Below are 72,089 nucleotides of genomic sequence, written 5' to 3'. Positions count from 1 at the left end.
CTCACTTCCTGTGAGACCTCCCTGAGGAGAAGCCACATGGGCCTGGTGCAGCCCTGGGTGCTGGAGCAGCCACGTGGAGACCCCTGCCAGTATTGAGATGCTTATACGCTCACTGATTTGGCTTTCCTCTTGCCGTCGGTGTCATTGTGTGTGTTTTGTGAGATGGAGGAGGACTTTGTGGGTTGATTTTGGACACATGGCTTAATGTTGGACTTATGGACTTGGACAGCATTGGGTTGGGATGCTTTCTTAATGTACACTTACCCTTTATATAAAACTCTCTCTTATACACGAGTTTCTGGGATTTGTTTCCCTAGTTTGCCCAGACTAACACAGAGATTTTTCTTTCTAAACCCATTATTCAGTTTTGCGGTTCTGTCATATTATCTAAATATGGCAATAAAGAAAATGCAGAAAAGTTAAAATCCAGAAAAGTTACCACCATATTGTTGATTCTTTCAGCTTTTATTTCCTTCCTCAACACACGTGTCCTTCTTTACCTTTCAAAGCCTTCAGGTAGTGGCTTTACAGAATCTTCCTAGAATTTTTACTTACAATTTATGTGAGAGAGAATACAGAGTGTACTTCCTCCATGGGAGCTCAGACTGGAAGCCTCCTCTGATTTTCCAAAGCATTTATTTATTCTATAAATTGTGGTCAGTTAGAGCTGAAATAGTTTTATTAGCTGTGCCCTTCAGACATGTTATGAATAAAATAGATTTGCAGGCCATCTGGGTAACTTATTTCCATTTCTATGGGAAAATGTATTCTAAATACTAAGTAACCATGGTATGAAAATGACATTGGGAACACAACTTGCTCCAGTCATGTTTGCCAAATGATAAAGGGCCATATCGCTTAAAGCACAAAGGAGCTTGGTCACTAAAGTTTTCTTTATTTTGTGTTTTGAGGCCTATCTATTGGTTCACGTCTGCCTCCCTGCCCTTGACTCTGTGTAATGCTATTTTCTCATAGCTTTATGCCTTATGATGTGATTTATTCCTTGCATTGGCCTCTTGGATCCTGGTGCTGTGGTACCACAGTCTATATTCATACTCTTCATGCTGATAATCAAAGAAGATGTTCTTTCAGTCTTCAATTAGTTAATTCATTGATTGATATATTTTTATGCCTGTTTGGCAGCTATTTTCTTAGGAGTTGGAGAATATAAAAATTAATGCACCCAGTCCCAGACCCAGCAGTGAGGAAACGTATCCTCTTGTAAAAGGATATAAATAAATGACCATACCAACTATAAGAGATAGATTGCTATGGAGTTTGGAAGTGGGGAAACATTTTATTTGGAGGAACTCATGTAAAGGAAAGTGGAGTCCTGTAAGTCATATGTTGAGCTGTTTAAACCCAAAGTTGGTGGTTCAAACCCACCAGCTGCTTTCTCTCGGTATGATGTTGTTGGAAGCACAAGGGAACAGTTCTGCTCTGTCCTTTATGGTCACTGTGGAGTTGGAATCAACTCGATGGCAAGTGGGTATATGCAGTTCTTGGGGGCTCCAAGAGTTGGGTTCTCGACAACTAGCTTGACAGCGGAAACCCATCCAGAGACCTCAGAAGACAGATCTGGTAATCTGCATACAAAAAGGCAGAGCCAGGAAAACCATCTGGGGCAATTCTAGTCTGTCCACACAGGGTTATGGTTACCGTGAGTTGACTAGACAACAGTTAACCTCCGCAACAGCATCATACGAAGAGAAAGTCAAAGAACCAGAGGAACACCGTTGGGGACAGTAAGTCCAGTTTATTGGGGGAAGGTAGGTGGTTCCGAATGAGTCAAAGTTGCCCTCTGGTGAGGCCCAGGTGTTTAACCATGACATCATGCTTCAGGTAACCTTTTCATAGCCTCTTCTGTCTTCCTGTAGGCGTGCCCTTTCCAAGGCATGGCTGTTATGGGGATGAAGAAAGCAATCATCCTTGAAGATGTCAAAGAAATGACTAGGTTCTTCTCTGTCCAAGAGGATTCTGCCTGCCTAGTAGGTGCCACACACAAGGTGAGCTTTCTTCTTCTTACCTGGGCCAGCATGTCCTTAATCGTGCCTGTAGCCGGAATCTCCAGTGAGATGTGAGGGTAAGGGACCCGGTTGCTCAGCTCTGAAGGGATTTCCAGAAGGAGGGCTCTACCTTGCCCAAACAATTGGAAGAATGCTTGCAAATTGTCTCTCAAGAAGACAGCGCTCATTTGCATTTAAACTCCCTGGTCTATTTTTATATGAAAGCCTCATTACCTTATAGTCAGCCTGCCTGTCATGCTTTTTATTTTTTAAAGTTGGTTGAAGGAGGCTAATTGTTTCAATGCCTGTTACAACCTGTTATTTATTTGAAAGTGCATTTCCAATAATGCATTAAACAGTCGCCTAGTGACCTGAAAGAGTTAACACTCCGCCCCTTTTGCTGAACTCCTTCTACCTTAGCATCAAAGCTTAGACACTTAGGGAGTTTTATGAGTGGATACAAAAGAATCATGTCTGACCCAGGTGCATCAAGCACAGGCTTTTAAAATATGTTAAGGCAGGGCGAGTCGACTGACGCATGGCAAACCCCAGAGGGCTGGGGAAGGGCTGTCAGTTTTATCACAGTGGTTCCTGCCAGGACAGAGTGCTGTCAATCAAAGCAGAGCTGGAGAAGATGAAAAGGGCAATGGTAAGTGTAAGCCCAGCACACAGAAAGAAGCTTTAAAAAATGCAAATCGGGCGATGCCACTTCTTTGTCTAACACCACTCAGTGGTTTGAGGATGAATCTTCACTTCCTCCGTGTGACATAAAAATCAATCCTGGATGAACTGATCTCGGGCTAATGGACTGGGTCATTTCTTGTCTGCACACTCTGGCTCCAGTCACAATAAACACTCTCATGTCTCGGCATAAGCCTTGCTCCCTGTCATTTCAGGGGCCCTTTTTTACCCTTCTGTGCCTGGCCAGCTCCTCCTTGACTCTAGCCTCTCCTTTATCACCACAAGGCTGCCTCTGGAGCGGTGGTGGCGAAGGAGTGGATTACACGATGGGCCTCTAACCACAAGTCAGTGTTTCGGACCCACCAGCCAGTTTCTAGGAGAAAGTCACAGCTTTCTGCTTCTGGAAAGATTTACAATCTTGGGGACTCCAAAGGGGCAGTTCTACTCTGTCCTCTAGAGTCTTTGAATGGACTTGAGGACAGTGAGTTTGGGTTCTTGTTTGGTGGGCTGCAATCCCGAGAGCCAACACAGAGTCTTGCTCTTGTCTGTTCTTCGGTACCTTGAGCTCAATGGATGTAGGATTGGATAGACAATGCTGGGGTGTTCAAACAAAGGGAAGGGTGCAGAGATGACCGATTCTCTCTCTTTTCTTCCATCTTTCCCTGCATCTCTCACCTTCCACAACACTTGCGAATCCGTGTCCTGCCTTCTGGGTTTGGTTCTGGTTTGAAGTAATGCGTGGTGACACACAGAGCAGGCAGGGTGTCATGGTGAGGTGAGGCTTCGTGTGACTGCAATAGCAAGTCGGCAGCACGGGGGTTTCCATGTAATAACCTAGAGTTCAAATTTAAATTCTTCCATTTCACAAGTCGCATTTCAAGTGTTCAGTCGTCACAGGTGACCAGTGGCTACTGTGTTGGCTAGCTAGACCACTTCCAATACTGCAGAAAGTTCTATTAGATAGCCCTGAGAATACCCACAAGGTCAATTGATCTCTTCTTTTTCTCTACCTAACTCTTACCCTTTGATTAGGGCCTGTGTAATCCCAGTCATCATGCAGTGACCCAGATTTTCAGGTTTTCTGAAACAAATAAAACCTTTCACAGATCCTGGAATTTACCTGGTTCTTGGGTCTGATTCAGAATTGAACCTCTCACCCTTGTCTTGCTTGTTCAACTGTGTTAACACCCTTAATAATGTCCACATGTGTGAGCACATACTTATAGGGCACACTCATAAGGAGACCTAATAGTGCACTGGTTAAGAACTCTGTTGCTCACCGACAGGTCAGAGACTTCCACACACCAGCCTCTCCGAGGGAGAAAGTGGTGGCAGTAGGCTTCTGTAAGGACGCCAGCCTTGGAGACCCTGTGGGCAGGTCTACCCACCCTACAGAGTAGTGATGAGATGGAGACAATGGGTTATAACGTGCGCCAGATGACAGGATAAGTCTGGATTAACAAATGTTGGTTCAACCACCACCAACTCTGTGGGAGCCCGTGGAAGCATTTCCTTTCTTTGGGAATTTTCTCTCCGATCCACGAGGACCTGTGCGCCTACTTCATATTGTTGTAAGAATTAGTGAGAGGGAAGAAACACAAGAGAGCAGAATCACATAGCCAAGGCAAATTTCCTTTCCTGCCCCACTCTGTGAAAGGCATCCAATGATTAGCAGGCCATGAGAAGGTTTCCATTTTTTGTTTTTGTTTTGTGTATTTATTTTGAGGGTAGGAGTGAGCGTGGGGAGTGCAGGGGAGGAGAAGCAGAGCCCCTTCCCAGGACTCCTGAGAAATCTTTCCAGAACAAAGCCTGTCTATTTTATTTTTCCTGCGCAGAACTGTGAACCTGGGAGGAGGCATAGAAGCTGAAACAGCTTGGTCTCCTTGATTTCTCTTCCTGCATGTGGTATGTTTCTGCTCAGATACTCTCGCAACATCTATAGAATTTTTATCATGGACTGAAATGTCACATTATAAAGACAAAGTGCCTTCTGAAAGTTCAGAGGAAATACTCCAGTATGGCGGTCCATTATTTTGGGAGGTGAAGGTGTAAACAAGAGGTGGTTTCAGACCATCAGCAGATTGTATTTGCTGGGCTTGAATAGAGACCCTGCCAAAGATTCGTCAATTGTGTCAGCCAATCAGCAGACACTGGTGCTAAGAGTACATGGTAACAATTGATTCCATACTAACAAGAGAGCTTCGTTGATTAAGCTATGCTTTTAATTCTTATAAATATCAATGATCAAGGAGCAACTTTAGAAGAAAGATAGCTAGTACATGGACTTGAGATACTCTCATGAAGAAGTGGATTCCAGGATATTATTATTTAAAGGCAAAGTTTCACTTTGTCGGTGAATATTCCACTTGCCTGAGAGCAGAATTTATTTTCTAAGAGGCTCACCCTTTGCCGATAGTCATCACTGACAAGAAGAGTTATGTGGGTCCCCAGAAGTTACAGCTACGAGACAAATAGTGCTGGAAATAGACGTTCTTTCAAGAATGACGCACGATGCACCTTCCACCTTCTCCCCCAACCGGACTAAATGTGACTGGTTCTCACAGATAAATGAGCTGTAGTTTTCCATGATACATTTTGAATCTGAAAAACAGATGTGTTACAGCAGAGAACGATTTAGAGTCCCTGTCCCGGTTGTTTTCCCACTGTGTAGCTGTTTAATCCAGAATTCAAAACATTTAGGTCTGAGCTTCCAGCAACAGAGGCGGCGGCCTAATGACGGGGCGGAATGAATTCCTGAAGAGTGGCGTGACTTGCCAGCATCACGTGATGCTATTTTGATGGACAACACAGTGTTCTGTTATTAACTGGAAAAATGGCCCTTCCCTTTCCCCCTCTTCTTTCCTCCCTTCCCCCTGTCGTAATTTTCTTCTCCCTTCCCCCTCTCTTTATGCCATCGTCTTTCCTTCTTACCCTACTTCCCTTTTTCTTTATGGTCTCCTAATTATACCTGCCATATGGCTTCTGAGGGTCTCCATCTTACTGACCCTTGTAAAATTAATTAATGAATTAACCAACAGTCACCCATCGTCCAGCACGTGCCAAGCCCTGTTCTAGGGATAGGTAGTGTTGTCCCTGAAAAAACTATCCGAATCTCTGTCCTCATAAACTTTACATTCTTAAAATAATCTCCAGATCTGTTTGATACTCATCTGGAAGCCTTTCGGAGGGCTTGTTCTAAACTTTAAAGGGGAATTCATTTCCTCTGATTTTCTACACATCTTTAAAATCCATTTCCACGTGGCTAATGAATTCCAGACAGCCCGTTATCTAAAGCTTAGAAAACCTTGCCTTTCTAAGATCACTGTTACGGACAATGCCTTAAATCTCTCATTTTAAATAAAACACTCTCACTTTCAAACGAAAACCTCTCATTTCTCATCTAGAAATTCCCATGGCTATGCATCACTTAAAACACAATTCTTTTAAAAAAACAAAAATCTTTTTTTTTCCTTGTTCAGTTTTAACCTTGATGGATTATCCTGTTTCCCCAGTTCTGTGGAATGTTTATCAGACACATGCCACCGAGATACTGATTCATCTTATTCATTCTGGCTCTGAAATTTGCATCCCGTTTCCTCAGACAAACAATAGATGGCAACATGTTCTGCATCAAGATCACAGCCATTCTGGGTGTCTTATGCTCCGGGTGCTTTTGAGTTCCCAAGCACGGACTGTCCAATTCTCAGACCATATGTTAACAAATTAGATGACAGGAATCAAAAGAGAGTTCCATTTTCAATAAATCTAGCCTCTGTGAGGAGGAAAAGCATGGCGAGTTGGAAACAATTTGCTTTAATTGATCACCTTTGTCACACTTCTTTCTGAATTGTCTCGATCGTTCTTTGTCACCGTTCACTGAACTCTGCGTAGCAATTTAGACGATTAATAGACTTCGCTAAGAATACACAGAAACAAAACCAGAAGAGGGATCAATTGGTGGGTAGGAATGTTTTGAGTTTTCATACTTAATTTTTTCTCTCCTTAGTAAAGGGAAACAAAGTAGCCGTCACATGACCTAAACTTGATTTTGGACATTCATTTGAATGGTTTTCCCCTGAGTACAATTATCCTAAAACCTGACTCCTCACAAGATTTATATTCTTGGAAGTTACTCTTGACATCACACTCATTAGTACTAAGTCCATTCTGACTCGTAGAGACCTTATAGGACAGAGTAGAACTGTCCCTGTGGGTTTCAGAAACTGACTGTTGATGGAAGCAGAAAGCCTCACCTTTCTCTCCCATAGTGGCTGGTGGGTTTGAATGGATGCCCTCCTGGTTAGCAGCTCAAGGTGTAATATGCATTAGGGTTCCTTTATTCTTAGAGGTACTATAGGGAATTTGTGTTGGATGACCAGACTCCCTATCCCCTAAAGATCAAAGTTTCACAATGGGAAGTGTTTGGTGGTTTTTGATTCCTGGAAAATTTATGTCTGGGGCAAGAAATGTGTTTTATTCTGCATGCCCTCTTTTCTTCTTCTGCTTGTTATTCTCAAATATTTAATGAATTCTTTGTAGGCATAAAACACAGTTCAAAGTGCCATTCTTGGGAGGGAGACTCTATGGCAGTGCTTCTCAATCTTCCTAATACCGTGACCTTTTAGTACAGTTCCTCATGTGGTGGTGACTCCCCAACCATAACATTATTTTTCGTTGCTACTTCATCACTGTAATTTTGCTACTGTTATGAATTGCACGACCCCGGTGAAAGGGTCGTTTGACCCCCTAAAGGGTCACAACCCATAGGTTGAGGACTGCTGCTCTATGGAAATAAAACTATGATGGCAGTAAGCACACACCGTGGCCGTTGGGTAATTTCCCATCTATGGTAACGCTATGAGTGTCAGAGTCATACTGTAGTCCATATGGGTTTTAATGGCTAGCTTTTCAGGAGTAGCTAGCCAGGTCTTTCTTGCAAGGCAAATCAAGGCAGACTCAAGCTTCCAACCTTGCTGTTAGCAGCTGAGTGCACTAACCATTGACACAATCACTCAAGGAATTGTAACAACGAATAGATACCATCTTGTGTTAGGTGCATTATATAATTGATCTCACAGGTATATGTCACAAACACTGTCTTGCAAGTGGTAATATCAGGACTATAGCTTCCTGTTCATGCGAGATTTTGTTGTGAGCTGCCTTGAGCTTACACTGAATCATCAGGACCCAGTGTACAACTGATGAAACATATTGCCCAGTCTTGTCTTCCTCCCTCTCAGTATATTCCAGTCCATTATTGAAGCTAGTACAACAATCCAGCTTACTTGGGTCTCTTACACCCTCTACTCCCCCAAACACGAAGGAGATAGGATTAAATGAAGAGAGGAGCTATGTCAGTGGGAGTGAAGGACTTGACTGACAGGTGACAGATGGAGTCAGGTCCTTATAAAACTGGTGATGACCGCAATCCTGTAAAAGTTACAGAGAATGCTCAATTCTTGTCCATTATGATGCCCATTCGTCTTCGAAGAGTGAGGGCGGGAAGAAACGGGTATCAAGCACACATGCCACATCAGTGAAGGCAGTTGACAGAGCAGGAAGGAGTGCATGGGTGAGCAGGTGCACTGTTCTCTCGGGTGAGGATGGAAGCAGAGTTACTCCTCTTCCGCTGGGCTCCAGAGTTGGTTTCCCAGTCCTCCTCGTCTTTCCTTCCCACGTTTTCTTGTCTGAGATTCTGATCAGTAGTTTGATACTTCCATTTTTGCCTTCTGACTCTCTTCTGAGGAAAATGCTAATCATCCAGTCCAGGTGACCCTTCCCCTTTCTTATAGGGCCCTAGAGTTTTGCTGAAGAACACACCCAGTGAGACGACCTATTTATTTATCTACCAAGATGGTGGAGGAGAAGGAGAGGAAGACTTGCTAAAGGCACTGACTCATGCAATTGTGGCAGGCTGGCAAGTCACAGATCTATAGGTCAAGCAATATGCCGGGAATTCTGGCAGTCTGATGTTTCTATGCAATAGACCATGTGCTGGAGCTAGGAATCTCAATGGGATATCTTATTGTATAGCCTTAAGTCAAAATATTTCTCTTTCTGAAAAGCTTGGTGTATGATTATAATACTATTTGCTTTTAAGATCTTCAACTGATTGGATGAGGCTCAACCTGTGTCATGAGGAGAATCTTTACGTAGCTCATATAAATGCCTTTATAGGGACACGTAGACGGGTGTTTCACCAGGAAAATGGGCACCATTAGCCTAGGCAAGTTGATGCATAAAATTAACCATCAACGACATGGTCGAACAAGTTTACAAAATTCCAAAGTTCAGAAAAAGTTCCATGAATACAGAGATGATCCAAAACATTTAGAAATGGTTTAATATGTATGAGCGTAGGCAGGCCTTGGGGATGAAGAAGGGAGAGGAGGAGCTCATTAATTATTTTTGTAGTTTTGTAACAGATCTTAAAAGCTAAACTACAAAGTAATAGACACCAATTTAGACTAATTGATAAAAGAAGAAAAAATCAGTTTATCCTAATCCAATTTATGTCTAGTCAAAATTTTCCTTTTCTCTTTGTATTGATACTGATTTTAAAACAATCTTGCAAGTCCTATTGATGGCCAATGAATATATTGCCACATTAATTTTTTCATTTGAAATATAAATTTTATGGTAGAAAGTTATGCTATTAAGATGAAATGTTTTATTTAGTTGCTACCCATTGTTGATCCTATACGTTGATCTTATTTTGCAAGACATTGCAAATTGTTTTGATGAGCATTCCTGTCATTTTTCCACTGACTCGTATTTTATGTATGCTTACAATAAGTAAAGAAGGAATTACTGAGCTAAAGGCATGCACATTTTGAATTCTTTTTGTGTATATTGTCATTATGTGTTTTAGAGATATTGGGACAATTTATACTTCTGCAACTGCTAATGTCTCAAGACTCCAAGTTTGGTTTTCCATATCTAAAAAGTAATTTGTCAATTTGAAAAGAGAACTAACTATAGCATCTCATTCTTAAAGTTATATTTCTTAAAGTATTATTACCTATGAACATTTGAACTTTTACTTTATGGCTATCTACATTCATTTTCATTAATTCCCTATTTAATTCTTTTGGTACTTTGTATGGTCAGATGCTTTCTTTTCTCTTAATATCTGAGTAAATTTTTAAATATTTGGCCAAATGAATTACAGATTGAAACATTTTGTCGAATGCTTAAAAGACTCTTCACGTGGCATTTTTTGATTTGAATTTTGGGTCCCTAATAGTCAATAATTTCTTTTTAAAAATATTTTGCTTATAAAGGTTTTTGAAAACCCTAATTGGAAAACCATTTTGTTCAGTGACTTTTAAGGTTTCAATAGTTATTGATCCACTTAGAATTAGTTTTCCTGTTTTTTTTCCTGTAGCATTTGTTTACCTTCTGCTTATTCACATGACTTTAGTGAGGGCAGGAAGTGGCGTGATAGAAAACTACAGAAATAAATACTGCTCACCTAGTATTTTCTTTATGGACTCGTTCAACTATTTTCGGTGTGGTGGCATTTAGCTATGAGGGAGGCAGTTTTGTTTGAACTCTTTTTGCTGGAAATTCAAAAGAGAATGCAGGGATAGCTAACTGCTTTCCTTTGGAGGCAGTCGGCAGCTCCTGCAATAAGCAGCTGCCACCCTTGATTACTAAGAGGACCTGGGGCACTTGCAGAGGAAGGTCAAAGACCACAGGCCCCAAGTGAGGATGTCAACTCCTTGTTAAGAAAACAAAAACCTCACAAGTGGACCAATAAGGAGCTCCATGGGGAAGGGAGAAAAGAGCGAAATTGTCAAGGATTTCAGTTTACTTGGGTCCACAAGTGATACCAATGGAAAAGGCAGCCAGGAAACACAACGGTGTGTTGCATTGGACAAATCTGCCGCCGACGACTTCTTTAGCGTGTTAGAAAGCTACGGATTCACTTTGCAGACTAAATGAGCCCCACCCAAGTCATGGCATTTTCAATTGCTTCATGCGCATGCGTGGATAATGAATAAGGAACTCTGGAGAAGAATTGGAACATTTCAATTGTGGTTTTGCAGAAGAATAATGAATAGACCGGGACTGCCAGAAGAATGAAAAATATACCTTGAAAGCAGTAGATCCAGATTGTCCCTGAGAAGCGAAGATGGCGAGACTGTATGCCACACACGTTGAACCTGTCATCAGGACGGACCAGTCCCTGGGGGGTGGGGGGGTCACTTTTGGTAATGCCAAGGATAAGCAAAAGCGTGAAAGCCCTTCGATGGGCAGGCTTGACGCAGAGGCTCACACATCGCCGTGACGGTGCAGGGCAGGGCTGTGCAGTGCTTTGTCCCGTTGTCCCTGGGGTCCCGATGAGTCAAAACCAACTTGAAGACACCTGGCAATACCATGCCAACCCAATCTCTCCCTCAACATAGGAACCTAACTAAGGAGTTTGGTTATTCAGAGCCTTTGCTCTTTTCGGGGAAAAGATAGCAGCTCAGTTTCTGGAACTCTTGAGTAAAGCTTTGGTGTTAAGATCTCTGGTAAAGTGTATTCATTCACTATCTTTCCCTTGTGCCTCATGTTCAACTTTTCATTTCCTTCCACTGCCCCCATGCCTGGAGCCCTTAAACTTAGATGCTTATTTGCCCAGCTTCTTGTGCTTCATTTAAAATTCCAATTAGTGGCTAGCTGAGATTTAGTGTGAGGCCTGAATCCATTTTCTCACAATGTGGGAGGTTTCTGCAACAGAGAAACGGGGAGTAGGTGGGGAGCCTCTGTGTCGGACTCTCGACTTTCTACTCCCATTCCTCGGCTAGAGTCCTGCCTTCAACTCTCCCTGAAACTGAAGTTAGTCAGGAGATTACATTTGGCAGTGCGAAGACTTGGTCTCATCCCGGGAAAAATTGTAGGCAAAATCTCTTAAGCATCCCCTTAAGAAGTGTAAGAATCTTCGGTTGCCGATTCTTTTGCTCTGAATGCTCACGTCGACTCCTGAAATAATAATACCATTTTCTACCTTTCATTAGTTGTCACCGTCAACAGTTATTATGATTTCATGAGTGTTTATAATGTTAGACACTTACTAAGCCTGTCATATGGCATCTTGCTAAATTTGATGACTTTTAAATTACTATTTCCATTTTCTAAATGCAGAAACGGAAGCTCAAAATAATTCACGATCTGAGCGGGCTTCAAAAATTCATGGAAAACCTCATTATCTTTTAATTCAGAATTCCCAAGAACGTTTCACCCCCACTTCCCACCCCACCACATTTCTCTAAACCTCACAGCTGGTGAGTGGCAGAATCAGGACTCAATCTTTGGTCAAAAGGATTCCATAGGGTCTGGGCTGCATCTCTAATTTAGAGCACCACGTGCTAAGATAATCCTTCGCAAGGAGTGTTCCATACTGCCAGCAACACCCCACATGCTGCACAGGGTGAAAAATGCGGTTTCAGTGCAATTGTACTAGTCAGATTCTGGGTTCCCAGATGGTTCTTGGGCGGGAATCCATGTGTTCAAGAATTATTGATTGAAAAACAAGCATTTTCCAGAACCAGCCGATGTTTTACTGTTGGACCTCCAGGGTCTGTGGTAAAGCAATAGATTTCTAATGGTGATTTTCCAAGTATTTCAACTTTGGGGAAGATTTTCATATCCCTATACAGAGAAGTCTACTTACCTTGTTGCTGCTGTTAGCTGCTGTTGACTTGGTTCTCAAGACAAGCCCAGGTGCTCTGGGATTGGACCATTGTGATGGAAAACATTTTCACTGGCTTAAATTTTCCCATTAGATCCAGCCTTTATCCCTAGTCCGTCTTTGTCTGGAAGTTCTGCTAAATCTGTTTAGTGTCACAGTAAGACACAGCTCCATGGACAGCTGTGTGGCTGCTGCACTTGAGAGGAGGCTGGAAGCAAACCCAGATCTCCAGGATGGAAGACATAGATTTTGCCCCTTTACCTTCTTTAACTGATCATTCCTCCATTCAAGTAACATTTACTGAGCCCCTCCCGTGTGCTAGAAGCGATATTGAACTGGATGATGGAATTGAAATATAAGAGCCTCCCCAGCCCTATGACGAATAAAAGTCATCTATCTATGGTCTCCAGAATTCTGTGGGGAGACCATAGAAACAAGTAAGAAGTATAAAATGGTTGATGAGTATTTTTGTAGAGGGGACCATTGCATGTCATTGAAGTATGGAAGATAGACACCTAGCCTTGTCATGAGCGTGTCAGCGATGACGTCCTGGTCCAGGTAAGGTCCTAACTGAATTTTAAAGCTTGCACATAGCAATCCAGAGGGATGGAATGGAGATTTGAGAAAGGAGTCTTGAATAAAGGAAAAACAAAACCTCACAAGTGTGAAAGACTTGGACCACTGGAGACGACTCCTTATTGAAGCAGATGAATAAGACATAGGAATGAATAAGACATAGGAATTGGGAAAGGCACTGGAAGGCCCTGGTTATTCTATTATCCCAGGAATTTTCAGCAGCAAACTAATGCTAGTTTTTTTCTTGGAATGCCAGACTTCCTTATGAAGCCAGGGCATTAAGTTGGTCTGCTGTAACTTGTGGAATGAAAACGTTCTTTTCACGCTTGCCTCAATATTTACAACGACAAGGGCCAGCTAGCTCTGATTTACTGCTTTCCATACAATAGAAGGAAAATGGGGGAATGACGGTGTGAAGGTGACTGAACTTCCTAGGGATTGTCCAGGAATCATAGACTGCATTGAAGCCAGTGGTAAAGTAGGATGCTGGGTTTGCATTGCTTTCTAAAGAGTCTCTTTGTCCCATATCTCCACAGACTACTAAACTGCTTAGTAGTAAAAGCTGGCAGTGTCTGAGGCCACTCATCTATTGAAAATCTTCATTCCTTAAAGAAGAGACAATTGCTGCTTGCTACCGTTGGATGTTTTGGACATTTGGCTTTTCAATTTCACCAACTGGAATCTTCTAAACAGTCTTGGAAGTTTGCCAGGATGACTTCGGGGTTGTTAATGTTCTAAGGGTGATTTCTTCAGCCCAGCATGGTGGCATCTTCAAAGACAGCATTGGAAAACCTTCTCATGAGTGTTAGTACAAAACCCGCCTGCCACATGTGGCCTCAACCGATGAGTTAGACTCAGCTTTGGGGATTTCTGTTGGCAGATGTCTAAGCAGCATTTGGAATATTCTCTTTTTCTAGGAAAGTGACCATTTTTCAGCTGATTATGACTTCCTAGAGATGTACTTCCATCTAGCATTGACACTACAGTCTCCTTTGTCCCACCAGGTAGGTGGGAAGGGATGTATTTTACACATGTGACAAATCTCCAGTCTTAACTCCCAGCTTTCTTAGGAATCCTAGACATTAGCTACAGCAGCTGAATGCTTTTGGTCAGAGACAGGCACCGTTAATAGTTCTGAAATGATGCTGCTCTTGTACTTCAGACGCAGAGAGGGCCTGTTGTGATTTCCCGCCATGGGAAAGAGCTAGGTCTCAGGATTTGCAGCTGCCTGATACAACGGCTTGGTTTTCAGTGCAGAAGGGCTGGGCATTGACTACTTTTCAATTAGGGGTGGCCGGTGAGTTTGCCTGTGCCGAGCTGAGGATATTATCTCGGTGTTTAGCTCTGAAAGTAACTTCCTGGTTGCAGACTGTGAGTAATTCCCCTGGTTGGTAGATGTGTGATAAGGTATTTAAAAGTGCTGGGCTTTCGGAAACACCCGATGCAGTGGTGAGAAGCCATCCTTTCCTCTCTCCACACTCTAGTATTTTCACCCCACACAAACAGGCAAGGAAGTCGTTGCCTTTGGTGTTTGCCAGATAGGCTTCAGCCACCCCAGAGGATAAGGCTCTTAAAGAAACAATAAACACAACAAATAACAGAGAAATCCCCTCTTACAGTGGTTCTCAACCTTCCTAATGCCGTGACTCTTTACTATAGTTCCCCACGTCGTGGTGACCCCAACTATAAAATTATTTTCGTTGCTGCTTCATAACTATAATTTTGCTACTGTGATGAATCGCAATGTAAATAATCTGATATGCAGGATGTACTAGGCGATCTCTGTGAAAGGGTCTTTTGACCCTCAAAGGGGGTCATGACCCACAGGTGAGAACTGCTGCCCTAGTATTGAATGAATTCTTCCTAAAATTAGATTCTTAAATAACAAAACATCCCCCAACCAAGCTATCACTTTTTTCCTTTTCAAAATTAGTCTTGTTTCTCTCTTAACTCTTTTACTGAGCTATCACATACTCTTTCCATATTTCTTTAAGTGAATCTCTTGCCTCCTAAAACCAAAGTAATTCTGTATCTTTCCTTTAGTGAAAATTTAAAATTGGGCATTTTCTCTTGTAAGTAGTACAAGATAATTGGGAGCCATAGGAAAATTACAAAGTAAATCTGGAGCCAGGGTGCATTTTGTTAATTTACCCTCTGATTTTCCCCTCCCCCCAGATAATATGGCACTCTGCTTCTATGTCAATGAAAATCTCTGCTGGGAGAGGAATTTGGTGTAAATTTGTCCAAGTTGCTTGTAAAAGGAATCTGTTGTTTTCTTTTCCCAGCATTCCTTTTTCTAACACATAGCTTTTATCCCTTGGAGACTTCTATGTCCCTGGCTGGTGGGGCTGCAAATCACATGTCCTGCCTGTGGCCATGTGGTGACATGTGAGCTAGTTCAGCTCCTATTTGCACACCCTCCAGTGAATGTGCAATTCAAAGAGAACTGGCTTTGGGGGACTCATATTCATCCGGAGTTTCCCTCCTGTGGTTACAGACACAGTGGTTCTAGGAACACGTAGTTGCGGGGGGATCTTTGCTTGTATGAGATGAAAGATGTAATCAACAGAAAAAGAAGAGAGAGAGAGAGAGAGAGAGAGAGAGAGAGAGAGAGAGAGAGAGAGAGAGAGAGAGAGATATTTCTATGAAGGAACATGGTGACTTCTACTTAAAGAAGTTGATAGTGTTGCCAATAGGTGATAAAAACATGGACAGGGTCTTGAGGCCTGTCACCATGAACCTGAGATCTTATTATATTGGTAACAACTCATATTGCAACTTATAAGACTTGGACATTAAATCCATCTTTAAAAGAACTAGGTTAAAAACCAGTCCTGGAAACCCTAATTAAATGTTGATAAAACTCAAAAGAACAACTTCTCTTACAAGTTATATGAACCCTGTATCCAGGGGAAGAATTATCCTTACCCATGTAATCATGAAATAGCTACGGGAATGGAAAGATTGACATTTTCCTTTAGTCAAGACAACCCCATCACACAATTGTACTAATCTTTTGAAACATATTCATACCTGGATGTCATAAAGTTGAATAAAAATATAATATAGAATTTCAGACAGTATTACCTTTTAGAAGGCCAAATCACATTTGGGGTTGTGCAGGGTGGAAATTCCAATTGGCACCATTAAGATCTGGGTAGCTAATCAATTTTTATTTCATCCATGAATCTTTAGGTTCTTATGGGTATATACTTAATCCTTTAAGGTCAATGTCATTTATGTTGCCTACCCCAACTCCCTTGTGATCATAATTCTTCGGAACAGATTATTTTCTGTTGTTTTACTTTCCAAACAAATGGACTTTTCTCTATCCCAATTCCCTGCACAACTTTATCAGTGAAATAACACGAATGGAATCAATCAGTGACAGGAGTCCTGATTTGGTTTTGTGTAGATTTAGTAGGTAGGCGTTAGTGGGTAGACATTACAGAGAGGTAAATTTCAACTTGTTCTAATGAATGCTTCTTAGCAGTGCGTATTAATAGTGACCAATGCAATCCCTGGCAGGATTCACATAGTGTCTGTGCTTCTTAAATGGGATTGCTGCCAAGGATTTAGTAGAAGAAATTTATGCATTGATACAAAATTAGGACAAGATGACATATTTTAGCAATTTTAACTCCAAGAGACTATATAAATACACTATTAAAAGTATTAAATACTATTAACACTTTTACATTTTACTATTAGTAGTAATACTTACCATTTGATGACAATCTATTTTGTACTATATACAATTCGAGAACATTTACATAGATGTCTAAATGAAGCTTTATATTAGCCTTCTGAGGTAGATTCCCTACACTTATGGATTCTAGACCTAATTGTTCTTTAAAATCATTTCCCCCAATGAGGGTAGTTTCTAGCCATCTGCCAGATCATAAACTCACTCGTGAGGAAGAAGGCGATGTTATACAAGGAGGAGGAAGTCAGTGTTATTATAAGGAAACTCCAAAATGCTCATAGAAAATTTTATTATTATTTAATTCCATTTTTCCCCCATGAACATTTTGAAGCCTCCTTGTAGGTTTTGTATCATTCTTTAAAACCCCCCCAAACAGAAACTCACTGTCATCGAGCTGATTCTGACTTACATCAAACAGAAAGGGCAGGGCAGAATTACTGCTATGGGTTTTCCACACTGTAATTCTTTACCGGAGCAGTAGAAAGCTCTGCTTCTCTTGAGCATAGCTGGTAGTTCTGAACTTTGGACTTTGAACGTGGTGCTGAACACATAAAGATGGACCAGATCCAACTCTAGCAAATGTGTTTTCTCCAACCTGGTAGAAGAGTTGGTCTGCCCAGTCCTATTGTAAGTCATGCTTTTTTTCAGAAGAGTCCTGAAACCTTGTCCCTTGAGTGAAATGCCCCACATATGCCTACAATGGAATGATTGCAATTGGGATCTTGTTAAAACTGTGTTGTTATTAAAGGGGAGAGAAAGTGGAAGTTGAGAAGAAATCCTGCTCAATCTTTAATTATACCCTGTCTCTCACCAGGGCACTCTGAACGACCTTATTTGCTTCAACAGTGCTCAGTTCAGTCGGGGGTGGGGGTTGGGGTGGAGGCAGGTAACTGCCAGTAATACAACAACATTTTCCTTTGCAATGGTTTTAACTCACTTTTCAGTTACACGTGCTATTTTTCTGACCAACATCTCTCTGCTAATGTCGGTGGAATAATTATAGTGTTGAGGTGTTTCGGTCCCAAATGTGATAATAAGCAGTGGTTTGACATGCAGAAACTAATATTTGCTGCATAAATGCCATGCATAATCACTGTTTTGGTAACTCGCAGCAAGGAGAGAAGAGTAACATGAAGGGATGCTAAATGTCCCATGGTCTACTCAAGGGGAATTGTGTGACTGCTACTCTCACCACCGTTACGGGCAGTTGTTTGGCCAGAGCCCTCTACAGATTCACGTCTTTTTATTCATGCAGTTTGCAAGCAGTCATTAGTGTATTTGTGATTTTCTGTGTTTTAATATAATTACAACGTGGGGAATCTGAAATCAATATTTTTTTATGAGATTTCAACTTTTGAGGAACTTGAGATTTTGGCAATTGGACGATGAAAGTGATGTGGAAGCATAGGTATTTATTTGTTCCAACTGGAGAAATCATCTTTGTTGAATAAGTTGAAGACTAAGAGTTCCTTATTCTGGGAGATGTAAATAAACAAAATTGGGGACCCTAAAGAATAGGCTAGTGGAATATTGGAACTACAGGCAGGATGGCTGATTTGGATTCATGGATTAAATATGCAGGTTCTCATCTGCACGCTGAAGGGTGAAAAATGGTATGTAATCTTCTTACCTCATACCTAGGATGGAAAGCCAGTGTTAAAAGGTGCCTTAGAAGTCAGCTTGCTTTATCTCATCTTATACTCAGATATTAGATAATTGAGAAGTCTATGATTGGTCTGTAGGTGTTGAATGGAAGTCCTTTGACTTTCAGTTTTCCTTTTTTGGCTTTGTCCTGCACCACCACTGTAGTCTCTTCAAATCTTTAGTACCCTCCAGTGTTATCTAGAAAAATCTTAAGGCCATGGAAATGCTTGCCATAATCAGAAATCCCCAGGCTGGCTATTTTCCTAGGTTTCCATCATTTTAATATCTGTGTAACCTTGGGTAATTTATTTAACATCTCTATATCTTAATGTTTTCATCTGTAAGATGGGCTAATATTAGTGTCTTCTTCCATAAAGTGCTATAAGCATCACATTAGTTAATGTGTAAATGTTTTAAATATTATTATTATTCCAAGCTTTTTCTCTTTTATTGATTAATATTGGGATTCAAGGAACTATACTTAGCTTCTTTTTGATATCATTATTTTGAAATCTTTAATATTTTTACCTGAAACATCAGTTGGGAAGTTTAAATTAAAGGTCCAGATTAAAATCAAAACAAAAATAAAAGAAACCGCTCATCTAATGATTTCATTTACATATGTTTTACCTTTGAATTACTTGAAGGGAAGTCCAAGGGACATTAAAGATTACAAATTTGAGTTCCATAATCACAAAAATTTCTCTGTTCAGAATTGTGTCCTTAATGTACAGTAGTTAAAAAGTTTCCACCATATTTTCCAAATGTTCACAGTATTGTATATGTATATTTATGTGTTTATATGTACATCCATATATATGAAAGACTTACTTTATTTGCGATTTTTAAAGCTATTGTTAAAGACAGCAAATCATAGATTTTTAGATTTTCATGGCATGGTTAGCTTAGAATAGAAGTGGTATTCAAACCTTGCTGATTTAGTGTGTATATGCTTTAATTTTAATTACATATTTGACGTCCTGATTGCACTCTAGGGATTTATTTGCTTATGAAGAGTCAAACTATGAATTACAAGATTGCAGATTAATTTCCACTTCACCAAACTCATTTTACCATTCACGCCAAAGGTATGATTTGTAAAATTTTGCTATTTCTAAAAATAAAAACAAAACCCAATTTTGATAATGTTGCAAAAATATACTTAAATACAGATGAGAAAGATATGCTTGTGTTTTCTTTTTGGAATTATTATTAAATAAAGTGTGGAATATTTAGTTTAAAAGAGTCCCTAGCTTCCCCCCCTCTAATCACAAAACAATAGCAATGGGACCAAAGGGTCCCTTTAGATCTGTTAGTCACTTCACTTGTTTGTTAGAGAAAAAAAGGTTTACTCTATTTATGAACTATAACAACCAACAGGAAATTCAAAATAGACAAATGACACACGAAGAAGAGACAAATATTCTGTGCACGTAGCTTTAAAATCCTGATCGAGTCAAAGGAGAGACTACACATCCTTTAGCTTAAACATAAATTCCCAAAGAGCAATATTCCAACATATCAATTTGTCACAATAGATTTACCCATTTGGAAATAATCCACCGGTTCTGACCAGGAAGGCAGATCTTAATTTCTTCATCTAACCACTGAAATGAAATGCAAAATTTCAAGCAAATGTCTTAGTTCAGTAGACGTTCTTATACTGTACCAGAGCAGTCACCAATCGTCAGTTCATAGGCAATAAAACTCCTTGTAAATGTCATCTCCTCACACAGTAGCAGGGTCTTAAATGGAGAAGGGCTCTGTTCATTTTCTGTTTATACCACAGGAAGAGATGATCAAATTGGCTAATGAAAACAGCTTATTTTCTCAGAAACCAGGTACAAAACCCAACATCATGAGTAAAAAGTGATAAAAGGAAAGCATCTGTCTGGGTTTCTCCTTCCCCCTTCCTTTTTACAGGGATATGGTAAAAGTACAAGGAAAATGCTCACCACGCTGAAGTTAGGGAATCTGGTCCCTTCACTTGCAATAGGGCTCAGCTTAAGGTACAGAAAGGAACAAAAAATTCTTTTTGGCTGTAGCTTTAGTAAACAATGAATGATGAAAAATATTGCAGAAATGTCCTCAAGAGGTCTGACAACTCAGAATATCACATTGATATTGTCTACATTCCTCCACAAAACTAGGCAAGTGGCTGACTGAGCCCTACGTCGGCTGAATGGGAGAAGGAAGCACAGAAACAAGAATATGAAAACAACCAACCAACACAAAACAGGGCTTTCTTCTGAATAATAAAGACAACATGTTTGCATATACCACAGCTTTTGCGTTATTGCTCTACGTATAAGAACATATTAAGGAACTCATGACAGACTGCACATTACAAACTTAAGGTTCTTTGGTGAAGAATGAAATAAAACAGTATTTGAGCTTTAAATAAAAATGAATTCGTCCATTTTTGCCTTTATCTATTGATCCGTTGGATTCGCTCACAGAGCAGGGAGAGATACTGTGTCAGTTTCACCATGGCAACGATCGCCACTCCCCCTGCCATCATACAGGTGGGCCAGAAGAGCGAATGGAACAGCACGTTGGAACTGTAGAGTTTGGTTAGGATGACGCTCTTCTGGGTTCCTTCTGGGTCCGAATAGCAGGAGAATTGTTGGTATTTCCTGAAGTTTTCCATGACAACATTCACTAGCGACATGGATTCTTCAAAGTTTTTTCCACACTTAGGTATATAGGAGCACTGTGGAGAATGAAATAAACCGTCACCAGGAGATAAATACTCTGTGTGTGTGTGTGTGTGTGTGTGTGTGTATCTAGAGGCCTCAGAGGTTGACTTTATAATTTGTGAAATAATCATGAAAGTTAATTTATTTACTTTACATCTGCTGTCCCCAGAAACCCAGAAGAATCATACATTGATTAAACAGTTTAGGCATTTGACCAAGATGTTTTGGGTAGCTGATCCATATATTATTTAATTTAATTATTAATCAAAATCATACAACAAATTTCCATAGATGTGGTAGGTTTTAACTTTGTGGTAGGTAGATGTGGTAGGTTTTAACTTTGTTTCTCATTGAACATACTTTTCCATGGAAATAGAGTGTTAGTCAAGGATTCCGACTTATGTCTATTTACCTCTATCATACAATGTTAGGTACATACAATATCAAAAGCTGTCTTATAGCCTTGCTCAATACCCACCCCCATGACGTGATCACTATAGCCAAGTGTAGTGAAGAAGGCAGATGATGCCCTGTGGGTCTTAAAGGCTTGTCTTCAAACAAACAGGTATCTAAATGAGATGTTGGCTAAGTCCACACAAGGAGGAAGTAGACCAGCCTGTGTGTTCCAAGACTTGTAAATAATAAAATCCAAGCACAGAGGAAGGAATGGTATCAGAGATTAAATTGTGAGCACCTGATTGCAGAAGGCTGTGGAGGACAATGAAAGCCTCAGACTCACATGCAGGGTCCCCATGCAATTTAAACCTCGGGTGAATCCACTGTAGCTCTGGGCCAAAGATGGGAAAGTACACAGCAGGCTAGATATTGCAATTGTGGTTAGGTCACAATGTTATACCTGGTTATTGATCTTCCTCTTGACCCAGTTTTTAAAAAATAATTTTATTTGGGGCTCATACAACTCTTATCATAATCCATACATCCATCCATTGTGTCAAGCACATTTGTGCACTTGTTGCCATCATAATTCTCAAAACATTTGCTTTCTACTTGAGCCCTTAGTATCAGCTCTTCATTTCCCCCCGTTCCTCTCCACTCCCTCCTCTCTCATGAACCCTTGATAATTTATAAATTATTATTTTGTCATGTCTTTAAAAAATTTTAAATCATTTTATTAGGGGCTCATACAACTCTTATCACAATCCATACATACATAAATTGTATAAAACACATTTGTACATTCATTGCTCTCATCATTCTCAAAACATTTGCTCTCCACCCATTCCCCTGGCATCAGCTCCTCATTTCCCCCCTCCCTCCCCACTTACCCTTGCCTCATAAACCCTTGATAATTTACAAATTATTATTTTGTCATATCTTGCACTTTCCAACGTTTCCCTTTACCCACTTTTCTGTTGTCCACCCCCCATGAAGGAGGATACAGATGTAGAATCTTGTAATTCCCCTTTCTACTCCACCTTCCCTTCACCCTCCCAATATTGCTACTCTCACCACTGGTCTTGAAGGGTTAATCTGTCCTGGATTCTCTGTGTTTCCAGTTCCTATCTGTTCCAGTGTACATCCTCTGGTCTAACTAGATTTGTAAGGTAGAATTGGGAATATTATAGTGTGTTGGGGGGGCATTTAAAAACCACAGGAAAGTTGTATGTTTCATTGTTGCTACACTGCACCCTGACCGGCTCATCTCCTCCCCTTGACCCTTCTGGAAGGGGATTTGATCCATTTTAAAATATTTTCTGCTTTGTTTTCTGTTGAGATTTTTCTTTGTGTCATTGTTGTTGGTTTGTTTGTATTCTATCTTGACTTTGTGTGACTGTCTGTTTATGAAACCCAAATTGGCTTAACCTATAGAGACAACAACCAGATTGATGGATTCAACAGGACATGACACAGGAGGCTGCCAGGAAATGGGGAGCTATGTGGACAAGGAAAAAGAAATGTCCTGGAATTGATTACAGTGGTGGTTGCATAGCTCTTCTGGCTACGACTGAACTATTGAAATGTATGATGTGTTAATTGTATGTTGGTGAAATTGTTAAAAATAAACAAACTAAAATTAGGCAGGAAAACTAACATTCTTCTCAGGGGAAAAATAGTTTACTGTTATCTTTTTGGTATGACTTAATACTAGAAAGCTACATCCCCTTGATCAGCTTGCTACTGCAGTCAAGAAAACAGCAAGCTATCCATAGCTGTTGAGTTGCTACAAAAATATCTTGAAAATTGTTGACTTAATAGTTAAAGAGCTACGCTGGTGACTGATGCCCACTTAACCTGTCATAATAACTCTTACTATACCCAAACCACCAAAAGCCAAGAACAAAATATAACAGAACTAGTTTGCTCCTGATAACAGGTTATTCTCCATCCATCACGCACCTGAGAACTTCCGGTGTCTTTCTCTTTGATGTTTTACACTTCCTCCAGCTCCTCTCTCTCTGCAGCTTGGATCTTTTGGTACCACATTTCACCTTCCTTCCCCTCCCTGCCCTCTAGTCTGCTTTACATTTTCCTCTCTGCTTCCTGTGCCTTATCTTCCTTTCTTCTTTTCTCTGACTACAGACGGGGTTAGAGAACTTCTTTGTCATTTTCATTATAGGATATATTTTGGAGCACACCTTTTCCTAACTTAAAAAGCACTTTTTGAAGTGACTAAATCTCTAGGACATACATTCCTTGTTCTGTACATGGGCAAGGGCCCCATGAATACAATAGAGAATCTAATATTTAGAAACTCTATGGATAAGTGACTTAAGTTGAATTTGAAGAAGATGTGTGGGCTGCTTGGTTACCTTTCCTCTGTCTCCATGAGTAAGTGACTTTCAAGGTAAAACTAAGATTCTCTTCCAACTATCATGTATACTACCAAATAATTTGATTTACCTGAATTAAACTGGTTTCTAACAGTATCACTGTTCATACAGTGTTTTTTGAGAATTAATAAATGAACAATACCTTCGCTTCAGAACACTATTTTTCCCCTGTTGGAATATATTCATGTTAAACTGTGTGTTTTTAAAACCCACATTTAAAAAACTCTGCTCTTTGCAAAAGAAAAATGTGATTATAAATATTCGCATCTATGCCTTTTCCATATGCCTAGGATCGTGTTCAACACAACAGCTCACTGAAGAGAGAGGTGGGATATGGGTGATGATGAGAGGTCTGTTGATCAGAGCTTTTGGGTAACTTTCTAGACTCCCCAAATACTTTATACCTGCAGATTTTCCAGGAAGAAAAGACTTTAAACATGGATTGATTTTTGTCAAGAGAATATGTATGGATTACTCTTTGCTCTGACTTTTTTTATTGTGCTATAATCATTGGATGATGTGATCATGAACATCAGAGAGTTCTGAGTTGGCTAAGAATGGTGGATGCCTTGTGGGACTTGACCAAGGTCAGTGTAGCTGAAAGACTAACCAAAATCTGAATGAAGGCTGAACATGATAGTGGTGCAAGAGGAATGTAAAAGGAAATAGAGGAAATAGCTAGGAGGCAAAGGGCATTTATGAAGGTCTAAATACAGGTATGTATATATGTAAACATATTTATATATAATGATAAGGAAATAGATCTATTTACATATATTTATATATTATGTATTAAGGCAGGAGATGGACATTGGGCCTGTACTCGAGTACTCCCTTAATATAAGAACACTTTGTTCTAATAACTTGGAATTCTGTGATGGCTCACCTTATCTGACAGGATTGCTGAAGACAAAATGGGTGCATAAGTAAATGTGGTGAAGAAAGTTGATGGTGCCTGGTTATCAAGAGATATAGCATATGAGGTCTTAAAGGCTTGAAGATAAACAAGGATCCATCTAGCTAAGAAGCAACCAAGTCCATATGGAAGAAGCACACCAGTCTATGTGATCATGAGGTGTTGATGGGATCATGTATCAGGCATCTAAGACCCAGAACAAAAAATCATATCAATGTGAATGAGGACGAGCATGGAGTGGAGACCCAAAGTCCATCTGTAGACAATTGGATGTCCTTTACAGAAGGGTCACAAGGAAGAGATGAGCCAGTAAGGGAGAATACAGCACCAACAAAACATATAACTTTCTTCTAGTTCTTTAATGATTCTCCCCCCCCCCCTTATCATGACCCCCAATTCTACCTTACAAATTCGGCTAGATCAGAGTATGTACACTGGGATAGATAAGAGCTGGAAACACAGGGAATCCAGTACAGATAAAACCCTCAGGACCAATAATGAGAGTAGCGATACCAGGAGGGGGAGGGGAAGGTGAGGGGAGAAATGGGGAACCATTACATTGATTGACATATAATCCCCTCCAAGAGGGATGGACAACAGAAATGTGGGTGAAGGGAGACAGCGGTCAGTATAAGACATTTTTAAAAATTACAAATTATCAAGGGTTTATGAGGGAAGTAGGGTGGGGGAGGGGAAAAGAGCTGATACCAAGGGCTCAAGTAGAAAGAAAGTGTTTAGAAAATGATGATGGCAAAGTATGTACAAAATGTGCTTGATAAAACTGGTATATGGATTCTGTTAAGAGCTGTAAGAGTCCCCAAAAATTATTATTTAAAAAATGGAGGATGAGCATACTGGCATTTCTGTATCATAAACTGCTCCTAGTGAGGTTCTGGTGACAAAGTGTGGTTGGCACTTTGTAATCAAATCAGCGGAGAATAACTCTCAGCTGAGCAGAGTTAGTACTAGCTCAGGATGAAGGTTCTGAAACATGTTCAGGACCGGATATTTCCACTGCATTAAACTCACTGAGGAAATGGACCTACGACTACCATGAGGCAAAATTTCTCCCCATTTTATTTTTCTGGTCAAAAGTGTTTATGGCAGTATGGGGCTGCTTTTAGTTTTGTGAGTTTCTTCAGATCCAAACAGGCTTCAGAGCATGCCTTTAGAATGAAAAAAATATGTAAACTATTATGAAAATTAGATGAGGCATATGCAGTTGAATTCAAACAGAGTCCATTTAAGTTACAAATACATTATCTCCTTATATTTTTGGTACAGGATAGTAGTTTCAGTGGCTAATAGTACTGAGTTATTGAAGTAGTTTCAATAAAAATGCTATTGCCTTGAAAAATCGAGTCTTATGCTTTTGTGAATTCATTTGTCATTCTTCTTTTCTTAAAGACAATTTTGTCAGATGACACTAATTCTTTTAGTAGCCCGAATTCCTTCAAAAAAAAAAAAGGAGATGTAAGTTTTCTTGGAAACTGTGTCGCAAGGAACTGGGAACTACTTATTCAAGTTTCCATCAATCAGGAGCGTGCGCGCGCACGCCACCTGTGTGTGTGTATGTGTGTGTGTGTGTGTAGACTGGCGAGAAGAACCACTTGCCGTGGACCTGCAGGGCTGGTTGTACATGTGAGTGCACCGGCAATTGAGAGTTAGAACAACACTGCCCTTGTGTTTTACCTCATCCTGGCTTGGCCACATTTCAGTGCATACACAGGATAGCTCCCATGTGACTGTTACTGGCCTCTGAAAATGCTATCATAAGAGATTCCTTGCTTTAATATTATTACTACTTGATCGTTCTTTTCTGATAAAGAAAGCTTGAGGTGGTGTAACTAGCTCCTGGCTTGTGTTCAAGGAACTTAGGTGCCTGTGTTACTGTAGGTAGTTTTCTTTCTCATATAGGGTCACTGTGAGTCAGAATTGACTTGGTGGCAGTAAGCATATGATGGACTTAATAGAACCTTTTTGGTAGGGTTTATGTGAGGACTAAATGATGAATGTGTTAAAAGCTTTAATAAACTTACAGTAGCATGCTTTCCTAGTGGAATGTTACACGTATGTTTGTCCACGTGATATCCTGTAATCCTTAAGCAAGTGCCACCATGAAAACCGTAGGTAAATGCAAATTATTAGGGAAAAACAGATATTCATATGAACACTCTTGTTTAATGAATTTTTTCTTGTGTTCTCTGTATTTTCATCCTAGGGGCTGTGGCACTATGCTGAGTTCTACATTAGAATTCTAGCACTCTACTCTCATGGCTTCGGTTATAGCCATGGGTATGTTCCTACGATTGGAAATATTTGATTATCTTCTGATTTTATTGTGTGCCTGGAAAATACTTTTATATTATTGGTTTATAATACATAGAATGCAATTCAACACTTGGAAAATTTACTAAGTGACTGGTACTTAGTTGCCAAATTATAATCCATAGTGAAAGGACAAAAATCCCTGCACTTTTAGAGTGTTATTTTTCTTGTGGGAAATATAAGGTAGGAAGGACTCAACTTTTTGAGTCTGCATTACATATAAAGGTATATCATGATTTTATATATACAAAACACTTAAGTACATATAGAAATATGTTAATTGGCTATTTTAGCGTTATAAATCATTCTTTAGGCATTAGTATTTTAGCATATACTTACTTACCAAACATCTGAGACCCTCATTGGGTATAAGAATAACACTCACACCTCTTTCAAGCCTGAACTTTGTTAATAAGCTTTAATACTTCTCCAAATTGTTCTTGTGGCTCCAAAGCTGCTCTTTAGTATCACAAAGGGTCTCTCATGGTCCTTACAGGGGTGACTTTTGGGGGAGAGGCATCAGGGTCTTGGAGAGTTCATGGTCCTGTCTTCCCTTGTTCATCCTTTTCGTTGCCTGAGCAACAAAGACTGAACAGTTGAATCATTTCTCCAATTCTTCGGAAAGTGATAGAAATTTTATTTCCTTAGCCTTACTTCTAGGATTTTACATTGATAACGTTCTTTTTAAAAAAATTATTACTAAGGAAGATGTTTTTAGGAAATACCTGCTGGGATTTGGTTAGATATAACTAGGCCTGTGTGAAGCAAAACTATAAAGTAAGATGTGAGGGGGAAAGGGGAGTGAGGATATTTGGCTAAATGACCTCACTGGGCAAAAGCTATATCTTATGGTAGGAAGGGAACTGTCAAATTTGCAGGATCACCTAAAAATTGGTTTTCTCTTATTAGTTCTTTTATTAAAAGGTGCTTTATTTCAAACAGGATTTAGAAATAGTAATGAAATCCAATCAATATTTATTGAGTGTCTTAATCATGCAAGGAGTGTGCTAAGTATAGGTGCCGGAAACACAACGGTTATAGGAAAGCTGAAGTAGAGAGGATAACAGAGGAAGGAAACAAAGGTGGGGTGATGAAACGGGACCAAGAATGAGGCCAACCAGCCTTTTAGGAAAGGCTATGCCGTTCTCTGAAAATTGTTCTAAGAACACTTTCACAGTCCTGGGAACCTTCTTTCCAATGTTGATGAGGTAAAATACAAATTGCTTAAGTGAAGCATGGTTCCAAAGTTATACATGACTTTTTCCTAGAGTCCTTGATTAATGATCACCCAAACATTTATTAATCAGGTTCCAGGCTTTGGGTTCAGTGCTAGAGAATGGGACATGAATGCTTATGTTCAAAAAATGTTGAGCTTGTCAGCAGGTAGCTTGGAAATCTCTTATGCTCACAGATTTATTTTCAACCTAATTTTTTTTAACCATTAAAAGATATTGAGGTACTGAGACAGCAAATTAGGAGTTCATAAGGCCCTTGGATAGCTCATCAGTTTGCATCGGACCACTAGCCTAAAGACGGATAGGACAAAATTACCCCATGGTGTCGTGGAAACTGTTAAAAAGTGAAATGGACCACATAAAGATGGATATGCTTGTGTAATATTCATTGCTGTCAGTTAATTCTGACTCTTAACGGCCCTCTAGGACAGAGTAGAATGGCCCTTGTGGGTTTCTGAGACTGCAAATGTTTACAGGAGGAGAAAGCCTGGTCTTTCTCTTGTTGGCTGGTGGTATTGAACTGCTGACCTTGTGACTAACAGTCCAATGTGTAACCACTATACTGCCAAGGCACCCAGTCTAGGCTTTAGTGAGTGGAAATAGACAGGTATTGTCCATTTTGAATAATAAAATCATATGAGTTACTGTGCTGGGACTGAAACAAATAAGAGAAATGGCATTGCATTTCATCATCCAAAAGGACCTCTCAAGATCTATCTTGATGTACAATGCTGTCAGTGATAGGATTATATTTATCGCCATTCCAGGGCAGCCATCCAATCAATACCACTGTGCTTCAAGTGTATGCACCAACCACAAAAGTTAAAACACAAGACAAAACAAACCAAACCTCCCTGTCAACAAGTTGCTGCTGACTCAGCAACCCTACAGGACAGGGGTATAACTGGCCCAGTGAGTTTCTGAGACTGTACCTCTTTATGGAAGTAGAAAACCCTACTTTCTCCTGAGGTCTGGCTGATCATTGCCAACTGCTCAGCCTAACTACTTTCAGATCAGAGCCCAGCGTAGCTACCATGACACCAACGTTCCCTCCACAAGAGCTGCAATGTAAAGATGGAAGACGTCTAACGTCTTCAGTCTGAAATGGCTCAAACATGCAAATAAGGTGTATTGATAATTATTGGCGATTGAATGGAAATGTTAGAAACCAAGAGAAAGAAACAGTAGTTGGAAAACATTAGCCCAAAACAAGGCTCCAGGAAGTGATGGCCTACAATTGAAATGTTTCAACAGGCTGATAAAGTACTGGAAGCACTCACTCCTCTATTCTGGGAAACTTAGAAGGCAGCTACTTGGGAAACTGACCGGAAGAGATCCATACTTGAACCCCATTCCCCAAAAAGGTAATCAATCCAACAGAAGTCTCAAAATATAGAACAATATCACTGGTGCCACAGGAAAGTAAAGACTTTGCTGAAGATCAGCCAAAAATGGTTGCAGCAGTCCACTGACAAGGAAGGAGCTGCCAGAGGTTCAGGCTGGATTCAGAAGAGGACGTGGAATAAGAGATATCATTGCCGACGTCAGCTGGATCTTGGCTCAAAGCAGAGAATACCATAAAGAGGTTTATTTCTGTCTCATTTGACTCCACAGAAACTGTAGACTATGTGACTCATAACAATCTGTGGATAGGTTTGAGAGGAATGCAAATTCCAGAAGATTTCATTGTGCTCATGTGAACCTTTATATGGATCAATCAAGAGGCAGTTGGGCAAACAGAACAGGGAAGACTGCATGGTTTTAAATCAGGAAATGTGGGTGACAGGGTTGTATCCTCTCACTATACTTATCCCATCTGTATGTGGAAAAAATAATCAGAGAAGCTGGCTTATATGAAGAAGGATGTGGCACCGGGATTGGAGGAAATCTTATTAGCAACCTATGATATGTGGGTGATATAACCTTGAGCGATGCACGTGAGGAGGGCCTGAATCACGAGCTGATGAAGATCAAGGATTGCAGATTTCAGTATGGATTACAACTCAGTGTAAAGAAAACCCCAGTCCTCTCAACTAGACCAAGAGTTAACATGCCGATCAATGGAGAAAGAGTTGAAATTGTCAAGGCTTCTGCCTTGCTTGGATCGACCATCAGTGTTCATGAAGCGGATGTCAAGAGGTAAAGGAAGCATGGTACTGGGTAACTCTGCTGAAATCAGGCCTCTTTAACGTGTTGCAAAGCAAGGCTATCACTTTATGGACTATTATATTCCTGACCTAAGTCATGCCATTGTCTTTCTTTCTTTTTAAATCGTTTTATTCGGGGCTCATACAACTCTTATCACAACCCATAGTCATGGTATTTTCAATCGCCTCATATGCATGCGAAACTGGAACACCGAATAAGGAAGACTAAAGAAGAATCAATGCATTTGAATGAATGATGCCACCAAAAATATAAAAAATAACATCGGCTGCCAAGAGAGCCAACAAATCTGACTTGGAAGAAATACAGGTAGAACGCTCCTTAGAAATCTTACGCACTTTAGACCTGTAACTGGTGAGATTTGTCCTTGCAAAAGGACTTCACGCATGGTAGAGTGGCAGCGAAAAAATGGGAGGCCATTAACTGGATGGAGTGACACAGTGACAATGACAATGGACTCAAACATAACATCCAAGTGAAGACGCCAAAGGAACAAGCGAGGTACAGCCTGAGTGCTCCTTAGAGGCCAGGTTGGGGAGGCTTTATCTCATGTACTTTGGACACGTTACCAGGAGAGACCAGTTCCTGGAGAAGGATATCATACTTGATAAAGGAGAGGGATAGTGGAGAAGGGAAAGATGGGTGGACATAGTCACTGCAACGATGGGTTCAAGCCTCCGAGCAATGGTGAGGATGGCACGGGACCGAATGGTATTTCTTTTTGCTTTGCACAGCGTTGCTATGAGTTGGAACTGCCTCAACGACCCTAGATGACAATGACAACAATTATGGGGATGTCAATTTCCTTTAAAAACCCTTTTAAAATAATTTTCCTGGAGGTTCTTTACAGCTCTTATCACAATCCTTACATCCATCCATTGTGTCAAGCATTTTTGTACATATGTTTCCATCATCATTTAAAAAATTTTCCTCTCTATTTGAGCCCTTGGTATCAGCTCCTTTTCTCCCCTCCCTTCATGAACCCTAGATAATTTATCAATATTTTCCCATAAGACTTCCTTCTCCTTAACCCACTTTTCTGTTGTCCATCCCCCTGGGAGAAGGTTTAAACTCTTTTCTATAGCATACTTTCACCTGATTATTATGCACTCTGTGTAAAATGATGCATTATATGGGACCCTGACTTTGCTTAAACATAATAAACAATACTATTCCCTGCTCTTAAGCCTTTTATTTGATCTTCAGTCCCTTGAAATATGATGAAATGATGTGGATTCTCACTTGTTCACTAAATATGCTATCAGGTGATACGTGTTTCAGAGAATTTTGATTTTTCAGAACTCTTTTATATGTTCTTTGCTGAAAATGCGTTAATGTCTTCTCCCTTAAAAGACACCATGATGAGGTAAAGAGACTCTGATTTTAATTTTAACCTAATTAGTGAAAATGAGACTTTGGGAAAGCAATTTGACTTTCTGAGTTCAACTTCATTATTGTAAAATGGGGATAATATTGGTTATACTATGTGGGTTGCTGTTGTAATGGAATTGGTTAGTTCAAGTAAAATATTTAGTAACGTGTTATATATTGAATTATATTCTCTCAAAATATTTTTAAAACTTCTGTTCCCTGTACTTGTGGGTGTTTGAAAATAGAAGTTTTCTTTTGTTATATGAATGAGCACATATACGTATAGGGCAATCCTTAAACCTTATCACTTCTGAGTTATAAAAAGGCAGAATAGACACAGGAAACACAGCATGGAAAACAAGCACCAAGGAACACCTAGGAATTCAGGGGTCTGGCAAAGATGGGCCTCTCCCTGGAGCCACATGATGATGTTACATTTATAGCTTCTTAAACTTCAAGGAAATGAGTTTCTGTTCTTCACAGCTGCCCACCTGTGGTACTTTTTGTTTGGGCCACATTAGGTAGCTAAAACATGTTACATGGCACATTGTAAGTACTTAATAAATTCTGGCTATTCACATTTTAAGGGTAGGGTTTAAATCAGAATGAAATAAGATGCTTTTCACTAATGTACTAGCATATTTTTGACATATAACACACAGTAGACCCCAATTGATGTTCACTCATTCAGTTACTGCCATTGAATTGACCCTCAACTTCACTTGATTTACAGCTATGTAGAGGAACTCAATGCTTATACACTTTGCTTAAAATTCTGGGCTCTCATAACATACAAGATCTCACGAAGCAAAACCTATAGCAGTGGTTTGGCCATTGTCTACAAAATTTTTCGCTGTAACAAATGGGGCTTGGAGGTCTGTAACAGCTTCTACTGGGTAGAGGCCAGGGATGCAGCTGATTATCGTGTAATGCACACAGCTGCATTTGCCTCCACCAGCAAAGAATTATTTCACTCAAAATGCCAACAGTGTCATGGTTGAAAAAGAAGGGTCAAAATAGCACGATTCCCTGGATTTAGGGAACGTAGAGGTCCAGGAGTGGGCGACAAGATGAGCAATGATGTTAAGAGTTTGAAGTTCTAAATAATCAGTGGAACTAATTTTCCGCAAAAAATAAAATACCTGTCTTTTTTTTTTTTTGATTGCCAAGAAGTGGATAGAGTTTCTTGTTTTGAACCACAGTGCATTTTACACACACTCTCAAATCAGACCGGCATGTTTTGAGACTCCCTGGTGAGCAAGCGCTGCTTTAAATTCCAGCAGGAGGACCATGGATGAGGCATCACAAGCAACCAGCACAGTGAGTTATTCTTAGTCACTGTCTATGATTCCAGTGACAGCCTGGTGGCCAAGGAGGCAGGGGCCCTGGCACCTACTCGAAACTCTCAGAGACCATTAATCAGTCAATTGCTCCCGGAGAACATGCCAGCTTATCAGCTCATGCAGCTGAACTTGTAATGTTGGCTGCAAGCTAGGCACTGGGCTCAGGAAAACACACAATGAGAGAACATGACAATTTAAAATAAATATCCCTTTGATGTTTGCCTGGCTAGTGTTGACTATTAAAAGGAATTTCAATGTGTGGGTCATAATAAATAATGAACAACACTGCAAATAATGAGCATTCCGGAACGCTTAATTATGCTCACAAGCGACCTATACATACACCAGGAGCAGTCTTTTGAAAAGAACAAGAGACACTCAGCGGTGTAACATCAGGAAAGGTGTGTGGTAGGGTTGAGTCCTTCCACCACACTTACTCAACTAAATGCTGAAAAATGTCACATTAGTATCCAAGGAAGACTCATTAACAGCCTGTGATATACAGATGGTACACTTTTGCTTATTGAAACTGAAGAAGACTTGGACCAATTACTGATGAAGATCAAAGATGACAACCTGCAGTATGTACTACGGCTCAACATAGCGAAAACCAAAATCCCCACCATTGGACCTATCAGCAAACCATAAGTAATGGAGAAAGTATTGAAGTTGTCTAGGATTTGATTTTAATTCGACTTAGGTCCACAAGCAAACCAATGAATTGGGCAAAAAGGCTACAAAAGATCTCTTTAACGTGTTAAAAAGTAAAGATGTCATTTTGAGGACTAAGGTGCACCTGACTCATGCCACCATTCGTCCGCCAGTTTGCTGTTCTGTGGTGGCTTGCTGTGTGTGAGACTGATGCTGGAAGCTGTGTCACGGGTATTTCAAATGCCAGGGTCACCCAAAGGGAACAGGTTTCAGTGGAGCTTCCAGACTAGGAACCATGAAGAAGGACCCCGCTCCTACTTTTGAGGAAGAAGCCGCTGTAAACCTTCTGGGCAACCTTCTGTTGTACATAGGATCACTGTGGGTCGGAGCTGACTCCATCGCACCTAACGGCAAGAAGCCATGATGCGTTTTGTAACCTCATGCATGCTACCGTTGAACAATAAATAAGGGAGACGAAAAGAATAGATCCCTTTGGATTAGGGTATTACATAGATTTCAGACTGCCAGAAGGGACACATCTGTCTTGGACAATGTATAGCCAGACTCCTTTTAAAATAGCCAGACTTCCTCGCACATACTGTGGTGATATTATCAAGAATGTCTCTCTGTAGAAGGACAATGTCCTTGGTAAAGAAGAGCATCAGCCAAAAAGCTCCTCTAGGAGGTGGTCTTCCTCCACCAAGACTGCAGTGATGAGCAGTCTTGCCAGGATGATTGCAAGGATGATAAGGTTGGTGCGGGGCTGGGCAGTTTGTTCTCTTGTACAAATGATCAATAGGTGTTGACTCAAAGGCACTAAAAAGAAAAACAACAAGACAACAAGGACGGCAATAACATCCTTTGGGGTGCCTTTCTACGAAGGCATAGATAACAAATCTCATTTGCCTTTGTTTCAGATCACAGCCTGTCAGCAATAACTTATGTTTCTCAATAAAACTGTTTTCATTTTTTGGAAACGACGAGGAAGATTTATTTTTGGAGAGCTAAGGTGAAGGTAGCTGGAGTTGGAGGATGGCACAGAAATATATATATATATATGAATTTACAGCTACTTCTCTACCACCTGTCTGTCAGTTTCTTGTACGATGGAGGTTTATGCGTTGCAGCGATGCTGAAAGTTGCGGCATTGTTCTTTTAAATGCCGTCAGGGTTGGACAGAGTGAAGAGGTTTCAGCACAGCTTTGGGATTAAGAATAGACTGACTGCCCCGTCAGAATGGCCTCAATGAAGAGAAGAGCCAGTCAGGGTCCAGTGTACCACCGATGAAACACACAACCTTCCTCTAGTTCTTTAATGCTTCCTACCTCCACCCCCACTACCATGACCCCAATTCTAGCTTACAAATCTGACTAGACCAGAACATGTATACTAGTTCATATACTAGTACATATAAGAGCTCACAACACAGGGAATCCAGAACAGATTAACCCCACAGGACCAATGAAGGGAGGAGTGGGGTGGGGTGAGGGGGCGGGGTGATGGGAACTGATCACAACAATCGACATGTGACCCCCATCCCAGGGGAACGGACAGCAGAAAAATGGGTTAAAGGAGACAGCATTTGGTGTAAGGCATGACAAAAAAGTAGAAGAAGAATTTATAATTATCAAGGGGACATGGGGGAGGGAGGGAGAAAATGAGGAGCTGATGTCAGGGGCTCAAGTAGAAAGAAAATGTTTTGGAAAAGACGACGACAACATATGTACAGATGTGTTTGACAAAATGGATATATGTATGGATTATGATAAGAGCTGTAGGAGTCTCCAATTTTTTTTAAAAAAGAATAGACTACAAAGAAAGAGTTGACTGTCCACTTTTAAGAATTAGCCAATGAAAACCTTATGATTAGCAGAGGGATTTTGTCAGACACTGGAAACCTCATGAATGGCAGCAGAGGTTGTCCTAGAGAGTGACAGAAGATACGGCCCATAGGTTGGAAGTCCTGCAAAATATGACGGAGGAAGAACTGCCTTCTTTCTTACAGCAGAGTTGACCATAAGGGTGTAGATGAAGTAAAGCTTTCAGGACCTTTGTTTGCTGATGGGGCATGACCCAAAATGAGAAGAAACAGCTACAAACATCTATCAATAATTGGAATGTGGAATGTATGAAGTATGAGTCTAAGAAAATTGGAAGTCACCAGAAATGAAATGGAATGTAGTAAAATTGAAATTATTGTTGTTAGTGAGCTTAAATGGACTGGCATTGACTGTTTTGAATCAGACAATCATATGGTTTACTCTGCTCGGAAGGACAAATTTATAAAAATGACATCCAAATTATCAACAAAAAGGACACTTCAGGATCTCTCTTGAAATACAATGCTGTCTGTGATAAGATAATATTTATCCTAATATGAGTAAATCCAGGAAATATTAATCAAATATATGTAGCAACTACTTTACTTTGTCTTCTCAAGCTGCCATTTAAAATTTTAAAAGTAATAAAAAATCAAAGAATTTTACTGATTTCTTCAACCTAAAATTGACCAAACATACAGTCAAAATGCATTGATATTTATTGGTGATAGGAACACAAAGTTTGGAACAATATTCAGAACATATGGGCTTGGGGATAGAAGCAAGCCTGGAGACCATGTGATAGAATTTTTCAAGCCCAACAAATTCGAATTGACTACATCTTTGGGATGGAGAAGCTTAATATCAGCAGGCAAAGTCAAGCCAGGATCTGACTATGGAACTGACCATCAATTGTGCATATTTACAGTTTGGGTTGAAGTGGAAGAAAATTAAAACAAGCCCACGAGAGTCAAAAATATGTCTGTGGGGATATCCCACCTGAATTTTGAGAACATATCAGAATGCAATTCACATCTTGAACATTAATGACAGAAAACATGATGAGCTGTGAGATGACAAAAAAACAAAACTAAAAAAATCATACGTGAAGGAAGCAAAAGGTCATTAAAAAGACAGGCAGGAAGGGTAAGACTGAAGTGGATCTCAGAAGAGATGCTGTAACTGGCTTTTAATCATAGAATAGCTAAGGTAAGTGGAATAAATAATGACGTCAAAGAGCTGAACAGAAAATTTTAAATGGCAGCTTGAGAAGACAAAGTGAAGTATTGTATTGAAATATGTAAAAACCTAGAGTTAGAAAGCCAAAACAAAACAAAACAAAACAAAACCACATGCCTAGAATATCTTAAACTGAAAGAATGAATAAAACTCAAGCCTCGACTTAAAATAATGATAGATTCTATGGGGAAAATCTTGAATGATGCAGGAAGCATTGAAAGAAGATGAAAAGAGTGCACAGAGTCACTGTACTAAGAAGGACTAGTCAACATTCAACCATTTCAAGACTTAGCACGTGATCAGGAACCAATAGTACTGAAGGAAGAAGTCACTGCAATGAAGGCATTCACCAAAAGCCAGGCTCCAGGAATTAATGGAATACCAATCAAAATGTTTCAACAAGCTGATGAAGCACTGGAAGCACTCATTTGCTTATGCCAGGAAATTTTGAGGACAGCTACTTGGGCAACTGACAGGAAGAGATCCATATTTGTGCCCATTCCAAAGAGAGGTGACCTAACAGAATGTGCAAATATAAAACAATATCATTGTAAAATTTTGCTGAAGATTACTCAGCAACAGTTGTAGCAGGACAGGGAGCAGCCAGATAATCAGGCCAGATTCAGAAGAGGACACAGAACAAGAGATACCATTGCTGACGTCAGCTGGAACTTGGCTCAAAGCAGAGAATACCAGGAAGATGTTTATTTCTGTCTCATGGACTCTGTAAGAACAGTAAACTATGTGACCCATACCAATCTCTAGATAGACTTGAGAAGCATGGGGATTCCAGAACAATTCATTGTGCTCATGTGGAACCTGTCTGTGGATCAATCAAGAGGCAGTTGTGCAAGCAGAACTGGGAAGACTGCAAGGTTTAAAATCAGGAAAGGCATGTGTCATGTTGTATCCTCTCACCATACTTCATTCAATCTGTGTGCTGAGCAAATCATCAAGAAACTTGGCTCTATAGAGCAGAGTGAGGCATTAGGACTGGATGAAAGCTCATTAACAACCTGTGATATGCAGATGACACAACCTTGTGTGCTGAAAGTGAGGACTGGACATCTTGCTGATGAAGATCTGGGTTGCATCCTTCAGAATGGATTCCAAATCAATGGAAAGAAAACCAAAATCCTCACAATTGGAACCAATAGACAAAATTCTGCAAACAGAGAAAGATTGAAATTGTCAAGGATTTTTTTCTTGCTTGGATTTACTATCACTGCTCATGGAGGCAGAACTCAAGAAATCAAAGGATGCATTGCTTTGGATAATCTGTTGAACAAGACCTCTTTAATGTGTTGAAAGGCAAGGATGTCATTTTGTGGATGAAGGTGCTCTTGAGTCAATGCATGGGATTTTCACTCACCTGATATGTATACATATTAAACTTGGACATTGAATAAGGAAGACTAAAGAAGACTTGATGCATTGGAATTATGGTGACCAAAAAATATTGACAGTGCCTTTGGCTGCCAAACACATCTAGCTTGGAAGAAGTACAGCTCATTTACTTTAGATGTTTATCAGGAGAGCTCAATCTCTGGAAAAGGACTCCATGGTTGGGAAAGTAGAGTGGCAGTGAAAAAGAGAGAGATGGATTTGCCCAGTGGGTACAACAATGGGCTAAAACCCAACAACCGTTGGCAAGATGGTGCAGGACCCGACACTGTTTTTTCTGTTGTACATAGGCTGAAACCAAATTGACGGCAATTAACAACAGCAGTATCTGTTTTATTTTACTTTTGTTAGAAATATGCTGAAAATTGATTCGCATGATCATGGGTTAATGACTTCTGACAGAGAAATAACTGTAGTTTCAGTCTACTTCTCTTTAAAGGAAGATCATCACCCAGAAGGTGACAAGTCCAAGTTAGCAAGGTGAATCCAGTGACTGCTGTTACCTTTCTGCGGGGAGCAGTTTTGATTCTAAAAGGGGCTGTGAGTCTGGGGATATGAACAGCATGTTTGCAGAGCTCGGGGCAAGAGGTATCATTAAAGACCTATTAAATGGGCATCTTTTTCATTTTGAATTGAAATTCTAAAATACTACATTTTAGGTGTTATGATCAATTTGAAATAAATTTGTTCCCACAGGAACTGCAGTTCAGATTTGAATATCTCCATTTCTGAAGTAGGAATGAATTGGTTCTTAAGGGCTATTGCCGTCAAGGTCCTGGAAAGAGCAAATAGTATTAAGTTTTGGAAAAGACAATATCATCCTAGGCTAAAAATTATGTCTATCAACAATTTTGCAAGCCTAATAAAATAGGTATGTATGACATGAATACAAAGAAAATAAAAGCACACAAGGACTTCAGATATTGGAATTTCAAAACAGACTTTAAAACAGCTATGCTTACACATTTTATGTTTAAGAAATTACAAGATAAGGATTAGAATAGCATAGGGCATTGGAAAGGATAAAATAAGACCAAAGAATTGAAAATTAAAAGAATAGTCTATTGGACTTACTAGTAGATTTTTCAGAGCTGAGGAAAGAATTGCTGAATTAGAATATTGATAAATATCTAGAATGATGCACAGAGAGACAAAAGGGAGGGAAATACAAAAGAGAATGTAGGAAACATAGGGACACAGCGAGTAGCCTAAGATACAGCTAGTTGGAGTCCTTGAAAGAAAATGGGGACCGTGTGAGAGTGGAGACAATATTTGATGTGATTATAACAGAAATGTTCTAATATGAGCAAAAACAAAGAAGCCTGGGGCTATTAAACTAAATAAGTAAAATTATATGCACAATCTGACATGTAATAATGAAACTGTATAAAATCAAACAAAAACAAGATTACTTTTAAAGAAGTTGCAATTTGACTGAGAACTGATTTTTTTTCCTTTTTTTACATTTTATTAGGGACTCACACAACTCTTATCACAATCCGTACATATACATACATCAATCATATAAAGCACATCCATACATTCCCTGCCCTAATCATTTTCTTTTTTTTTTTAACAATTTATTGGGGCTCATACAATTCTTATCACAGGAGAACTGATTTTTAATGGTAAAAATGATTGTCAGAAGATATAGAATGTCAACAATGTGCAGAAATAAAATAATTATTAGCCTATAGTTTTGCATTGATTGTGTATGAGATGAAATATTTCCACATAAATGAAAACAAAAAATCCTTTTACCAAATAAATTGAATAAATATTAATGAAAGTGTTTTTAAGTAATAAGAAGAAATGATCCAATATTTTATTTAAAATAGTGAAAAAGGTATAAATTCTGAAATTGAGAATAAAAAACAAAACAAAAGATATTAAATACATCTAAATTAATACTTAGCACATACAACAACAGTAGTAATCTCTTCATAAATATCTTCATAATAATCTCTTGGTACACATAGAATAAAATTATATTATGCAATTTTGGAAGAGAAAAAGTGGAGTTAAATATTTTCATTTCCTTGATTAGTCAAAGTTGAAATTACAATCTCTAGGTTAACCACTAAAAGAATAGCAACTGAATAGAATATTCCCAGGAAAGAAGGGGAAGTGAAAGGGATTATTAAAATAGTCCACAGAAGATAAGATGATTTTTAAAAATATGGACTGGGACAAATGGCTGCCTTTATAGCAAAAAATGCAAGCAAAAACAACCCAGAAACTCGACTTCTATATAAACATCCATTTCAGGTAGATTGCATTATGAATGTAACAGGAAAAACAGTAATTCTTCTAGAAGATAATTTAGGAGAATGACTCCAAGACCTCAAAGAAGATGAGAAAACAAAGCACTGAACACAAAGGGAAAGACTGACAAAACCAGCTACACTGTTTAGAAACTTCTAAATGTCCCCAATTGTGAGAAGACGTGTAACATGGATAACTTACATACCTAGACAGAAAGAATTCCTGCAACGAGTACAAATCCAATAAAATCCAAGAAACAATCCAGTTGTTAAAAAATGGGCAGAGGACCTGAGCGGACATTGTGCCAAAGAGGTTCTCCAAATGGCCAATAAAGATAGGAAGAGGCACTGGACAATGTCACTCATCAGAATCACAGGAAATAGCAACACACTTTAGACAATGGTGACATGGCAGATTATCTTCCATCCCTAGAGGTGCCGAAACAGAAACACCACAGGAGAATGGCTTTCACAAACACATCGGTATTCGCTCTCAGTTTGGGAGTCCACGAGTCCAAACGCATTGTGCCAGTTTGGGCTCACAATTTATTTATTTACTTGTTTGTTTGTTTATTTTTAAATCATTTTATTAGGGGCTCATACAACTCTTATCACAATCCATACATACATCACTTGTGTAAAGCACATTTGTACATTCATTGCCCTCATCATTCTCAAAGCACTTGCTCTCCACCCAAACCCCTGGCATCAGCTTCTCATTTTGTCCCCTCCCTCCCTGCACCCCTCTCCCTCATGAGCCCTTGATAATTTATAAATTATTTTGTCATATCTTGCTCTGTCCCACATCTCCCTTCACCCACTTTTCTGTTGTCTGTCCCCCAGGGAGGAGGTCACATGTAGATCCTTGAATTCTATTTCTCCTTTCCAACCCACCCTCCTTATCCCCTCCCAGTGTCACCACTCACACCACTGGTCCAGAGGGGATCATTTAGAAAGCAGGCCTTATCTCTGTCAGCATCTGCCGAGCTGACACTCCCTAGACATCTCTATGTTTCTTGGCATCAATCTTCTGCTCTATGAGTTTCTCAGTGCAGGGACCCTGGGTCCCAATGAGGCTCTTTACTCCTGGCATTTCTTTCTTAGTGGAAGTGAGTCCCCCCCTTTTTTTCTTCCTTGCTTCTCTCTCCTTTTTATCTCATAAGATAAGAAATAAAACAGATCACACTCCAGGGAAACATCCTTCCATCAGATCAGGGTTGTGATTGTATTAAGGGAATTGCAGCTCACCCTTAATCCTTTGATTAGTTTATCACATCAGCTCACATTACTAGGGATCATTATATAAATGCCACAGTACACCATCACACTGAGAGTCACGGCTCAGTCAACTTCACACATACTTTTGCAGGACCTGACTCAGTCCATGACACAGAGGATACCAAGTGGTGGCAAGAATACAGAGCAGTAAAGAATGTCTCATCCCCGTAAATGTTGTTGAGAGAAAAAATTGTAAAGCATGTTGAAAAATAATTTGGCATTATCAAATCACTTCCTATATTGATTCCCGTTTATACCCAGCCGAAATGTGTATGCTTGTTTATAAATGTTTGTACAACTCAATTTATTGAATGTTTAATAAAACACAGTGTTTAAGGAAACATGCTTAGAAGGTAAAACTTTAAAGAAAACTAAAAAAGTAATTTCCATAACAGGATAGTTATTGTCTTTGGCAGAGGACAGAGCCTGCTGCTCTTGGAAGGCAGTAGGAAGGGCGTTTTGGGGTGTAGACACCCCTAGTGATGATAAGGAATATCTTTGTGATAAATGTTTCAGCTGTACTTTCTCATTTTATGCTTGCCTCTAATTACAATCAAAGTAGTAGGCTGAATAAAGCAGAGCCTAGTATGTTGCAAAGATAAGATCCTACATATATGACTGGGATATACATACATGATAGGTTCACTCCCTGCTTATTGCAATAACAGTGCAGTCATCAGGTTGAAGTGATCAAGCATCACAAGTGGGAAATCGAAAAATGTTCCGCTTTTTGATGCTTGTTTGAGTTTGGTCAATTTCCATTTCCATGGATATTTGAGAGCTTTAGAGGCATATTTGGGTCAGCTTTGATTTAACAATCTTACTTGAGGGATGATCTTGAAAGATATGCGTTTTGTGAGAGCTTTAAACTCTTATTTATTTGCAAAACAGAGGAAAGGCTAGTATTGTTTGTGGCTAACACAGATGCGAGAAAACCAGAGCAAACATTTTGAACAATATTCTCAGAAATATTCATTATGGCAAATCCTCAGGAGTATTTGCAACCATTCTTTTAAGTTGAGACAACAAAACACAAGATGGATTTCCTTACATTGTGTCCATATAGCAGAAACAAAGCCTACTTAGTCCTGATGCTCTAGAATCAAACCTCCAAGCTCCAATATTTTTCAATAAATCTAAATGATATCATTTATATGAAGACAATTACAATGGAAAGAATGTTTTTTGTTTTGTATTTTTTACAAGAAGAATTAGGCTTCATAAGGGTTGTTGTTAGGCGGCAGTCAAGTTAAGTTCCAAGTCATGGTGCCCACGTACAACAAGGCAACACTGGTCTTGCACCATCCTCACAAGTGTGACTGTGCCTGAGCCCATTGTTGCCGCCATTGTGTTAATCCACCTTGGGGAGGGACTTCTGCTCTTTTTGCTGACTCTCCACTTTACCAAGTAAGATGTCCTCTCCAAGGACGTTTACCTCCTGCTACGAATATAAAGTATGTGAGAGAAGATTTTGCTGTCTGTCTTTCTAAGGGGCATTCTAGCTTCCCATGACCGAGCTATCTGTTCTTCGAGCTGTCTATGGTATAATCAATATTCCTTGCCAACAGCATAATTCAAAGGCATCAATTCTCCTTCAGTCATTCTTATTAAACTTCTAGGTTTCCCATTCGTATGAAGCAATCAAAAATACCTTGGTTTGGGTGAGCCATACGTGAGTTTTCAAAGTGATGTCTTTACTTTTTAATATTTAAAATATATCTTTTTCAGTTGATGCGTTCAATGCAAAACATCTTTCCTTACTGTTGTTTCCATTGACTGTGGATCTATGCAAAACAACTTCCTGGACAACGTCAATCTTTGCTCTACGTATCATGATGGTGCTTATTGGTCTAATTGTGATGCTTTTTAAAAAAATATTGAGTTCTAATTCACATTGAGGATTGTAATCTTTTATTTTTATCAGTGTGTCAATTCCTCTTCACAACAGCAATCAGGGTTGTGACATCTGCTTATCAAAAGTTGTTAATGGTTTTTCCTCCAACTGTGACACTATATTCTTTATATAAACCAGTTTCTCAGTTTAGTTGCTCAGTATGCAGATTCAATAAATATGGTGAAAGGATACAACCCCGATTCCTACCTCTCCTGCTCTTAAACCAGGCACTACCTCCTCGTTCTTTGTGAAATTCTACCTCTATTGCAGGGACAGACGGTGGCATCAGGTTGTGCAGGCATATGAGAGAGTCTGGTCATCTACATTGCCACCATAAATCCCAAATCAATTGATAGAATCAGGTTGGTTCTGATGACACTTTACTTCAAGGTCACCCCAGGCCATATGCATTCCCACTTGATGCATAAGGTTTACTACAGCCCACATCTATTGGACATTCAACATGTGGACTTGCATATGTATGTCTGTGTGGACAGATCTTGAGTGGTAAGTGAGTTGAGTTCCTAACTATGCCTTTAAGGATTTTTAAGATATTCAGAACTGGTGCATAGGGCTCTTATTTAGATTTACGTCGCTGCAAGAAAAGGCTGGTGATCTTTTCATCCATGTGGATGCTGCAGGTGCAACAAGTGACGGAGTCACAAAGAACTGGTTGGGAGTAACCGTTGGGTCAATTGTTTCAAAGTAAGGGCAACTGGGAGCTCTTCCTGTTAATCTGACATTTGTCATCTGTCATCTGCCTGCAGTGGGAAATTCAGTCTCTTTGAGCATAATGTATATGAAGACATACTTGCAGAACACACACAAATACAAGCCTATGAAGAGATAGCGAGAAACACAAAGAAACTCACACAGAGGGTTGTTTTTCTTTTTAAATCTAAGCTTAGAAAGCTGGAGAAGCCTTTGGGTCGCCATTTATTCTATTCTTTCTAGGAGGATCTTCTCTCTCTCTCTCTCTCTCTCTCTCTCTCTCTCTCTCTCTCTCTTTCTCTCTCTCTCTCAGTATCCTATTGTCTATTTCCATTCAAAAACTCTCCAGTCAGAGTTAGCTTAAATGATCATTTTTATTGAACATAGGTATAAAGATATAGGTGGAAAGATTGAGAAACCCCATGTAATACAATCAGAATATAAGTGAATTTGGGGGTGAGTGTGACCAGACCATTCATATTCCCACAATGGATGATTTAGGCTAGTGTTCGAAGCTGAATTCTCCATCCCCAGTGTCAGTGATACAAAGGTTAAGCTAGAGGACCAAAAGCCCATTCACTGCTTAATTTTGGACTTATCCGTCTTGCCACTTGTCCAAGCAGAGGAGGTGACACAGGACAAAGCACAGCGCTAGCTGTGTCCATCGATTGCAGGTCTCCCCTGTGCCAAGCTTTAAGTTCAGCACGTCACAAACTCTCATCCTAGAGCTGACCTTGTAAGGATGACCCCTTTTTTATTTAAAGGAAGTGGAGGTTCAGAGAGGTTCAAGTACACCCTCAAGATCATGGAAAAGCAAAATGCCATTTTCCCCTGTGACAGGTATACAAACCCCCGTCTTTCCACAGGGAGACTAATGGCATTGTGGTCCCTGTAACTCTGTCAAGTGTGCATTCGCTTCGAAAGACTCGGGTGGTTGTAAGTGTGGCTATAATAACCGTCCAGATCGAATCAAAGGCTAAATCTGCACGCTCACAAATGGGAATGGTTTGTCCACAACTTGCATTGAAAATGAGTGTCTCTCCAGGCAGAATCAGATAGCTAGTTCTATGAATGAGGGAGGCAGAACCCGCTTCCTAGTGGGCATCCTTATGGCAATGCTGGCAGGGGGCTCTGGAGGGGCATGAGATAGGGCGGGGAGCTCTGCAGGGGGAGTGGACTGCAGTACACACCACGTTCCTACCTTCTGATTGATTTTCATAGTCTCTTCGGTGTGGTAGAGAAGGTACTTTTCCCCCGAGGACGTGAGATTCACGTACACCTGTAGGCAGGGGTACTGGGAGAGTTTCCAGCACTCTGGACCGCAGCTGAAGGAGCAATTAAATGTTTCTGTGATGGACGCATTCAGCAAGGTGCATTGAGACTCTTCTGTCCACACACTACAGAGAGAGAGGGGAGAAGAAGACAGGTCCAATGCGGGTAATAACAAGGAAGGTGCATCAGGGAGGTACAATTTGTCAGCTCTCTACCCGGAAGAGGCCATCATTTCCACATCTCTAATATAATACACAGCTATTTGGTTCTGTGGGTAAAGTTCATGTCTTTTTAGAGCAGCGTTAGGCACACTATAGTACAAGATAAGTTTTGCTTGGTGCTTGAGAACTTTTTCAATGACTTTCATTGGCTACAGTGTAACATCTTCCAGTCCCTGGTTTAATTGAGATATATATATGTCTCTAATTGAATTCATTGGTAAACCCAGGCAATTTTTCAAAGCATTACCCGCAGTCACCTTGTGTTTCTATTTTGTAAGCAGCTCCCTGCCATTCCTGTCTTCCTCTCGGCAAGGATTGGCTTCACACTCTTCTTACCCCAACCTGCACCCCAGCCCAGTGTGTGGACACAGAAGGGGAGGGGGGATTGGTAAAGGGATGAAATGGTTTGAACACCAACTTGAAGGAAAGAGGTATATTTTCTTAAGACTTTCTAGTAAGGAAGGGAAAAATAATGCCCCGTTTTGACTCTCCCAGGAGCTCTGGGGCACAGTTCAGCATCGCTGACCAAAAGGTTGGTGGTTTGAACTTCCTATAGACGCATTCTGTGGGAGAAGTACTTATATAAGTGGGTACAGTCTTTACAGCCACATGGAATGGTTCTACTCTGTTCTCTAGGGCCGCTCTTGAGTAGGCATAGACTCAGTGATATTTAATTTTGGGTGGCTTTATTATACCAAGAGCTTGGTGTGCACATTTTTGCTCTGATCAGAGTATTATACACAGCACTATACCCACGTGTATGTATTATATGTGTGTTTATACATATGTGTGTACATGTACATAAAACTCACTCCATCAAGTCAGCTCTGGCTCACAGCAACCCGATAGGGTGGGGTAAAAATGGCCTCCTGGCTTTCCTAGACGGTAACTCTTCCTGGGAGTGGAAAGCCTCATCTTGATCCTGACAACCCTCTAAGGAGGGGATTAATTCCCTTTATGCGTTGATGACCTTTCCAAGGTACAGGAACTGAAGGTCAGAGAAATCAAGTAGCAACCCAAGGACACACACTAGTAAGTGATTATATGCACTCCCAGATTTCTCAAAGGTCAGGCTCACCCCAGGGTGCTATCTTCCCTAGAAGGACCATAGAAAAGAAACTCTTCTACACAGATTAATGGTCCGTATCAGCACCTTGGGACTTCCCAGCCAGAAAGGTACAGAGACATTTTCCAACTGTCCATCAGTCAGCTGGTCACTTTGAAATACTGTCATGGTCAAGGATAACATTTGTGATGAAGATGTAACACACCAGCAATCCATGTTTTGCTTGTGGGTGATTTTGACAGGCTGATGGCCACAGTGATTGGAATGTGTGCTTTCTGCGCAGATTCAAATTGCTTCGAGGTGAGATACTAGACAGGGAGTTTGGTCTACGGGTCATAGTCTAGGGGTCTCGCCAATCACTAGCAGACCAGTAAAGCCAATCCTTTCTATGATTTTGAATTTTGTTTTGTATCATTTGGAAGGGTCTTATAGCTTTCAGCAGCAGAACCATTTTATGACCACCTCCCCACAGCTATCCCTGTGCTGGCTCTCACGTGCACACCACATCCTCTTTATGGCAACAGTCAGAGAGACTGCCGGGTTTGATCATGCGGCTAACTTGGTGTTACTTCTTTTGTTCTTTGACGTGGCTGCACAGTAGTGTTTCTCAGCCTGGGCAGAGCATCAGCATGATCAGGGGGTGCTTTAAGAGATGCTCCTCACTATGTTCCACCCATTTGTGTCCAGTTGCCAGTTGAGTTGATTTCCAACTCCTGGGACCCTCAAGATCTCACAGTGTTCAATGGCTAAATCTTGGAAACACATTTCCAAGCACTCTTTCAGGTGCCTCCGAGTGGACTTGAACTTATAACATTTTGGTTAGCAGCCAAATATGTTCATCAGTATCGTCCGATGTGCCACTGAGAACCACTGATGTGTGTGGTGATGGGCAGGCTGAGCAGGTGGAGACGGTATGACTATAGAAGACAAATCAAGCAAACAAACCAAAACCAAGCAAGAAGGCAAGCAAACAACCCCAAACTCGATGGCCTCAAGATAGAAGACAAACAGACGAAGCTACTTGGCAAGAACAGAGGCGTTGGTGTTAGGTGGTTATGGGCTTGATTTTTATCGCTGGCGCCTGCTAGAATTGTGCGATGCTGGTAAAATTATTTAAGTCTCTGGGGCCTCAGCTTTGATAACTTCATAATGATATATTAACATGTACTTACCTTATAGAATAGTTGTAAGAGTTAAAGAACCATACCAGGAGTCCTCACATAATAGGCAGTTTATACATAGAGGTCTTTTAATCCTTAATAGCAGGTAACAACATTGAAATATTATTTGAGGTAGACACTTTCCTAGGTTATTATTAGGAAATAAGGAGAGGAAGTGGAACTCAGGGTTGCTGAAACAATGGGGGAGGAGGGAGGAGGAGAGAAAACAACAGTGTCCAGCCACCAGGGGCATTACCTCTGCATGTATGAGCGGAGGAGTGTGATTCCCAGCAGAAAGTACATCATGATGGAGCACACCATCATGGCCAGTCCTAGGAGAATGGCCCGGTCCTCTCCTGCTTTCAGTGCTGTGACTGTTTTCCTTTTGTCCAGGAGGTCGTGGTCCTTGATTTTTTGGTAAATATTTCTGAGGTTGAAAATAATACAGTCTTACATGAAGTTCACAGTCAATCAGTATGACCCTAGGGAATAGATAAGCCTTTGCAGAGCTTCCTAAGAGAAGAAAGGCCTAGACGAGCCTTCCAGAGCACAACTGGATCCTGCTTAGCCTGTGTATAATCACTGCCTCAAAAACACACTTGCACACACAGACAACACATGCATGCAGGTAAGCACACACGTATACACAAACATAGACTAGCACACATTTGGCATCCTTGAGTAAAACCAAGTCTTCCTTCTTTAGCTTGGGGCTCAGGTCTAACCATTAAATCATTTTCATTTCACCAAGTTCTAATGAAAATATCTCTTCAAAAGAAAGCATTGGGCTTATTATCATTGCCATTTATCCCCAGCTGACCAGCACTGATTTGTTAAAAAATAACTAACTCAAATAAATAGTAACATCCATTATAAATCTATTAACCTAATTCCTTATTTCCCCCTCAGAAAGAGGAGAGTGGAGTCATTTTGGTTAATGTTTTTCTCCAGCTTTGAGCTGCTTAGGGCTCTGTTGGCTCGAGATTTATAAAACGTGAAGACGATGAGTGGCGGCTCAGGGTTCCTTTGCTATGTGTCAGCACTTGAGTGGCTTTAGAAATACATCAATCAAATCAAGGCCAGATCCCACAATTTTGGATAGTTTTGGCAGTAGTTTAAAAAAAAACATATTTCTGATCATCGCCAGCATCAATTTTGATGGTTCAAACCCACCAACCACACTTTGGGAGAAAGATGGCGCTGTCGGCTCCAGTAAATATTGGTCTCATGAACCCTATATTGGATTGCCAGGAGCCAGAATCCACTTGATGGCAGTGGATTACACACAACCTTTTTAAACGCAGGATAAAAAAAGAACATGATGTTATAGAATTATAACCAAATTGTCTGTTGAGTTCAACAATTGGTTTCATTATTCATCAACTGCACAAGTTACTTAGTCTTTCTGAGCCCACGTTTCCTGAAAATGGAAAAGTGCTTGTTTTGCTGCATGGCAGTGTTAAATGACATTCAAGTTACCTATGAGAATGACTGGCATGAGAGAAGTGAATAATAATTTTTCCTAGCCTCGTTCCAAAGGATCCCTAGTAAACTTGGCTGTTAACTGAAACGTCAGTGCTCTGAATCCATCAGGCACAGCATGGGAGCGGGATGTGGCAGTCCGCGTTCATAGAGTTTTGGCACTAAGGGTAACTATGGTAACTGTTCTGAATTGACGAGACAGCAGCACGTTTTGGGTGTTCTCTATTCAATATGCGGTGGGAAGCTACAGCCTAATGCTATGGACATCAGGATGTTCTGAAATTGCAACTATTCCCCAAAGGCTGTTTCTGAAGGACAGGAAGGGGAGCACATGAAAGCTTCTCATGCCTGGAAGTGAGGAAGTGGGTTTGAAACAGTCATAAAGGTTTTTGTGATTATATCAATGTCCTTTCATGTCCCTCTTCATTCGCAGAAACTGAAAGAAGTCTCCTAGGGTGAGGTCAACTGAATAAGGTGCATGGACAAGAGAGGCATGCTGTTTTTCTGCCCCAAACCGGCACACTGAGAATGGCTGTCTGAGCAGGTGCATTGTCCTGGTGGCAAAACCTGTCCCCCGTCTGCCGCAAATCAGGCCTTTTTTTGTTGCACACTGTTAACAAAATCTTTCAGAACTGCTAAATAGAAAGATTGATTGACAGTCTAATGGAACAAACTCCAAATACACTATCACCCTCCCATCAGGAAAACAACTGAGCATACTCTTGATCTTTGATTTCACTTGAGGAGCTTTTCTTCCACTGGCTTGATTGATGTTTGCTTTTGGGGTCATAAGAACAGCACCATTTCCTGAGTGACCTCTGGGGGGGGAGGGGTTCTGGGTCACTTAGGAGCTGTTCAGTCAAAGCACGGGCATGTTTCTAGTTGACGTTTTTTCCCCTGGTTAGTCCGAACTCAAGGCATACATTTTTCAGGTACCCTTCTCATTCCCAAATCATCCATTAAAATTTGCGGAACCAAGCTCCAAGATAGCCCAGGTAACCTCCCCATCTCTTCCGTGGCCCATCGCCAGTCTTTGCGCACAAGTGCAGAAATGTGTCAACATCTTCACTGGGCTGGGAAGTTGACAGACGTCCAGAACGAAGGTTGTCATCAATGGACAGTTCACATTTTTTGAAATGAGAACAACACCCGTACACTTGGGCTTTCCCCACGGCGCTTGTCCTTGTCAGCTGTGTTCAACATCACAGCGGTTTCTGCAGCATTTTTGCCGAGCAGGAAACAAAATTTTACAGCTGCACACTGTTCTCTTAAATTGGCCCTCACAAAAAAATGAGGTTCGAGCAAAACTGCTTTTATGAAAAAAATTCACTGTGACCAGAGAGAACCTTCCCAGTCGACTCCACTGGTTGCACTAACTCAGAGCAAGTTGCTCCATGCTTTCCTAGTGGGAAAAATGTGTACTAGGAAAGCTCCGTCCAGAAGCACTTTATTTAGTGCATGTGTGTGGGTATATCCCCTCATATCTATTAATCTATTACTAATATGCAAAAATTAACAGATTACAGGTTATTTTTCTATAATTCTGGTCATGAAGTAAGGTATATAAATCTTACTTTTCCCTTGAGGAGTAGGCCCATCTTAGTCACCACTCATTGCTAAATAGCGGCCTTGTTCTTCCTTACTAAGGTCTTCCTCACACTCCCTTCCTGAGTCCTGCGGTTTTCCATTCCTACTTTGCTGCTCTTTAACCTCATTGCTAGGGACCTGAGAGCTCATATCTTGCATTTTTCTCCAGCTCCCAAGCCCAGCCTTCCAGCAACGGTCCTGCCCTGCTTTCTCACTCACAAACCAATCACTTTCTATTCTTTTCTGAGATTTGCTTTGGAAATTATAGGAGTCGCAGCAAAACTCCTTAAGCTTGACCCATTATGAACTTGAACAAAAAGAATCAGTGTCCATTAGCAGCTAAACCCAGTGGGCAGGAAGATTGTGGAAGTTGGGAGAGACAGGCCTAGGTGGGGTGGATTCAAAGACCTGCTGTAAAATTATAATCTAATGTTACTCTGCTATTATTATTTATCAAAATGTATTTAACTGTGATGGCTGCCATTGAGATTTGCAGTTCCTGCAGATGCAAGCTGGCAAGGAGGGAACAATTGTCTCACAGTTCCAGAATATTAGGCTGTCACACAACATCACTTATGTCAGTCTGGATCCATAAAAGACATGTAATCAGTCAGTTATGCCACCAGATGAAGGAGCATATAAAGATGATTCAAATGTGCAATTTGGAAACAAATCACAATTTGAAAACGGTTAATAAATGTTCTTGATATGCTCTGGGAAGGGGAAACATGATTTGATTCACACAGGATATTTTTACTGAACAAAATAAATAGGGGTTCTAGAAGAGAATAAAATAGAATTGGGTGGGCCATACCCGTAGGCATCACCAATATGGGATTATTGAATGAATGAATCTATAGAGGGGCAAATAACTTAGAAAAGAGTTCCATTTAGATCCACAAACTTGAGTGCTGGGTACCTTTAGGGACTAGGGCTATGATCTCTGTCCAATTGGAAGAGAAATTTAAGAATGAAAGTCAACACAGGGACAGACACTTAATCGTAGAGTTATGAGAACACCAAGCAGGGGACATTGTCCAAGTTAAACAAGCAGGAAAGTGAGGAAGAACAGACATTAGGTAAGGCTTCCTGGAAGAATAATGCCATAAACAGAATCTGTAAGGTTGAATTGTTAGGCAGATAGGTAAGGATGGGGTGTCCATTGACACATGCCCAAGAGAGCCAAGCAGAACAAAGGCCTAAATTTTCCGCTGGTGGGCATGGGTGGGCGCTAATCCTGGATAGGCCTACCTGGCCCAGGTGAATTCAGTCCAGCCAATGGGGTCGATCTGAGGTCATCCACCATGCCTCCCCTTGGAATTCTTGAAAAGGCAGGAGCAAGGGGGGAGAGAGAAGGAACTGGGGAAGGAAATGGGGAGAGAACTTGAGATAGTCTTTTTTGGAGGAGAACTTTGGAGAGAGATCTTTGCGTGATGCTGAGCAGTCTCTGCCAGGCCGCATGGTCAAAGGAATCCTATGGGTGTCATGTAAAACCTGAAACTTCTTTTAACTCTCATTAAACTCAGTTGGATCATGAGCCAGGCTTCTGCGTGAATTCTTTCTCGTGTGGAGCCAAGGACCGAAGTGCAACTCTAGTCCGGAGAGAGGTCTTACAGAATCAAGTTTATTAAGTGAAATAAGAAATCAAGGGTTTTTCAGATAAAAGGAATCATATACCAAAGGAGTAGAGAGTCTCTGAAGGTACTAATATTTAAATATTACCGAGATGAATATAGAACATAGGAAATGAGAGTGGAAAAGTAGGAAGGCCCTACTTTTATGAATAATTTGAAAGAGCTAGGTTTTTACCCTGTAGTTAATGGGAAGCTGTCGGGGTGACATGATCAGAATTGAGTTTCAGAACAATCACTGTAGCTCCAGTGTGGATATTAGATTAGGAACAGGACACGGTTTAAATCAGAGAGAAGAGCTAGAAGGTGTTTGTTATGGGGATGGCAAGAGTGATAAACAATGGGTCTAGAAAGGAGTAGGGTGGACAGAAAGAAACTGATGCATGGAGAAATATCTAGAAGGCAAAACTTTAGGTTTTGGTGATTGATAGACTATAAGAGAAGATGAGGAAGTGAGAAAGATGTCGTTCAGATTTATAACCAGAACTTGACTTGGATAACTGTGGAGGTGGTAAGGATCTTTATTTCCTGCATTTTTGGGGATTCCAAAGAGAGTAAGTTTGCTATTCTCACTAAGAGGGGAAAGGCTAATTGTTCATTTATAGACTCTCTCCCCACCAGCATGTTGTCCCGAGGTCAAGTGGAAAAGTGACTCATCTGACTGGTGAAACAGGTCAGAGTTTGGTAGTCAGGGGGGCAGATTTATCTTTTGAGTGAGTTTGAAGGTCATTGCTTATGTGTGACACAGCCTTTTTGTTCTTTTTTATTAAAAATGTAAAATTTTGCATCTTTTTGTACTTGCTCAGCCTTCTAATTTCCAGGTTGCACACCCCAGTTGAAGGATAAAGTTGTAACCTTATATTCTGAGACTGACTGCGTGGTCCATTCCCTTGCCAGTTGTCTTAATGTTAGTGGGTAGGTGTGTTAATATATCTGGGCTCAATTTCAAGAGGCCTGGTGGTATAGTGAGCTATGCCTTGAGCTGCTAACCACAAGGACAGCAGTTCTAACCCACAAGCTGCTTCAAGGAAAGGGATGTGGCTTTTTGCATTTGTAAAGATTTACAGCCTAGGAAACCCACAACTGGGAAGTTCTACTCTGCCTCAGAGTCATTATGAGTAGGAATTGACTTGATAGCAGCGTGTGTGGTCTTAATTTGGACTAAATGTCATACTCCCCTGCCCACAAATAGTTTTATTGTGAATTAGATAAAGGCACAAACACAGCATTTTTCTACTCAATAATTCATGTGCCTTTTGTTTCATGTCATTGACTGCAAACTCTACAATGTAACACTGCTTCAGCCACTTCCTTCCAGTGTCTCCTGTTTCCTCTCTTCCTTCTTCCTCAAGCCGCCTGGACTTTGTCTATGGACAAATTATTTCCTCTTTGATCTCAAACAGTTGATTATTTTAAGATGTGCATACCTCCCTGAACACTAAGGACCAATGTGTCCTGCTTTCCAATCTTCTGGGTCTGACCAGTGAGCCTAATTAATTTTATGATGTTGATGTTTGCTCCGTGTTTTCCCTTCTGCCCTAACCAGGACCTTGAAGATGATCCCTTTCAGAGCTGTTGTGGTAACTGAGCAACATTCACTTTTTCTGCTCTCAGCTTGGGAGGCTGATATTTGAGTGATTCATCAGTCCATTCTCTTCATGCTTCCCTTTTTATTTTTTATTAAAAGATCCCTTTATTGGGGGCTCTTACAGCTCATATAATAATCCATACATCAATTATATCAAGCATATTCTACATACGTTGCCATTATTATTTCTTAGACTGTTACTTTCTATTGAGCCCTTGGTATCAGCTCCTCTTTTTCCCTCCTGGCCCCCATTATCATGACCCCTTGATAAATTATAAATGATTATTATTTTCATATCTCACACTGACTGCTGTCTCCTTTTCCCCCACGGTTTCTGTTGTTTGTCCCCCTGGAGTGTGTGTGTGTGTGTGTGTGTGTGTGGTTATGTCAGTCATTGCGATCCCCGTGCTTCTGTATTCCAGTAGGTTAGAGAACAGTAGTCACACCTTATATGACATGTCACAAGCTTCTAAGGCCCCAGTCACTATGAACTAAAGTAGGCTGTAATGTCGTCTTTGTGACTACGTTTTGCCAATTGATCTATGTGTCCCCGAAACTATAGTCCTGAGCCAAAGGTCCGGTGGGCCATTCCCTCAAGGTGTTTGGTTATGGCTTAGAATGTGTGTCATGGATATATTTGCAGCCTAAGTAAACACATAATTATAAATCTCCTCTGTGAGACCTATATGTATCTTCGAGTATAGTTCTAACTCCCTTTCCAAATATCTTCAGCTTGTGTATTTATCTGTGTGTTCACCTTTAGATGATATTTTCTGTGTGCTGCTGCTGTTGGTATTAGGTGCCATCAGATCAGTTTCAACTCAGAATGACACCAGGTCCTGTGTCATCCTCACAATTGTTAAGCGTAAGCCCATTGTTTCAGCCATGTGTCAATCCATCTCCTTCATGATTTTCCTCTTTTTTTTTGTTGTTGCTGCCCTTCCATTATACCAAGCGTGATGTGCTTTGGAAGTGTTATGATTAGGGATTGGTCTCTTTTGCTCTGTTTGTTTTTTATGTATTGCCTTGAAGCTAGGTCAGACATGAAGGATGAAGGCCAGACAATATGTGGCAGTAGAGGGCTCAGGAGCAAAACCGTCTCTGGTGGGTGCAAGATCACAGAGTGAATTTTAGTAGATGGGATGCCCAGCACGAGGTGTAAGCATGGTGGGGTAGTTATATAAGCATTTGTCAATTTGAGGATTAAGAATGTAAGGGTAGAGTCTAGCCTGTCAATCAGATCATAGCCATTGAGGCCTCTGTGTGGGCATGGCATTCTCCTGAGAATTCTGGGAAATCTGGTATTTCCTCCTTGGAGGTAGGAGAGAATCTCTCACTACTTCTCTCCCTGGGAGACATTGCAGCTGACAAGACACCTGTAACCACCCTAGTGCCCGGAGCCGGATAAGCCATATGGATGCAACCAGACCTCTGAAGCCGGAGAAGCCACAGAGAGACAATGAGAGTTATGAGTACATCTACAGAACATATCCAAGCCTAACAAAAGTTTTTATGACACATATTTTGTGTAACAAAATATTTTCAGTGGCCTAATCAAGCATCATTTATTTGTCTTAAAGCACTAAGCAGCATAACACAATTGACTCCATACTCAAATTTGAACAATTCCTTAAAGTTTGATATCAGAAGTCATACTCTAATTCATAAGCATGATATTTATGAAGCAATGTATATGCAGACCTAGATTTAAAGCGCCAATAAAAAGGAGAAAAAGCTTTATCTCTTCGGTCACGAACAATTTTCACGCACATTCTCTTGGAACGTAACCCAGAGGGTGCGCACTATTTAGGGTAAAGCAGAGTAAATGCCATTTCTTTGTTGATCTAGCCAACATTTAAAAATCCTCAACCAATAAAGCAAAGACTTGGATGACTAAGATGCTTTTCACTCAAAACGTGATCTTTTCAATTGCCTCACATGTCTGCAATGGCTGAACAATGTAGAAAGGAAGTCGGGGTAATAACTGATTCACATTCACATAGGGTATTGATAAAGAGTATTGCCTATAGCATAAAATGCCAAAAGATAGAACAGATCAGAATCAACAGAAATACAACCAGAATACTTCTTAGGAGTGAAGAGAATGGCCATTTTATTAGAAAAGGCCAATTGCTGAAAAAGAATATTACAGTTGGTAAAGTGTAAGATTAGGGAAATGAGAGAAACAATTATGAAATTAATCTACACAATGGCCATAATAATAGACTCAACTAGGCCAATAATCCTGAAAATCTCCCCAAACTAGGCAATGTATCCTTTTGTAATACACAAGTTGGCCATGGGTTGGAGCTGACTCAAAAGGAACAAGAAACAGTCCATGCTGAATTTTAGGGATACAAAGTGAATAAGACTTAGTTAGGGATCTGAGTGAGGTAGCAGTCATTACATGTTGCAATGAAACCAGTTAAAAAGGTGTGCAAAAGAATAGTAAATTTATGCTCAGAGTCAGTGTACCAAAGGAGCAGCTACTGAATTGCTAATTTACCAAAAGTCAATTTATTGAAGGATCAAGTCACTATATGAATACTTTGTTCAAATGATCACATTGACAGGTTAAACAAAAACTTATATTAAAGGATAATATTAAATAGAGTAAAATAATATGAATAAATTCTTCATATGAATATTTAAGGACTATATTTAAAATACATTAAATTATAAATTATATTCCTCTTATGAATATATTCTTCTTAGAAGTGTTTGAAAGCTTGCTCAATTTTTAAAAATCTGCTTCCTAGCGATGCTTCATCTCTTTATAAATATGTTCTTATGAATATATTCATGGATATAGCTGTCTTGATTATGCATGTGAATATATTCTAATAGATATAACAAAAATTAAGCTTTTCATATGTGAGTCAGTGTGTACTGATTTTTTTTTCAATTTCTTTTTAGTGTATTCTGTATTTTGACAACATTTTAACATCATTAGGTGTTTTGTGATGCATTTGTTAACTCTCCCAATCTACCAAGTTCTGTTTCTTTTAGCAATTCATGCAGGCTGTAATAATTAATTTGGAATGGAAAAATTTAGCAGATTTTAAAAATATTTCTGTGAATATTTGAGCAGTTATCCTTTTGTCCCTTTGTCATTGTTTTACAAATGTTCTAGTTTTGTTATTGCAACTGTATCTGGGTAAAAATAGAGTGGGGACCTTCTGAGGGGAAACTTGAAGGGGAGACTTAGGACGATGCCATTTTGTCTGCCATCCTCCCCAAACAAAAGCCAAACCCATTGCCATCCAACCAAGTGTGACTCCTGATGATGCTATTGGGTTTCCAAGACTCCTGCCTCATTGGGTTTCCAAGATTGTAAAAGGTAGTGACTTATGCATGGGGACGCTAACCTCAAGCCAAGCTAAGCCAGCAGCCACTCTGCCAAAGAACGATGAAGCTTGCTCTTCCTGGAGAGATTCCTGGCCTCAGAAACCCACAGGGCCGTCCCTACACTGTCTTATAGGGTTGCTATGAGTCAGAATTGACCCAATGGCAGTGAGGGTTTTTTTTTTTTAAGAATCTTTACAGAAGATAACTCACATCCTGCACAGCAGCAGGTGAATTCAAATAGCTGCCCTTTTGGTCAGCAGCTGGGCGCCTGTGCCAGCGGCGCTCCCCTGGCTTCTCCTAGACTGGGGAAACCCCGGGCAGAGAGGGCAGGAGCATGTGGGGGAGGGGAAACTGGGACAGAGAGGAAGGAACACTAAAGACCTAGGGGGTCTCAGGCATAGAAAAGAGAAGCAAGAGGCAGAGAGAGAGAGATGCAGGAGGAAGGCTTCAGTGGTCCTGTATCCCCTTTCTCCCACAATGCTTTTTGTCCCTTCACTTAATGTGGGTTACTATGAAACTATAGAGAGATAAAAATTATCGAAAGATTTTCTTAAACTACTAAGTATAATATGTTCATTAAATTGACTGCCTGGCAAATTGATCCTTTGGCAAGTTGGCTTCAGAAACTGTATTCACTCTTCCTACGGATTTTCCATTCCTTGAAACGGCCACATTAGTGATCGATAAATTCACTCAGGGCAGTAGAGGCTGTGAGCAGCCCCGGTGACATAGTGGTTATGCATTTGGCTGCTAACCCCAAGGCCAGTATATTGAAAGCATCACCTGCTCTGTGGGAGAAAGATGCGGCTTTGTACTCCTGTAAAGAGTTACCGTCTCGGAAACCCACAGGGGCAGTTCTGAGTCAGTGAGTTTGACGTTTGGGAGTATGGAGGCTTCAGCGTTAACACGGGGGTGCTGTCCACAGGGCTGCTGGTTCACACCCACTAGAAGCGGTCCGCTCTTGTCAAGATTTGTCGTTTCAGACACCATATGTAGGGTCACAACAAGGTGCATTCAACTCAACGTTAGTCTGCAGGGTTTAGGGTCATCATCTGTAGGCACCGAGGTGGTTTATAAGTCTGTTGTTTGCTAGCACACAAGCCTCCCTGGCGGAAATCCTGGTCATCTACTCCCATAAAGATTGCAGCCAAGAAAACCCTGAGGGACAGTACGACTCTGTCCCCTGGGCTCCCCAGAAGTTGAAGTACACCGAGTAGGATCCAAGAACAACAGTATATGAGATATGTATTCCTTTTGATCCATGGGGACAAGACAATCTATCTAATAAATGGTGCGAGGACATTGGTTAGCCATATCGAAAAATAAATCGTATGCCTAATTCACACTACAAACAGAAGTCAATTCCAGATAATTAGAGACTTCAATATCCAAGGAAAAACTATAAAATGTTGAGAAAAACATAGGAGTGTATTCTTGTCACATGGAGTAGGAAAGGAATGACAAGGTTCAAAAACTCTTTTAGGATGCATTAAAATCAAGAGCTGCTCATAGAAAAGTCATTATCAGGAGGGAACAGAAGTCGTCAACTCTCCGGAGATGTTCACAACACGTGTGACTGATAAACGATGAAGTCAGACAGATAAAGAATTCTTACAAATCAAATCCAGTATAAAATAGGCCAAATCTTTGAACAGATACTGGACAGAAAAGGCTCCCATAATGAGAATTAATGTCACAATACCCTCCAGCTGGGTGAACATTAAGAAAGTATGACATTTCTAAACAATGTAAACTCACATCTACTGCTGTTTTGGCAGTAGCTGTTAAATTGAAGGCGCTGTAAACCTCTGAACCAATCATTCTTATCTAAAGTAATAGACACAACGAAATGTTTGAACATGCTCACAAGGAAACATGAATGGAAATTATTGGTGCAGAGTTTCTGGTAGTGACAAAAAGAACTGGAAATAAAGCAAATACACAGTAGAGTGGCTAAATAAATGGCAGGATATTTGTAAAGTGGAATTCTACTGGGCAGAGATGAAAGGTTTAGCTGTTCATGTTAGCAATAGTAGATCACATGAACAAGTAAGGCCAGTGCACAGGTAGGTGGCTTAGGCGTCCATATGGCATAGTTCCACTTTCAAAGTCTGAATATTTAAAAGTAAACAATGTATTGCTTCAAGATTCACATGCAGGAAGCATGTGAAAAACAGCTAGGATGGTGTGTAGAATCAGGAAGAGGCTATTAGGGAGACATTCGCAAGTGTTTCCAAAATTCTGATTTTGGGATTGGCTACACAGGTGCTCATTGTACCATAAATCTTTGTCATACTAGCATGTTATAAGTGTGTTGGCATCAGTTCATTATTTAATCAAAAGGATGGAAAGATTGTCTGATAATCACTCAGTCCGTCATCCGTTGCTCCAACACCTCATCTTCAATGTCTGTATTAGTAATACTACTGTTGTTTTATTTTGTCACCTGCAATTTAGGTGTTAAAGAAAGTTCACTTCAGAAATTTGTTCAGGGAAGACAAAAAATCCTTTATATTTCTGCGTCTATAGAATCAAAGATGAATATAGGAAATGTCTTGCATATAGTAGATATCAGAGAAAATGAATCACTTTGACTTAAAATAATCAGGATCTTGTCAAAATGACTGCAATTTTCTCTGAACCATGGAACATTGGGTCTCAGAATTTTCAGTGAGTTTTTTTCTTTCATTTGACTTCTGTGCCTGTCCTGTTAAGCTAGTCTCCTAGTGTCCACCCCTTGAGGAATTCTAAGGAATCCAATGTCCTGAGGAATCAAGGAATCCATTATCCGTTGACTCTACCCAAAGCTGGCGTGGAGTGGAGCTGAGGAATTTTAATTGTCCATGGTCTGCTGCAAAAAACACAGATGGACAGACCAGCTTTAAGATGGACCAATTACCAGGTAATTCTGGGCAGTGCCATCTGTCAGATTAACCTACTTAATTTGTTGCCACATAATTAACTCCTGGACCTTAATTATCTCCACTCATCAGCTATCATCTTCATTACCACCCATTATCACTACCCCCAAATGTATCTTAAGCAGAGTAATCCATGGTCAAGTTCAGTTTTAAAATCCAGGTCTTGTCCTCCAAATTTGTAATTTAGTTAGTAAAGATGAAGACGTGAAGAAAGAGAAACAGGGGTATAAATAAACATGAATCAACATTAAACCTTGTAAGACAAGCCAGGAAGGTTGATTCTGTAAACTTCAGTGCCAACATCTAATAAATAAAGCTTGATTAAAATTGTTTCATTATATGTGAGACTTTAATTATTTAACCAGTGGTTACGCACTGGGCTGCTAACTGCAAGGTCAGTAGTTTGAAACCACTAGCACCTCCACTGGAAAAAGACGGGGCTTTTGAGTCTGGTGGAATTACAACCTTCAGGGAGCAGTTCTACCCTGTCTTTTAGGGTTGTGGTGAGTTGGCATCGACTCTATGTCAGTGAGTTTGGTGTTTTAATTTTTATAGTTACTTAAATGACATTTCCAAAAAAGAAAGAACGTAGTTTAAAGTTTTATAGTACAATTAGTGCAGAAAAAGTGCCCTGATGGTGTAATGGTTAAATTAAGCACTTGGCTGCTAACCAGAAAATGAATAGTTTAGACCCAGCAGATGCTCAGAGGAGAAAGATATGGTAGTCAGCTTCCACAAAGATTCACTGCTTGGAAAAGCTAAGGGGAAATTCCACTGTGTTCTGTAGAGTTGTGAGTTGAGATCAAGTTGAAGGTAGTGATGTTTGGATTGATGCTGCAGTACATCAAGCTAATTGCTTGCCCCTTTTAAGCCCCCTAAATACCCATGCATCATATTTACATGATTATTGTTTCCTTCGACAGACTTTTCAACTTCATTTTAACTTAATTTTTTCCTTGTGCTCTGAGCTGTTCATTGCAGCTCCAAAATATCTCTTTCACAAAATATCACAAGAGTTTGTGAAAGTTTGTTTGTGACGATGGGGGTTAGGAACGGGAGAAAGGGCATAAGCTTCAGTTTACATCCTGATTTTTGTCCTTGGCTGCTTGTTGGATTCTTGAAACATTTCGGAACCTCAATTTTACATCTATTAAATGGGCATACGGATTCCTATCTTCTAACTAATTAAAAGAGAATATTCTATGTATCTGATGCATGGCAGAATTGATTCAATGGGAGTGAATTTGGTTTGGTTTATTCCATGTGTAATATGCCATACATGGTAAATATTCATGAAATGTTAATCCCTTTGCTAGTAAAAATTAGTCAGTCAGGTGTATTGAATTAAATTAGTTCATGTGAGCAAATCGAAGGTGCAAGTAACGCATCATGTCTTACCTGCTATGATGAAGCCATCAGTCTCCCAAGAGCGAGGCATTGAAATTGTTTAGCGACTCAGGGTTAGGTACTGGGCTGCTGACTACAGTGTCTGCAGTTCAAACCCACCAGCTGATTTGAGGGAGAAACATGAGATTATCTTCTCTCTCAACCCTTTGGAGTCTTGGAAACCCTGTATGGGTGGAGGGCCACTGGGTGTCAGGAACAACATGGTGGCAGTGGACTTTGGTGTTTGGCTTCTATTTCTGGAAGCGAGCAAAAGTTTGTGATGTGGCTTTACTACCCAAGTTGCAAGTCCAAATTGCTTCCTATTCACCTTTTTATTGGAGTGGATTTTTCCCCTAAGTTAATGCAGAAATAACAAAACACACAATAAAATGTAATATAGGTATTTTACTGTAAGGAACCTGATATTTTTGTCTTAAAGTGAAGAGTTTGCTGAAAGATGATGCGATTGACTCAGCTTGACAGCATATTGAAAAAAATATTTTTTTCTTTTCTTATTTTTTTTGTTTTGATGTTTTCTTATTTCTATTTTTGGCTTCAAGAAACAGGAATTTATTTTCTCATGGTGTGATAGTTATATATCAGCTGTCAATTTGATAGGATTAAGGGTAAGGGGTGGAGTTAAGCCTGTCAGTCAGGTTGGAGCCTGATGACCTCATTTAGAGGTGCTAAGGTGATAAATAGTTCACTGGAGGCAGGATGTAGGATCACTCTCTGGGAGACGTTGCAGCTGACAAGACACATGGAGCTACACTAGTGTGAACTGGAAGAACCATGTGGAGACCACTGCCAGCACTGGATCCATAAGATTTCCCACCCACTGGCCTGCGATCTTCCTGCATTTGGCATCATTGCATGTGTTTCGTGAGTCTGGGGAGGGTTTCATAGATTGGTATTTGACATATGGGCAAATATCAGACTTATGGAATTGATCTGGATGAGGCTGGGATGTTTTCTTAATGTACAATAACTCTTTATAAAAAGCTCTTTCTTATACACATAGGAGCGTCAATGAATTTGTTTCTCTAGTCTACCCAGACTAACACACATGGTTTAGGAAACTCAGAGTCAGAGTTCAGGGTGCTGGCTCTAGGGAAAGGCATTCTCTGTTGCCACTAGAGAATGTTTTTATCTCTCTCTCTCTCTTTTAAAAAATGTTATTGGGGGCTCTTACATCTCTTATAACAATCCATACATTCATCCATCGTGTCAAGCACATTTGTACATATGTTGCCATCATCATTTCCAAAATATTTTCTTTCTACTTGAGTCATTGAAAAAACTGGGGAAAAATTCAATTTGCTTTGAGAAAAAGAATGTATAAACTCAGAGACAAAAACATAAGGTAGATTTGTGCAAGTACTCGTTGTCCATTGGTCTGTAATTTACTCAAATAAGCCATCAGGTAGATTCCAACTCACAGTGTCCCCATAGGATAGAGTCGAACTGTCCTTGTGGGAATCCATCTTTATGAGAGCCGACAGTGTCATGTTTTTCCTTCAGAGTGGCTGGTGGGTTTGAAGCACCTACCGTATTGCTAGCAGCCCATGTTTACCTGACAACACCACTGCGTTTCCTTTTCACTCACATTTTATGTAATTAAGGTGATATCATGTTATAAATCACTTGGAAAATAGTGAATTGAAAAAGTATGAATATGCTTTTACTTCTTGAACTGACATGGGAGGGCTGGATTGAGCTACGCCCTTGTCATAACAGTGTCTTATTAACATGACCTTCATCCTTCAATCTTTCTTTTCAGTTCTGCATTTTTTACCCTTTGTCCCAAGCACTCAGTGGGTTTGCCACACTCTTTTGGTCTTCCCTTAATTTTTGCTGTATGTCTAGTACCTCAAAAGCAAAAACAAACTCACTGCCATCAAGTCAATTCTGACTCATCGCAACTCTATAGGATAAAACAGAATTGTGTCCTCTCCCTCCCCTCCCCCCATAATTGTAGGTTTCTGAGACCGTAATTCATTTTCAGGAGTAGAAAGCCTCATCTTTCTCCCATGAATGATTATTGGAATTGTAGTTTTCATTGCTCTGGGAAACATTTATTGAACATCTACTATGTATCAGGTATAGTGCTAGATGTTGGAAAATGAGTGGTGAGTCAAGTACAGATGGAATCTGTATTGGTTATTCTGTATTGTGGGTTCGATTGGAATGGATATTTGAAGGCAGAGATAGAGTTAACAACGTGGAGGATCATTGGGTGCATGCGTGTATTAATGGCACCTTTGACAGCTTTGCCTTGGCAAAACTGCTGGGAATGATCATGGGGAGGGCAAAGAGGACAAAGTTCCAAATGGCTGAAAACACTCTTCAGAATTGACCTTGACCTTCATGTTAACACTTGGCAAAACAAGAAGCCTTGTTGCATAGTGCATTCCCTGTTATCCTTCTGGCTAGTCAGGTGAAATGATCTGGAAAGTCCCAAGGTCTCAGTGCATTTACCTTTTTTCATCGTGTCGGTAAGATGAAGAGGTCCGGCCACTGGTCCATATAAACATCTTAGAAGATGATGGTCCAGGGGCTCCTTTCCTTAGAGTAGAAGTCCTGTTGGAATGGCGGAAAGACCTGGAAGAGATACGCACTGATGTTAAATCCACTCCTTGAGGTGTGGAGGCTTCTCTATCAACAGCAACCAGCAGGCCCCAGGGAATTGTATCTCTTAAGTAAGACCCAGCTTCCAAAGCCCTGGAAGTGTCTATGAGGTACAAATGGTTAAAGTGTTTTACTCTTAACCAAAAGATTAGAGATCAAGTTCACCCAGAAGCTCCTTGAGTCTACTCAGAGGCTCCTCCTCAGAAAAGGCTGATAATGTGTTTCAGAAACACCTGTTATTAAAGTCCTATGGGGACAGTTCTATTCTGGTACACATGGAGTCACAATGAGTTGGAGTCAATTGGATGGCCACTGTTTTCCGATGCCATTGATCATAGTTCGTTACTCAGGCTACATATTAAGGTCAACTGGAATCATTTAGAAAACACAAATCCTGGGACCCTTCCTGAGAAATTTGTTCTCAAAATTTTTAAAACTTGTGGTAGTTACAGAATCTGGTGCCAATTTGAGGATAAGAGTGTAGGGGTGGTGAGTGTAGCCTGTATGGGCATAACCTTCTCCTGAGGATCCTGGGAATTCCTGTATTTCCTCATGGAAGCAGGAGCCACAATCTCTCTCTCTGCTCATTCCCTGAGGGATGCTCTACTGAGAAGACACATGCCACTATGCTGATAGACCCTGTGCCCTGGGAACTGGAGGAACCACGTGGAGACCCCACCAAGTGCTGAGATGCTTACAATGTCACTGGATCCACAAATCTTCCCACTGGCCTGTAACTTTCCTGCATTCGACGTCATTGCATGTGTTTTGTGAGTCTGAGGAGGACTTTATAGATTGGTATTGGACATATGGGCTAATATTGGATTTATGGACCTGATCTGGACTGGGCTGTGATATTTTCTCCATATTCAATTGCTCTTGTATGTAAACACCTTTCATATGCATATGAGTGTCTATGGATTTGTATCTCTAGTTAACTCAGACTACCACAAAGCTCTACATGGTTTTTGATAAGGTGCCCTGATGGTGCTGTCAGGTAAGCATTGGATTGCTAACCAAAAAGTCACTGGCTTAAATCCACCAGCTGATTCCTGGGAGGAAGATGAGCCTGTCTGTTCCCATAAAGATTTACAAAAGCCTTGAAAACCCTATATAGTGTTGCTGTGAGTTGGAATTAACTGGTTGGTTGATTGGTATTGCTTCTAATAGATTGCTATGGTGAGAGGCACTCTCTCAGAGGGGCTTGGTTTTCTAATTAATGGTAATATCACAATCTCTACAGAATGCCTTCTGTACACATAATTTTAGTACATTATGCTTGGGCTGGAGCCTTGGGCTAAGTGTTGGATTGGCAATCCCAAGGTCACGTTTCAAAGCTAACAGTCACACCATGGGAGAAAGATAAGGCGTCTGCTCCCTTAGAGATTGACAGGCTTGCAAACCCTTTGGAGCAGCTTCATTCTGTCTTTTAGGACTGCTATAGGTCAGATTCACCTTGATGGCACAGAGTTTGATTTCTAATGTTTTCCTTAATGCTGACAGATGTGACATGTGGTTGATAACATATCCTTTGAATGTGCTCCTCTGTTCTAAAAGCTGTGGGTCGGACCCTTGGTACTTGAGTCTTTGCCTGAGAGAATCACAGCAGTAGTGGCAGTAACAGATACTCACAGGTTCCTGGAGGCTCAGTTTATATGCTCTCAAATCAAGATCGTATAGGAAATATTATCTTCCTCGAGTATGACCTGACTTAGAGGAATATTTTCATCTCTAAGGCTCATCATAAAAAGAGTTAGCTACTATTGATTTTACAATCCCTGGGTGGTGAAAATAGTTAATAAACTCAGCTGCCAGGGGAATGATTGGAAGTTTGTAAGATTGATGGTGGGATGTAACACTGTTAATTCTGCCACAGTCCCACGTTTTTGTAAGAGGAGTTTCCCTAGGATGTGGACCACCTGATGTGGCAGTTAAATAATCTATTGCCAACTTCAGGAAGGGGTGGAGTCTAGCTTGTTAATCAGGTCGTAGCTTGAGGACCTCATTTGGAAGTGCGATGGAGAGAAATGGCTCACTGGAGACCAGATACACGCTCTTTCTGTGAGACATTCCTGATGACACGCCAGCTGGAGCTATACTGATGGATCCAGACCTCTGGAGCTAGAGGAGCCATGTGGAGACCCATGTCAGTGCTGAGATGCTTCCTCCACTACTGGATCTACAAGACTTTCCAACCACTGGCCTGTGATCTACCTGCATTCAGCATCATTGCTTGGCTGTGTGAGTCTAAAGAATTTATGGACTAGTATTGGACATATGGGATAATGTCATACCTATGGACTTGATCTGGACTGGGCTGGGATGTTTTCTCCATATACAATTGCTCTTTTATATAAACCACTTTCTTACAAATATATGAGTGTCTCTGAATTTGTTTCTCTAGTTAACTCAGACTAACATGCTTCACAATAGCTAAAAGGAGAGAAAAGACAGAGGGGAGAGAAAGAATTACTACCACTAAGAAAGAAGAACTGGAAGTGGAGTGTATCCTATCTTCCCAGGGTCCTTGTGCTGGGAAGCTCCTCAATCCAGGGCATGATTGCTGCCAGGACACAAGAGATCTCCAAGATATATCAGAGAATGACAAGGCTTACTGGTGCTGAAAGGAATCACAGATTTTCTATCTTTCTTTCTTTCTTTGATTTCAGAACTTTCTTTCTAAACTTTGAGTTAACATAAAGAGAAAGCCTTCCCCTAGAGTTGGGATCATAAACGCAGACTTCTAGCCTCCTAAACTTTAGGACAATAAATTGGTTTTTATACAGCCATCTACTTGTGATATTCATGTGATAGTAGTACTAGATAACAGATAGGAGAATGGGTTGCTCTCTGAAGAGACCCAGCACTCTTAAGCAATTTTAGAGTGGTAAAGAAGAAAGGAATATTCTTGGAAAACATTAAATCTAGAGCAGCTTGAACTAAAGCAATAAAGTATGTTCACTGCCGTCAGTGAAACTTCTACCTTTTTATTCTCTTTTTATTACTCATTACCCTCTCTGTTGTCTATATATGCTACTTGGCACATAGGCATGGATGCTTAATAGTAACTAGTTCTAGGAGAGAGAAATGTAGGTGCTTTCCTCCCAAGACACCAAGTGGGATGTTCTTGGATACAATCTAAAATACGCTGGATGGGAGCCTAAAGTCAGGAAATCTTAGCTGATGGTAATATTGCTGTTCTAATCATCCTTTTGCATTTTTTTTCTGTGAGGAAACGATTCCTGTCAACCTCACCATCCATTAGAACAGTGTCTGGACTGTGTGCTGCTTCAAATAGGTTTCAATAAGCCCTTGTGAATATAATAACAGTTAACATTAAAGTACTACATGGTAAGCACATGACTATATTATTTACACATACATTATTTATAGAAGCCATCCCCCAAACCAAAACAAACAAACAAACAACCAAACCCAAACTGATTTCATTGAGCATCAAAAAAAAAAATCCTGTAAGTTTAGTAGGGCTATTAGTCTCAAATGAAAAATGGCCTTTAATTAGATATCATCTTAAAATGGAGCTATTTGCTTACATTTAGAAAAGGTCAAGGACAACTTGTCTCAAGTTCACATTCTCTCTGCTTCCCAAGGCAGACTCTGCTGCATTGGGTCTGAAATGAGGACCCACAATTTTGCACATTGAACAAGCTCTTTGGTGGTGCCAATATTGTTCTGCAGATCATACTTTGAGCAGTTTCTTTTTTTAAAAAGAATTTTATGACGTGTTTTTCTAGCAGTCATGGTTCGGCTTTTGTGAATGAACGACATTGAAATTTCGCACTATCCCCAACCCTCATTATTTGTGTCAATATTGTCTAGTTACATAAGCTTTTAATCCATACAAGTCAACAATTCATGTATTGTGTGTGAAAAGCTGACCTGTACATGTATAATTTCCTTTTATCAACAGTAGTTGAAATTCTATATCATTGGCTAAATTAATGATATGATCAATAGAATTACTTGATGCCCTCTGGGAATGATTTATAATGTTCTTTATTACAAAATGATAGTGATGTCTCTAAAGTGAACCAGAAACATATATAAGCCATAGATAAATAAACAGATTTGGGCTCATACTTAATTGTACCCTAATTTCAGAACAATTCATTTTTATGACATGGCCCTACTTGATGCCTGCCCTCATAAAGAGATTACTGGAGATATGGTTGTTATAGCAATTTGTGGTGAAGAAATGAGATGGTGCCTGGCTATCAGAAAGGATAGCATCTGGGGTCTTAAAGGCTTGTCTTAAAACATGCAGCCATCTAAGTCCACATGAAATAAGCACACCAGTCTACGCGATCCAAGGATTATAAATAAAATCCATCTCCAAAGGATGGATCAATAGTAGAGCTTAAATTCAGAGCACCTGGTTTGCATAAGGCTATGGATGACAGCAGAAGCCCAAGGGTCATTTGCCAGGTCCCTACATGGATTAAGTAAAGAGGAACTGAAGCACTTGCTGATGAAGATCAAAGATTTCAGCCTTTCGTATGGACTACAACTCAATGTAAGAAATACCAAAATCTTCACAACTGGACCGATAGGTGCCATCATGATAAATGGAAAAAGGTTGACATTGCCAAGGATTATGTTTTACTTCATCTACAACCAATGCTCATGACAGCAACAGTCAGGAGGTCAAAAGATGTACGGCATTAGGTAAATCTGCACAAGACCTTTTTAGAGTATTGAAGAGCAAAGGTATTACTCTGAGGACTGAGGTGGCCTGACTTAAGTCATGGTATTCTCCATTGCATCATATGCATGCGAAAGTTAGATAAGGAAGATGGTAGAAGAATGGAGGCATTTGAAATGTGGTGCTGGAGAACAATATTGAAAGGATCAGGGAAAGATAAAAGAACAAATAAATCTGTATTAGAAGTAAGGCCAGAGTGCTCCTTAGAAGTAATCATGGCCAGGCTTCATCGTACATACTTTGGGCATATTGTTAGGAGAAACTAGTCCCCAGGGAAGGACATCATGTTTGGAAACATGGAAGGGCGGTGAAAAAGAGGGAGCCATCGGTAAGATAGATTGACACAGTGGCTGCACCAGTGGTCTCGGGCACAGGAACAATGGTGAGGATGGCCCAGGACAGGGCAGTGTTTCATTCTGCTGTGTATAAGGTCGCTATGAGTCTGTACCGACTCAATGGCATCTAACAAAAACATAGATTAAGACTGGTGAATTCTCTCTGGCCATACTTCAGGGATGGGAATAACCTTATTATCAAACAGAGAACATTTGTAGAGTAGATTAAGGCAGAAGTAGTTAGGCTAAACTGTAACACTGTATCCTTTAATATCCCTTTGGGACCCACTTGAAATTTGATTTTAAAAAATATATATATTTTGCTTTCTCTTTAATTTTTTTGACTTCATAATTTTCTTTATTTATGCATTTTAATCATTTTATTGGGGGTTCATACAACTCTTATCACAAGCCATCCATCCATCCATTGGGTCAAGCACATTTGTACATATGTTGCCATCATCACTTTAAAAATATTTGCTTTCTACTTGAGCCCTTGGTATCAGCTCCTCAGTTTTTCCTCTCCCTCCCTGTTTCCCTCTCCCCCATGAACCATTTATAAATTATGAATTATTATTATTTTGTGTCTGCTGTCCATCCCCCAGGGAGGAGGTTATATGTAGATCCTGTAATCTGTTTCCCCTTTCTCTCCCACCTTCCCTCCACCCTCCTGCTATCACCACTCTTACCACTGGTCCTGAGGATTTCACCTATCCTGGATTCCCTGTGTTTCCAGTTCCTATCTGTGCCAGTGTACATCCTCTGGTCCAGCCGGATTTATAAGGTAGAATTTTGATCATGATAGCTGGAGGGGGAGGAAGCATCCAAGAACTAGAGGAAAATTGTATATTTCATCATTGCTACACTGCACCCTGACTGGTCCGTCTCCTCCGGAAGCCCTTCTGCAAGGGGATATCCAATTTCCCACAGATGGGCCCTAGGTCCCCACTCTGCACTCCCCCTCATTCACATGCTATGATTTGGGGTGTTTTTTTTTGTTGTTGTTTGTTTTTTTGGTTTTTGATGACTGATACTTGATCCCTTCGACGCCTCTGATCTCACAGGCTGGTGTGCTTCTTCCATGTGGGCTTTATTGTTTCTTAGCTAGATGGCCACCTGTTTATCTTCAAGCCTTTAAGACCCTAGACAGCTATATCTTTTGATAGCCAGGCTCCATCAGCTTTCTTCACTACATTTGCTTGTGCACCCATTGTCTTCAGTGATTGTGGCAGGAAGGTGAGCATCTCAGACTGCCGAACTGTTAGAACAAAGTGTTCTTGTGTTGAGGGAGTACTTGAAAAGAAGCCCACTGTCCACCTGTTTCTTTAATACTAAACCTATAAATATATGTACATAGATCTATTTCCCCCTCATCGTATATAAATATATTTACATCTGTATATGCCTTAGATATCTATAACTGCCCTTTGCCTCCTAGTTCTTTCCTCTATTTCTTTGTATTTTCCTCTTGTTCCCCCCTCCCCCACTGCCTCCCTTTCGCCCATGTCCACCCGGAACTGTCATCTCGTGGTTCTCTCTTCTGTCTTCTTTATCCTGCCTATCACTTCCAAGTAGACATCCTGTGAGCCATCACAAGACTGAATACAATGAAGCAACAATAGCAAGTAAAATAATAGCTACAACAACAATACAAAAAAATGTATAAATAGTTCAGGGTTTATTTGTTGTCTTTCACGAGTGCTTTCCAGTTGGGTCTGATGGGGTGCCATGCCCTGGCCCCACATCTATGCCTGGGGACTTCATTGTTCTGCTCACCCCGCTGCTCTGCTGCATGCCGCCAGAGGCTGGCTTCCATGTAGTGAACTCAGGGTGGGCGCAATTCCTGCCGTGTGTCTCTAGTGTTGTTTTAATTAATTATTTTATTGGGAGCTCTTACACATATCCTAACATTCCTTAGTTCTGTCACATCCAGCAGTTTTGTACAATTGCTACCATAATCACTTTCAAAACATTTTTTTCCTTCTTGAACTCCTTGATATCAGCTCCCTTTATCCCCTACTTCCCTCCCCCATTTACCCCCCCCCAGATATGGCAAAAAAAACCCCAAACAAACAAAAAACAAACACTGTTATAGGATAAAAGAAAAAAGGATTTCTGCTTTCTTTTTGATCAAGGTTTTTCTCTGTTTTGTATCATCACAGTTGGTTTTCTTTGCTTATTTTTTGTTTATATGCTGTTATGTAATAGGTAGACGAAACATTGTGAAATTGCATGGTGAAAATGTCAATATTATAAAAATACTTTATAAATACAATGCATTTCTGATCTGAATCCCACCACAATTCTTCCAAGAGGTTGAAAAACTCTCACCAACTTT

At 40.3% G+C, this 72,089-nt stretch overlaps 1 protein-coding gene across 1 annotated transcript; it reads right to left on the bottom strand.

Annotated features, from left to right (window-relative positions):
• Nucleotides 1-20,720: 20,720 nt before the first annotated feature.
• Nucleotides 20,721-64,599, bottom strand: KCNMB2 (potassium calcium-activated channel subfamily M regulatory beta subunit 2). The gene is made up of 4 exons (XM_075555601.1): nucleotides 64,544-64,599; nucleotides 48,379-48,549; nucleotides 45,605-45,800; nucleotides 20,721-21,005 (listed from the first exon to the last, which is right to left on the bottom strand). Exons 1-4 carry the CDS (start codon nucleotides 64,597-64,599, stop codon nucleotides 20,721-20,723), a joined length of 708 nt encoding a protein of 235 aa, XP_075411716.1.
• Nucleotides 64,600-72,089: the final 7,490 nt, after the last annotated feature.

Source organism: Tenrec ecaudatus, chromosome 8, assembly GCF_050624435.1.
Source record: "Tenrec ecaudatus isolate mTenEca1 chromosome 8, mTenEca1.hap1, whole genome shotgun sequence".
Taxonomy (NCBI): Eukaryota; Metazoa; Chordata; class Mammalia; order Afrosoricida; family Tenrecidae; genus Tenrec; species Tenrec ecaudatus.
Note: the sequence above shows the minus strand (reverse complement) of the source record. Positions and strands in the feature narration are given on the sequence as shown.

What these genes read in the sequence shown, in the direction of transcription:
- KCNMB2 (XM_075555601.1), bottom strand. Translation starts at nt 64,599, where the DNA reads ATGTTTATATGGACCAGTGGCCGGACCTCTTCATCTTACCGACACGAT. An exon ending in TACCGACACGATGAAAAAAG is followed by an intron (nt 48,550 to 64,543) that starts GTAAATGCACTG and finishes TTTCAACCTCAG; the next exon opens with AAATATTTACCAAAAAATCA. An exon ending in CTCCGCTCATACATGCAGAG is followed by an intron (nt 45,801 to 48,378) that starts GTAATGCCCCTG and finishes CTCTCTCTGTAG; the next exon opens with TGTGTGGACAGAAGAGTCTC.